Here is a 72089-nt window from a genome sequence, read left to right on the forward strand (position 1 = left end):
AAATGAAGGTTGGAGGATGGCCGAGCCCAATTGGCGAGTCACCGATCGGCCTAGAGATGACATTTTGTTCCAGTGTGCTGAGCCCTAAAGGGAAAGATCAAGCTGGCGATGAAATGGAGCAGTCGGCGTGTCGCCGAGTAGTTTCGCGAAGCTATACCATATCGCCCAACGACTCAAAGCGCGAAGAGGCTGAAGGCTAAAGCAAGAAGGCGATGAAATCCACCAAAAGGCGGATCGCCAAGTGTATCGGCGATCCCGACTAACTGCGCCGAGTGATCCGTTGCAACACAAATTTTCAAACACTATAAATACTTGTATAAATTCCTAGTATAACATCATATCACTATTATTATTAGAACATTTTACAGTTTTTGAGAGAGTATAAGTTTTAGAGTGTTTTGGAGACTTTGTTCTTGGACCTTGAAGATTCAAAGGGTTTCAACTCCAAGAAATTGGATGTGGGTCTCTAAGATTCTTCACTCTTGACATGTTTTAAGACATAATTCTTCATACCCAGTTGAAGGAAAGTGATATTAGTATTGATTTTTACCTCATTTACATGTCTAGCTAAAACCCCAATTCTTGGGGTGTGATTTTGTGAATATGGGTTATATTATCTATTGGGTCTTGCTTGTTAATGGTTTATTTGTTGTTCAGATGTGATTTTGTTTAGTAGTTGTGTATGAATATAATGGGATTGTAGTTTCAAATACGATTCATCTTAGTGTTTTTAGCTTGCTCGAGAGAGAGGTCGTAAAACTAAGACTACTAAATTGGTAGCCGGTGGTATTGGGTCGACATAGGTTCAGCTCGAGAGAGTGAACCCTAGTCCTTTTACCATACATTTAGCTCGAGAGAGTGAATGGGCTAAGATGGAGGTTGTGCTTAATGCGGCAGCTTGGTGTTCGAGAGAAACTGAGTTGATTTGGAGAGAGAATTTACCACCACTATAGTCTAGCCTAGTCACAATACTCAACAATTTACTATCAAAAACATGTACCCGTTAATTTAGTCTATCCCGTATTCCTTTCACATTCCAAGAATCCCGTTTCTCTATCTGATTTTCTTACATTTTTACTATTTTTCTTATTAGCATAATACAAACCCCCCTTTGATAATTGACGCTTGCATCACCCCTTAGATTTAGTATGTTTATATTCGATAATATCTATTGATATGACTAATTAGAACTAGATTTTATTTTTCCATTAATACTCAAAACCACTCCCTGTGGGAACGATCCTAACCCTTGGTTGGGTTATATCACTACACGCAATCGTATAGCACTTGAATCGAACTAGTGTCAGTTGATTACATCCTTATATCACTATACTTGAATCCACCCACGAGGGGGAACCACAACCAGTAGGTGGACCCACGCCTCATGGGTCATGGCCGTTGGTTGAGGACCCAGGAAACAAGTCCTAGAACCCGTACCACGGTTCACCAGCACGGGCTGTGGGTCCTCCCACGGTCCGTCAGTGGTGGGCATGGATCGGGCTTGGAAACTGCCTTTTGGCAGTTAGACTTAGGGGCATTTTGAGGTTTTCCTTTTTAATTAACTATTAAGTGGGGTCATTATGCACTAAAATAAACTAACCATATAAGTATTTTAGACATCTAAACTAACTCATCAAAATCATAATTTCTAAATCCTAAATCAAAACCAAACCCTCTCCAAATTATTCTTACTAGAACTCCGAGAAAGAGGAAGAAGAAAGGTGAAGCTAGGGTTGAAGGATCCATATTTTCTACTCAATTTCATGGGAATTCTTCACCAAGATGTGGTAGTTCTTTATGTATGGGTAGCCTACACCCATGGAGCCCCTTCAAAACCCCTAATATCAAAGTAAGAAATCTCAAAATCTAGGGTTTGACTTCAATCTCATAGATTCCTTTCAAATTCATTTTTAATGATTGAATTATGTTTTATTATGGATATATTGATGATTATAAATGATCTTATCTTGAATTCCCCATGAATCCATGAATTCCCCCATTTTTCCCAATTTGGATCTCAAAGTGTGGGTTTGATTGATGCAAGTAGAATATGATATAATTATGTATCTAGTAATTGAATTACTTGAATTATCTTATCATCCATGTCTAATGTATTAATTCTAGACGTGTTGATGGATTGTGATCTATGATCCTTGAAGGGCAAAGTATGAGAATTATGCATGATTATGAGAATTAGATATATGCTCTATGAACACTTTGAGAGTAAAGTGAATATGATTATGATCTAGTTGTTATGTTGATGTAAGTTATCCTTATGTACACACTTATGTATGAATATGATATGATGTAAAGGTTTATCACATGTAGTGATTCTAAGGTTGGAAGACTAGTCTCATCTATTGAATCTATGAGCCATAGTATGAGTTATGTTGGATTGAGTGTCAAGACATTCTTTCATAATTATGAACTTAAGTAAAGACTTAATATGAACTCAATGGGAATTATTGTTTAGCACTGAGTGGATATGAATATGAGATGGATGGTTTTACCATAGTTGAGTCTAGATTTCCAAAATGGGTTCCTTCTACCATAGTTGAGTCTGGGTTTCCAAAGTATGTATCTCATGATATGGAAACCTTCTACATTAGTTGAGTCTGGATTTCTAGAAGCAATCTCCTTATCCCATAAATTACGTGGCCACATAGGTCTTTAGCTAATGGATCCACCTACGCTAAGAATATGGTTCCACCTTAGGCAAGTAGGACAACCCCTTTTCGGTGTGGTGTAGACACCGGATTCCATGTTTAGCTCACATGGTTTATGTCGGTTATGTCTTGTTCCCAATATGATAAGAATATGAATTATGAACTATAGTTACGCAAGAAGCTTTACTTAGTATGCGTGGGATTATGGGATCTTACTCATGCATTGCAAAAGTATGCTTTGACGTTATTTATTGTATGTTTCCATTATGTTATGATGATCTATATGTTGAATATATTAATGGCTTATGCTTTTACACTAATCTTCATGATGATCCTTAAACTTGGTAAAGTGCATGGTTTTCAACTAACATGTCCCTTTTAGCATGTTTTCAAGGTTTTTATGCATGGCTATCATACTTAGTGCATTTTTGTACTAACCCATATTTTCCTATATTTTCCCAAAGTGTAGGGTCCAGTGTTTTAGGCGATCTTCCTTTGATTAAAGCATGGATTCAACTATTCTTCTTTCTTGTGGTGAGTCCTCATGGATCCAAGGAAGAGTGATATCTTATAGTTCCTTTCTTTTATTGTATTAGAATTTTGGATTTTGTCTTAAGGGATATGACCCTATTCTTCCGCTTTGCTTTTATTAAACTTCTTAAGACTTGAAATGCCTTTTTACTCTTATTATTCTAATGCTTTATGTTATGATATGCTAAGTGGCTTACATGGTGCCTTTAGGGGTATTATGTGCCTTGTTACGTCTAGGGGGTACCCTTGGGTCGTGACAAACATGGTAATCAAAGCACAAGGTTTAGAATAATTCTAGGATGAAGTCTCATAAGCCACGTCTAGTAGAGTCTTGTTCATGAGTATGAAGCACACCACATTTATGAATGATAGGCTATAAGATGTTTAGGAAACTACACTTTATTCATTACTCTTAAGTCGTGCCTTAGAGTTTAACTCTATAAAAGTCCCTCTCTTAGTCCTTCTCTTGTGTCTTCAGGATACAAATACACGAAGGGCTAACGCAAGAAGAATGGAGGGTGACAATGAATGAAAGAGCTCCTCCTCAAGGTAATAAAGCTCCTCAAGTTAACCAAGCTCCGGTTGATCCCGTGGTTTATAATGTGACCTATGCGGAGTTTAGGTCTACTATCCAAATGTTGGCTCAAGTCATGACGGCTCAAGCCAATAGATAAGTTGCAGCTCCATTCAATCCTAATATGAATTCCACAGCTTCTAGATTGAGGGATTTTGGAAGGATGAACCCTCCCATGTTTCTTGGTTCCAAAGTGGGAGAGGATCCTCAAGAATTTTTGGAAGAGGTTTATAAAATAATTGATGACATAGGGGTGACTTCGGTAGAAAAAGCGGAGTTGGCTGCTTACCAATTGAAGAGTGTGGCTCAAGTATGGTATACTCAATGGAAGAACAATAGGCCGGTAGGAGCGGGTCCAATAGAGTGGGAAGTGTTCAAATTGGCGTTCCTTGATAGGTTCTTTCCCGGAGAGTTGAGGGAATCTAAGGTGGAAAAATTTGTTAACCTTCGTCAATGAGGTATGAGTGTTCAAGAATATTCTCTAAAGTTTCTCAATTTTCCAAGTATGCTCCGGCTTTGGTGGAGGACTCAAGGGATATGATGAGTAGGTATTTGACGAGGGTGTCTAGATTGGTGAGAAAAGAATGTTGTTCATCAATGCTTCATCATAATATGGATATCCCATGTCTCATGGTGTATGCCTAACAAATGGAGGAAGAGAACCTCCAAGACAAGAATAGAGAGGTGAAAAGAGCTAGAACCAGTGATGGGAATTTCTCCAACTAAGGCTCCTCTAGTGCTCCAAGGGTCAACAAGGATAGGATGTCTAAACCTAACCCTCAAGGAAGCAATAATGGTGGTTCTTATGTTGCTAGGCCTAATTGTGCAAAGTGTGGTAGAAAACATGATGGCAAGTGCTTTGTTGGCTCGGATGATTGCTATGGTTGTGGGAAGAGTGGCCACAAGATGAGAGATTTTCCAATGTTCAAGGCTAAGGGGAGAGAAGCTAAGAAAGCTCCTCCAAGCGATTAAAACCCCAATACTCAAAAGCAAAACCGCTTTTGTGCTCTTCAATCCCGAGGTCACCAAGATAGCTTCTCGGATGTTCTGATCGGTATGTTAAAAGTATTTTCTATTGATGTATATGCCTTGTTAGATCCCGGTGCCACTTTGTCCTTTGTGACACCTTTTGTGGCCATGAAGTTTGAAATACTCCCCGAAGTATTAATAGAACCTTTTTTGGTTTCTACCTTGGTTGGTGACTAGGTAGTTGAAAAAAGAGTCTATAGAAGTTGTCCCATTTCCTTGTCCCATATAGTTACTTTGGTGGTTTGATAGAGTTGGACATGTTAGATTTTGACGTGATTTTGGGTATGGATTGGTTGCATGCATTTTATGCCTCCATGATTGTAGGACTAGGGTGGTTAAATTCTAATTTCCAAATGAACCTATTTTTGAATGGAAGGGGGGGAATTCTATCACTCGAGGTCAATTTGTTTCTTGCCTTAAAGATAGGAAAATGATCTCCAAAGGGTGTATTTACCATATTGTTAGAGTTGTGGATGTTGAGTCTGAAACCCCTTCTCTAGAGTCGGTTCCGGTAGTGTATGAGTTTCCAGAGGTATTCCCCGATGATTTTCTCGGTATTCCTCCCGAGCGGGAAATAGATTTTGGTATTGATATTTTATCGAATACACAATCTATCTCTATTCCTCCTTATAGAATGGCTCCAGCAGAGTTAAAAGAGAAACTAAAGGATTTTCTAGATAAGGGTTTTATTCGATCGAGTATCTCTCCATGGGTGCTCTGGTGTTATTTGTTAGAAATAAGGATAGGTCTCTTAGAATGTGCATCGATTATCGTCCATTGAACAAAGTGACCATCAAGAATAAATGCCCCATTCCGAGAATTGATGACTTATTTGATCAACTTCAAGGGGCTAGCTATTTTTTCCAAAATTGACCTTCATTCGGGATACCACCAGTTGAGGGTAAGAGGGGATGATATACCCTAGACAACTTTCCAAACTAGGTATGGGCATTAGAATTCCTTGTGATGTCATTTGGCCTAACTAATCCCCCGACGGCATTTATGGACCTAATGAATAGAGTGTTTAGGCAATACCTAGACATGTTTGTGATCATGTTTATCGATGATATTTTGATCTACTCAAGGACTGAAAAAGATCATATGGACCATTTGAGAATTGTGTTACAAGTTTTGGTTAAGGTCCGTAGCTTTCCTTGGTCATATTGTGTCAAGCAAGGGTATTGAGGTAGATCCTAAGAAGACGGATGCGGTTAAGAGTTGGCCTAGACCTCTAACTCCTTTCGACATTAGAATTTTTTGGGTTTGGCTAGTTACTATAGGAGGTTTGTTGAGGGGTTTTCATCCATTGCTTCTCCGTTAACGACTTTGACTCAAAAGAAGGCTAAGTTTGAGTGGTCGGAGGCTTGTGAGAAAATCTTCCAAGAGTTGAAAGATAGACTTACTTCTGCTCCGGTGTTGACCTTACCGGAGGGTATGGATGGTTTTGTTGTTTATTATGATGCCTCTAGAGTTAGGTTGGTATGTGTCCTCATACAAAATGGGAAAGTGATTGCATATGCTTCAAGGCAACTTAAAGTACATCATAAGAATTACCCGACCCATGATCTTGAATTAGCGGCGGTAGTATTTGCCTTGAAAATATGGAGACATTACATGTATAGGGTCCATGTTGATGTTTTCACCGATCACAAGAGTCGTCAATATGTGTTAAGTAAAAATAACTTGAATCTTCGACAAGGAAGGTGGTTAGAATTATTGAAGGACTAAGATATTAGTGTCCTTTACCACCCCGGCAAAGCTAATGTTGTAGCAGATGCATTTAGTAGATTGTCTAAGGGTAGTGTGACTCATGTAGAAGATGGAAAGAAAGAGTTGGTTCATGATGTGCATAGGTTGGCCTGACTAGGTGTTCAACTAGAAGATTCTGCCAAGGGTGGTGTCATGGTCCATAATGGTTCCGAGTCATCCTTTGTTATGGATATGAAGTCTAAACAAGGCCTTGATCCTTTATTAGTTGAGTTGAAAGAGTCGGTACTCAAAAAGTTCGTACATGCTTTCTCCTAAGGGGGATATGGGATGTTAAGGTACCAAGGTCGGTTATGTGTTCCGGATGTTGATGGTTTGAGGGAGAAAATTTTAGAAGAAGCTCATGGTTCTCGATATTCTATTCATCCGGAAGCCACCAAGATGTACCGTGACCTACGGGAAGTCTATTGGTGGAATGGTATGAAAAATGATATTGCGAGATTTGTAGCCAAATGTCCTAATTTTCAACAAGTTAAGGTTGAGAATCAAAGGCCGGGAAGCTTCTTACAATATATACCAATTCCCACTTGGAAGTGGGAGGAGGTGAATATGGATTTTATTATGGTTTGCCTCGTACCCGAAGGCAATATGATTCTATTTGGGTCATTATAGATACGATGACAAAATCAGCCCACTTTATTCCCATCAAGGTTTCTCATTCGGCGGAAGAGTATGCCAAGTTTTATATAAGAGAGTTAGTGAAGTTGCATGGGTCCCTTTATCTAATATTTTGGATCGGGGTACTCAATTTACTTCACACTTTTAAAAGTCATTCCAAAAAGGGCATGGTACTAAAGTGAAACTTAGTATCGCTTTCCACCCTCAAACGGATGGTCAAGCGGAACGCACCATTCAGACCTTAGAAGACATGTTGAGGGCATATGTTATAGATTTCAAAGGCAATTGGGATGACCACTTGCCATTGTAAGAGTTTTCCTACAATAATAGTTATCATTCTAGCATCAGTATGGCTCCCTTTGAAGCCTTGTATGGTTGGAGATGTACGTCTTCAGTTGGTTGGTTTGAGGTAGGTGAAATTGCTCTTATTGGTCCTAAATCGGTTTATGAAGCCATTGAGAAAGTTCGGCTCATTAGAGAGAGGCTGAGAATGGCTCAAAGTAGGAAAAAGTCTTATGCCGATATGAGAATAAGGGAATTATAATTTGAAGTTAATGATTGGGTCTATTTGAAAATATCAACCATAAAGGGTGTGTTGAGGTTTGGCAAGAAAGGGAAACTTAGTCCCCAGTATGTGGGTCCATATCAAATTTTGAAGCGTATTGGGAATGTTTCTTATGATTTGGATTTGCCAAATGAGTTGGCTTCAGGTCATCCGGTATTCCATGTTTCTATGCTTAATCAGTTTATTGGAGATCTATTATCCATTATTCCCCTAGAAGGGTTGAGAGTTGAATGAAAGCCTTTCGTATGAAGAGGTCCCGGTAGAGATTCTAGACCAACAAGTCAAGAGATTGAGAAACAAGGAAATAGCTTCCGTAAAGGTTTTTATAGAGGAATCATTTAGTTGAGGGTGCTACTTGGGAGGCCGAGACTGATATGAAGTCCCGATATCCTCATCTCTTCACTTCTATTCCTAATCAAGCTTGAGGTAAGTAGTTCCTCTTGAGTTTTAGTATTTTTGGGAGTCATGTGTATTATATGAGTTTTTCGATGATTTCCTTATGTTATGCATATTCCTTATGAAATTCATGTTTAGTGAGAAAATGAGTTTTCATGAATTATGTTCCTCATGTTGTTGTGCATTTAGTATGAATTGTCTATTTTGACTTCATGAGATGTGTTGATGAACATTCTTTAGTATGCTTTTGAGAGTAATTGCATATTGGCTCCATGATGTTGTGTTGAGCAATATTTAAGTTGGAGAAGGTAGTTCCTCCTATGAATATGAGAACTATTGAGTTTTATGCATATTGGGTTGTTAGATGTAGTTCATACCTCCTTGTATGTTTTGAAATGTAGTTGATGTTTCCTCCTTTGAATTGTGCAATATTTTGATGTTTCATGCATGATGGGCTGCTAGTCTTGAATCTTTAATTGTGCAAGGTGCCTAAATCGTCATTCGAGGAAGAATGTTCCCAATGGGGAGATAATGTAACATTCTGGAAAACTAGTAGACTAAACTAGAGCCTAATGTAAGGGTTAGAGTTGTAAATAACTCCCGGTACTCAATATACATGTTTTTAGGTTAATACGTCAAGGTAGAACCCCCTCCCTAAGGACCAACCATGGGTCCTTGAGGAGGACCCTTCAAAAGGTGAAAAAAGGTATTTGGGCAGTCCACCCACGAGGGGGAACCACGGCCAGTAGGTGGACCCACACCTTGTGGGTCATGGCCGTTCGTTGAGGTCCCAGGAAACAAGTCCTAGAACCCCTACCACGGTTCACCAGCACGGGCCATGGGTCCTCCCACGGTCCGTCAGTGGTGGGCGTTGATGGAGCCTGGAAACTGCCTTTTGGGAGTTAGACTTAAGGGCATTTTGTGGTTTTTCTTGATAATTAACTATTAAATGGTGTCGTTTTGCATTAAAATAAACTAACTATATAAATGTTTTAGACACCTAAACTAACTCATCAAAATCATAATTTCTAAATCCCCAAATCAAAACTAAACCCCCTCATAAATATTCACTCTAGAACTCAAAGGAAAAAGAATAAGAAAGGTGAAGCTAGGGTTGAAGGATACATCTTCTCTACTCAATTTCATGGGAATTCTTCACCAATGTATGGTAGCTCTTCATCCATGGGTAGCCTTCACCCATGGAGGCCCTTCAAAACCCCTAATTTCAAAGTAAGAAATCCCAAAATCTAGGGTTTGACTTCAATCTTATGGATTCCATTCAAATTCGTTTTTAATGATTGAATTATGTTTTATTATGGATATATTGATGATTTTATGTGGTTTTATCTTGAATTCTCCAAGAACCTATGAATTCCCCCATTTTTCCCAATTTGGATCTCAAAGTGTGGGTATTGATTGATGCAAGTAGAATATGATATGCACCTAGTAATTGAATTACTTGAATTATCTTATCATCCATGTCTAATGTAGTAATTATAGATGTGTTGATGGATTGTGATCTATGGTCCTTGAAGGGCAAAGTATGAGAATTATGCATGATTATGAGAATTAGATATATGCTTTATGAACACTTTGAGAGTAAAGTGAGTATGATTATGATCTAGTTGTTATGTTGATGGAAGTTATCCTTATGTACACACTTTTGTATGAATATGACATGATGTGAAAGGTTTGTCACATGTAGTGATTCTAAGGTTGGAAAACTAGTCTCACCTATTGAATCTATGAGCTATAGTATGAGTTATGTTGGATTAAGTGTCAAGACATTCTTCCATAATTATGAACTTGAGTCAAGATTTAATATGAACTCAATGGGAATTAATTCTTAGCACCGAGTGGATATGAATATGAGATGGAAGATTTTACCATAGTTGAGGCCGACTTTCCAAATGGGTTCCTTCTACCATAGTTGAGTCTGGGTTCCCAAAGTATGTATCTCATGCGATGAAAACTTTCTACCTTCGTTGAGTCCAGTTTTCTAGAAGCAATATCCTTATCCCATAAACTATGTGCCCACATAGGTCTTTAGCTAGTGGATCCACCTAAGCTAAGAGTATGGTTCTACCTTAGGCAAGTAGGACAACCCTTTTCATTGTGGGGTAGACACCAAATTCCACGTTTAGCTCACATGGTCTATTTCGTTTCAGACTTGTTCCCAATATGATAAGAATATGAATTATGAACTATAGTTACTCATGAAGGTTAACTTAGTATGGGTGCGATTATGGGATCTTATTCATGGATTGCAAAGTATGCTTTGAGGGTATTTATAGTATGTTTCCATTATGTTATGATGATCTATATGTTGAATATGCTTATGGCTTATGCTTTTGCACTAATATTCATGATGATCCTTAAACTTGGTAAAGTGCATGCTTTTCAACTAAAATATCCCTTTTAACATATTTTCAAGGTTTTCATGCATGTCTATCATACTTAGTGTATTTTTGTACTAATCCATATTTTCCTATATTTTTTCAAAGTGTAGGGTCCGGTGTTTGAGGTGATATTCCTTTTATTCAAGCTTAGATTCGACTATTCTCCTTGCTTGTGATGAGTCCTCATGGATCCGAAGACGAGTGATATCTTATAGTTACTTTATTTCATTGTATTAGACTTTCAGATTTTGTTGTAAGGGTTGTGACCCTATTTGATACTTCGATTGTAATAGATGGCTAATTGAGACAAGTCTAGTCTTCCGCTTTGCTTGTATGAAAACTTCTTAAGACTTGAAATGCCTTTTTACTCTTATTGCTCTAATGTTTATGTTATGATATGCCAAGTGGCTTACATGGTGCCTTTAGGGGTATTATGTGCCTTGTTACGTCTAGGGGGTACCCTTGGGTCGTGACAAAATCGAATATTGTTGATTACCCAACACAAAGGGTTAATCCCAACTTAGCACGACCTCACCAAAATTGATAGTGCATAGCTCTTGTGTTTATCAAAGAAGGTCGGTGAACTCTAGTAGAAAAGGCGATGCACCAAGTGAGAACGACGGTCCTGATGCACATCACCCAAAGCGACAGTATGCAAGACAAAGATTTAATGCTCGTGGTGAACCAAGGTGGTATTTGGCGATACACCAAACCTGAAAGGCTGACTCAATCGAGTACACCAACTTAGATTCAAACACCTGAAGCCTAGATCATCATAAGTCCAGCTGAAGAGAAAAGGGCGTGTCACCGATAAGGATTGGTGTGCCCGACTAACGTCACTGGTTCAGTTACAAAGTGGATTTTGCGCCGAATTTTGGGAAAGTACAAATATCCAAAGGGTATAATTTTTAGAGAGTTGAACAGTGTGAGAGAACATGAAGAAGAGTTCATAGTTATTAAGTTTTGAGTTGAGAGTACTTTACCTTTGAAATGACGTCAAAGATATAATAAAGCTATAAGGCTCATGAGTCTAAGACAACACTAGTATATCCTAGACTAAGGCTGAACATGCTTCAAAAAAAAAGGCTATTGCACAAGTAAATCACACAACATGCAATAATACATATCTAACCCCAACTAACATGGTACTACCCTCGAAACAACAACGATAAGCCTAAACATGGTTTCTAAAAAGAAAAGTACGAATAACTAGATACCCGCCCCCAATTTACAATAATCAACATGAATGTACATATTCACGCTCAATCTATTTAGAAAGAAAGTTGTAGCCTACCCGTAGGCCGATCATGCGAGTTCAAATCACAAGGCAAGAGTTTTTCCTTTCCAAACATCCATTGAATGTTGCCACACTACCAAGAATAGGATGACAATGTTAGTACGATTGTTTAGACACAAAAATCACATAAAACTGAAACAAGCCAATTTTAGAGTCAAATGGAAATTGTGGGAACACACCAAAATTTACGGAATGGACTCTATCAAGAGTACCTAAACTATGCCTCAAACTTGTGTTCCAAAATTGACAATATCCAAGGCCCGAAACAGTGGAAACAACAATCATGAAAAAATCAACAAGAAAATCAAGCCAAGGAAGCAACTAAAACACAAAAATTACCTCAAATGAAAGTTCCTCAACGCAACCCAATAACTCCACCACGTAGCCACACCCACAACGAACACACATGAGTTTGTATCACTGAAATCAGAGCTCAAATAAAGGAGAAATCACCAAAACAAATGGTCAATAGCCAATGAAAATGCGACTAAGTCTTAATTAAAATCCTATTTGATGATCGCTTAAGTGGACACTAATGTCGTTTAAATGACAAGCCTCAAAGAGGTGGGACTCACTTTTGCGAACTCCTGGCTGAAAAGTGAACCTTGCTTAGGTGAACCCAATCCATATAAGCGGACACAGGGTCGCTTTAGCGACAACCGGACATCAGACACCATAATATTTTAGCAACACCCCTTGGTCTCTACCCAGGGCTCGGGATTGGTTTTGAATCCCGTAGAAACTTTCTTTCTTAGTCGGCCTATGATGCCTACTGAGTACCTTTGTTTTGGTAATTATGATACACTTTATATCTTTTGATGATGTAGGTCCTAGTACTAGCCACCAACGGTGATCGTTCATGCCATCTTTTGCAGCTTGTAGATATCGGAGATGAGGGTGAGCAATTGACGTCCTCAATTAGCATGTCTTCTTATATATATGTTAGCTAGTCTTTTTCCTTTGAGACGACTTGTTGTGGTCCACTTTTGGGACTTGTATTTGTTCATATTAGATAGCTTTGTACTCGTGACTTTTAGGTTTTGGAAGGGTTTCAATTGTATATAGTTTTTGGTTTGCTTCCATTTTTGTCATTTCTTATTGTTAATGTTATTTTTTTCTATTTAGTTCTACCCTTTTACTCACTTCTTGTCATTTTAGGTATAGGTTGTTTAGTTCTAGTCTTTTACTCACTACTTGTCATTCTAGGTATGGGTTGACTTATCTACTAGTGGGTTTAGTAGGTGTCATCATGACTCACAAAGTCGGGTCGTGACAAAAATTTCATATCAATAAGGAATTATTGTGACCATCGTAATATGTTTGTGACAAATGATATTATCACATTTTCGCAAAATATCGTTATATAGCATTGTGGCAGCTTGAAACCACCGTATATCGTATAAAAAATCATGGCAATAACTCCTATTTTCTTGTAGTGACCCCCTAACATATTAGGTATTTTGAAAGCAACTATGGAAGTTCTGAATCATCTTTTGAGAAAACTAAACACTCGAGAGGTTAAATGTATCACTTACTTGAAATCAACAACCTTCTTAAACTTGACGCATAAGAAGCTCCACCAATACAATCTCATATTGTCCAATCTATGCATAATATCAATAAGCAACATTAACTATACTAGTTGGGGTAAATCCCAATATTTTAGGTCAATCGTAAGTTAAAGTGAATAAAAAGTTTTAGAAAATGTCTATTCCCATCAACCTAGTCAAATCTATAAAAAAATTAGAATTAGATTCTGTAAGTTCACAATTCTATTACTACAATCAAGGTTTTTGATTTGGATTGCTAGGTGAAATTCGCACGTTTCTATTTTTAGAATTTGGTCTGAAGTTTTCAATTATATACCATAACTTTTATGTTTAAATTTGATATCCTTGATGTTCATATTTATACCTAGATATGACCTTGATCATTATTGTGGCACCAAACGTTGTGATTGTGGAGGTCACCTTTGTTTGGACATAAAGATCATTATGACTCTACCATAATAAAACATATATGAGCAGAGGTCAACTCCTAACATACCTTTAAGAACACGATCCTTCTTCTGTAGTCATAGTGAGTAAATAATGGTTGAGTTTCACAAGCCAAAGACTGAGCCTGGGCACCCTTCACAAAGACCTAGACGAGTCGTGAAGGGCACCATGAGGCGTGGTGTGGATCGTGAAGGCTCACAGAGTTAGGCCAAAGAGGTCTCCCCTCCCACGAGCACCTAGACGACTTGTGGTGAAGACCACGATGCATAGTGATGCCCGTGAAGGGGGAGGTAGTAGCCACATTGAGGCTAACCCTCCACACGAGCCACTAGATGACTTCTAAGAGCCATGACGTCTTGTATAGTGGGTCGTGAGGTGCGTGGGGTTTTGGGGAGATTTTCCCAACCAGTGGTCTAAGGGCCATGATAACTTAGATGGCTCGTGGACCCTTAGACGACTCGTGGACCCTTAGACGGCTCATAGATACTGTCGTGTGGGGACTACGTCAATGGTAAGTTCAGGGTCTTTTGGGTCTTTTCCTGATTTCTTTAAAATATTTGTATGTCATTTTGCCTATGCCTAGGACCCCTGTATAAGTTATTTTAACCCTAAAACTTACCCATTCAAGTCATTCTCTTAAATTTACCAAAGAAAATCAAGTTCTTCCTCTTCAAAATATTTCTCTAGAAAACTTGAAGAAGAAGGGTTCAACCAAGAGTTTTAAGGAAAGTTTCCAATTCCACCATTTAAGGCAAGCTTTTGGCATTGAGGTATGATAGTTTTCATCCATGGACTCCTTCCATTCATGGAGTTCCCAATTCTCCTATTTTCAAAGTTAAAAATCCCTAATTGAGTTAGGGTTTTTCTTATATATTATGGGCTCTGTTGATTATTGATTTAATTGATGGAATTATGATCTCTTATGCATGAATTGATTAAATTCTATGATTTTATGATGATTCCCCATGAACCCATGTAATTCCCATATTTTCCAAATTATGATGATATGATGCGGGTTTTGGATTATGAATGAAGAGTTTATGAAATTAAGTATGTTGTTATGAAATTCATGTAAATGTTTTAAGGATACTTTGAGAGTGAATCATCAATGATAATGTTGTTGTTGTGTTGTTGAAAGGATTTTCTCATATACACATGAAAGTATGATTGTGTAAGGTTATCTCACATAGTAAGGGTTCTAAGGTTGAAAGGTCTTCTCACCTAAATAAATCAATGGAGTTATCCTAATGTAACCTAGCTTGGAATGATTATTGAATGATGCCACTCCATAGATGACTTGTGACTTATGACCTTACTTGGATTGGAAAGATGACGTGCTCTTCCATGGATAATGAGAAAAAGTAGGAAAATGACTATTCCATGGGATTTATGCTTATCACCGTGAGGATATTGAGATGAAATCTCTCCTGTGAGTAGAGGTTGGGTTTCTAGAATAAATATCCTTATCCCTTACCTATGTGCCCCCATAGGATGATTGTCTAGATATACATTAGGTAGTGGATCCACAATAGCTAGAAGTTCATGGTCCTTACCTTGGCAAGTAAGACAACCCATTTCGGTGTAGGAGACACCAGGGGATCATGCTATAGCTCACATGATCTCTATGTCGGTTAAGGCTACTTCCCACAATAATAATGAACTAAGGTTACTTCAAGAACTATCTCACATGTGTTCAAAAGTTTTAAAGATGTTAGCTTGCATTGAAAATGTTTTATGAATTATGTTTTCTAACCCTTTTTATATCATGTTTTAGCTTGGTCATTGCATGTCATGAAAATGTCTTATTTTAGCATGATTTAAATGTTTATATGCATGGCTATCATACTTGGTACATATTTTGAACTAATGCATAATCTTGCCTACATTTCCCCAAATGTAGGGTCCAACAGTCAGGGTTCTTAGTTTCCTAGCTAGAGGTTGATTTGAGAGATTCCAAGCTTTAGTGAGTACTCATGCTTCGAGGATGGATCTTCATTGTTTTCAGTTTTCTTTCATATTTTCAGTTTTGGACATGATGTATGGGCTAGGCCCAAATTTCATTCTTATGTATTAGATGGCTAATGAGAAAAGTGTTTAGACTTCCACTTTACTTTTATAAAACTTTTGGGACTTGAAATGTTTTTCTTTATCTCTTTGTTCTATTTCTTATGTTATGAGTGCTAAGTGGCTTGTACGGGGCCGCTCGGGGCCCTATACGCCATGTTACACATATGGGTACCTTGGGTCATGATAAACTTGGTAATCAGAGAACAAGGTTTAGAATGGTCCTAGGATGTCTCATAAGCCAAGTCGAGTAGAGACTTGTTCATTAGCATGAAGCGCACCACATTAATAAATAAGAGGCTACATGATGATTAGTAAACTCCACTTCTTCATTACTCTAAAGTCATGCGATATAATTTAACTATGAGGTCTCTCTCCTAATTCGTATATGATGATCTACATGATATGGCTAATCGAAGAGCTTATGCTAGATAGAATGTGAGGGAGAATACGGAACAAGAAGCTCCTCCTCAAGCTTCTCAAGTTCTGGTCGACCCTTTGGCCCAGCAAGTGACTAATGCAAAGTTTAGGGCTGCTTTTGAAGTGTTGTCTCAAGCCATGACAACCCAAGCCAATAGGGAGGTTGCGGTTCCCGTGATCCTAAATATCGGTACGACGACATCTAGAGTGAGGGACTTCACTAGAGTGAATCCTCCAGAGTTTTATGGTTCTAAGGTTAAGGAAGATCCTCAAGAGTTCATTGATGAGGTTCACAAGGTGTTGATGATTATGGGAGTGACACCAATGGAAAAGGCAGAGTTGGCCACCTATCAACTTAAAGGTGTTGCACAAATTTTCTTGAATCAATGGAAAGAAGGGAGACTGGAAGATGTGGGTCCTCTCGATTGGGAGAAGTTTAAGATTGTTTTCCTTGATAGGTTCTTTCCCCTTGAGATGAGGGATGCAAAGGTGCTTGAGTTCATCAACCTTAATCAAGGGAGTATGGGTGTGAAGGAATATTCTTTGAAGTTCACACAATTGTCTAAATATGCTCCTGCAATGGTTTCCGATCCTAGGGCAATGATGAGTAAGTTTGTTTCAGGTGTATCCAAAATAGTGGTTAAAGAATGTCGTAATGCCATGCTCATCAATGATATGGACATCTCTCGTCTCATGGTTCATGCCCAATAGATAGAAGAGGAGAAACTTATGGAAAATTCTAGGGAGACAAAAAGGGCTAAAATCGGTGATGGTAATTTCTCTCATGCAAGGTCCAATGGACATGGTCGTTCTAGATTTTGACAAAGGTTTTTCGGTCCAGGTTCCTCTAATGTTCCTTCTAAGTTAACCAAAGATAGGGTGTCTAACCCTAAGCCTCAAAGAGGAAATGATGGTAGATCTTTACTGCCTATGTCTACTTGTGCTAGGTGTGGAAAGGAGCATGAGGGTAAGTGCCTAGCCGGCACAGATGGTTGCTTCGGCTGTGGTAAAGGTGGTCATAAGATTAGGGATTTCCCAATGCTTATGACTAAAGAAAGAGAGGGCAAGCAAGCTCCTACAAGTGGTTCGGGTTCAAATGCTCCTAAGCAAAATAGATTCTATGGGCTTCAGACTCATGGTGAACAAGAGGGTTCTCCTGATATGGTTACTGGTATGTTGAAAGTCTTCCAACTTGATGTTTATGCTTCACTTGATCCTGGTGATACCCTGTTTTTTCTAATGCCACATGTGGCTATGAGGTTTGATGTTCTTCTGGATGTGTTGTTAGATCATTTTTCTGTCTCTACTCCTTTTGGTGATTCTATTGTGGCTAAGAGGGTCTATAGAAAGTGGCTCGTTTCCTTGTCCTATAGAGTTACTCTTGTTGACCTGGTAGAGCTCGATATGATAGATTTTGATGTTATCCTTGGTATGGATTGGGTGCACTCAAATTATCCTTTTATAGACTGTAGAACTCGTGTAGTCAAATTTCAGTTTCCAAATGAGCCTATCCTAGAGTGGAACGGGGCAAATTCTATGCCTAAGGGTCAGTTTGTCTCTTGTCTTAAATCTAGAAAGATGATTCCTAAGGGTTGCATATACCATCTAGTTAGTGCGAGGGATGTGGATTCTAAAACCCCTACTCTTGAGTCGATCCCCATTGTTAATGAGTTTCTAGAAGTGTTCCCTAATGACTTACTCGGTACTACTCCCAAGTAGGAAATAGACTTCGGTATTGACCTTCTCCCAGATATGCAACCTATCTCTATTCCTCCTTACTAAATGGCTCCGACAGAATTAAAGGTGTTAAAAGAGCAATTGAAAGATTTGTTGGATAAGGGTTCATCCGACCATGCATCTCTCTTGGGGTGCTCCAGTTTTGTATGTTAGACAGAAGGATGGTTCTCTCCGTATGTGTATAGTCTATCAATAGTTGAATAAAGTTACTGTTAAGAATAAGTATCCTCTCTGAAGGATAGATGATCTTTTTTACCAACTTCAAGAAGTGAGTTACTTCTCTAAGATTGACCCTCAATCGGGTTATCACCAATTGATGGTGAAGGAAGATGATGTTCCGAAAATGGCTTTTAGAACCCGCTATGGTTATTATGTGTTTTTGGTAATGTCATTTTATTTGACTAATGCTCTGGCGGTATTTATGGATTTGATGAATAAGGTGTTTAGACAATATCTTGACATGTTTATGATTGTGTTCATTGATGACATACTATTTATTCAAGAAGTGAGGATGATCACTTCAATCATCTGACGATTGTGTTGCAAATTCTCACGGACCAACAGCTCTTTGCAAAGTTTAGCAAATGTGAGTTTTGACTAAGGTCCATAGCTTTCCTTGGTCACATTGTTGCAAGTAAGGTTATTGAGGTAGATCCTAAGAAGACGGATGCGGTCAGATCACTTCAATCATCTGACGATTGTGTTGCAAATTCTCACGGACCAACAACTCTTTGCAAAGTTTAGCAAATATGAGTTTTGACTAAGGTCCATAGCTTTCCTTGGTCACATTGTTTCAAGTAACGTTATTGAGGTAGATTCTAAGAAGACAGATGCGGTCAAAAGTTGTCCTAGACCTCTATCCCCTTTAGATATTAGAAGCTTCTTGGGTTTAGCTAGCTACTCAGAAGGTTTGTTAAGGGGTTTTCTTCCATTGACAGCCTTGACTCAGAAAAAGGCTAAGTTCATATGGTCCGAAGCATGTGAGAAGAGTTTTCAGGAATTGAAGGATAGATAGACTTCAGTCCGGTGCTGACCTTATCGGAAGGGAATGCAGGTTTTGTTGTTTGATGCCACAAAAATTGGGTTAGGATGTGTACTTATGCAAAATGGGTAGGTTATTAAATATGCTTCAAGGCAACATAAGGTTCATGAAAAGAATTATCCTACCCATCATTTTAGTTTGTGATCGTGTTGTTTTATATCGTGATTTATTAGACATAAGTAAAAATATTCAATATTATTTTGGGTTCTAGGTTTGCAAAGACATCCTATGAGTCTCTCAAGTACCAAACCTTACACCAAAAAATTTAAGTATATCATAAAAATGAATAGAAATCATGTAGAATCCTTCCTAATTTTGTAGTCAAGAGATTTGTCTACTGCTTCTTGGCATTGACAGACATAATTTTGATCAAACCTTGTAACACTGATACGTCCAAACTTACAACTCAATTAAGAAGTATAAACTATCAAAGTCAATTATGGAACTCAACTGGAGTTGAGGTCGATCCCACAGGGAAATTACAACAATAATAAACTTACTAATGCTTGTATTCAAGATTAATTGAATTAGCAAGACTTGGATTGTGTTCCCCATGACCTTTTAATTTCGACTCAAATTCTATACAAATAATGATTTATTGCCAATATTATATTTTTATAGCAATTTAGGTACATCTAAATGCTTTTCAGCCTTATTAGATGACTTTCACTCTTCCTCTCTCGGTCTTAGAGTGTTTTTAATATTACCCTTCCATACTTGTTAAGAAGGTTATTTTCTCTCAAGCTCTAACCTTTAAAAGGAGTTAGTGGAATTTGATTCTAGATTTTACTAATCATGACTTTTCTCTTGAACAAATGATGAATATAGGCATGTTCTAATGCGTGCACTCATTAGAAGACAATCATTATGAAGGTAGAAACAACATATGCAGTTAACAATCAAAAGTTATTCACATTTGAATCTGTCATTATCATTTAGTCATGGTTTCCATAACTCTAGTTGTGATGTTTATCCACTCATATTTTCAATGAAACAAACTTTAACACCCCGACTTTTCAAAACGTCTAAAATTACTCGTATCTCCATGGAAAGACAAGGAGGATTGGTAATAAATTAAGAATGATGTGGTATGTCCTATTTTAAGTGTTCAAGTGTTGCATCTCAAGTTTTGAAGTTAGGTAAGTGACGAAATAAAAGTTGGCGGAAGTTATCGTAAGTTCCTTTTTAAAAATTTATCTGAAATTTGGGTCAAATGTCACAGAGGGTTTCTCCCAATCTATAAAGATTTATGGGCCCCACGACCTATCAAATCGAAGTTCTACGAGTCTAGTTTCCAACGGATCAAACTGTTTGTTCATACGACTTTATAATAGAGAGATATTTGCGTTTTTGTGGTACTGCGCAAGAAGGCACGTGAGGTGGGGCCCTAGGTCGGTGCAACAATACATATATCTTCTTCTTCGAACTTTTTCTTCATTTTTTAGCTAAGAACCAAAAAAATTAGAGAAACCCATTTCTAGGATCAACTAAAGTATAGATTTTCTTGACTTAAGTCCTTGATGAAAGTTGTTCTACGCGTTGGGCTCATCATCGTGGTATAATTTGTTTTATCGATTTCATAGCATATCACACTTTAGAGTTGGGACAAGAAAGGTTTGGATATATTTGAAGGTTTTGAGGCATATTATGAACGTAAGATCGAGGTAAGTCCCTTCTTTCATCGACTCTAGCTTTTATAAGCAACAAATAGCAATTTGCGCCGGAAATACATATCTTTTATCGTATTGTCATGGTATATTTTATTTTTGTGTGTTGATTATGGTCCTACCTAGTTGTAGTATCGAGGGAGTTATGAGTAAAAGTCGTTAGGCCACGTGAATTCAGCGAAAAAGGTATGTTAAGGCTATTCTCTTCTTACGACATGTTTCCTTAAAGCTTAGGAGCAATGTAATTGAGTTGTTATCGTTGTTATACTTGTAGCCATTATTGTTCATTGTTGGCTGCTCGAGTGGATATAATCCTCTCTTATCGGGATTCTTATTTAGTAGTAGCATTCCTATGTTGGACACGACTTAGAGGCTATTTGTATAGGTTGCTTATAACTAAATTGCTCGCTTTTAGGTGTTGGATTGTTATTGTTGCCCTTTGGGCTATTGTGGTTAGCTACAAGAATGTGATCTATGCCTAGAATGGATATGTTATGCCGACAGGGGTATACTGATGCCTAGAAGGGCTATGAGTTGCCTACAGGGCTATATTGACGCCCAGAAGGGCTATAAGTTGCCTACGGGGCCATGTCGTTGCCTAAGAGGTCTATGAGTTGCCTATATGCTATATTGATGCCTAAGAGAGCTATGTGCTACCTACGGGGATATACTATTACCTAAGAGGGCTATGTGACTTCCTACGGGACTAGGGGACTACCGATAGGGGTATATAGATTGATTGGCACCTTCTGGGCTTATGGGGGCCTAGGAAGGTAGTCTTGTGTGCTGTTTGTACCTGCCAAGCTTATGGGGGTTTGGTTAAGTTGTTGTTTTATTATTTTTGATAAGTTTAGATTTAGGAGCAGGTCAGTATGCTTATCTTATTCTTGATTTATTCACCGGATTAATCCAATATATTAGGATACTTGCTCATAGTTTATTGTCTTTCATACTCTGTACGATATTTTGTACTGACGCCCCATTGCCTGGGGGAGCTGCATGATGAGTCCACAAATTGGACTCATTTAGGGCTTTGTTTTAATGGAAATAGTGTCCTTGAATGCTTGTTTTACCTCAATACCTGATTAAAATGCTGAAGTTTCAGGTATTTGATGTTTTAGTGGAAGCATGGACACTTAGACGCAAAACGGAGCAAATAGGGCCGAAAAGAACAAATAATGGAATCCTGCGGATCACCGAGTTCAACTTGGCAAGTCGCCGAAATGGCATAAGCTGTCCTTCGTTCCAGTACGTGAAGCCTTGAAGGAAGTGGATCAAAAGGCGAGGAAAGGAGTAGTCTGTAAAACCCCGTATTCGAATCAGGCCAAAAATGCAGATTTTGAGAAGTTGCAGGTGCAACTTACGGTCACCATCCACGGACCGTAGGTCAGACCACAGCCCGTGCTGGTGGTCCGTGATTCACCACTGCAACCCCTCCCTAGCCAAGCTTAGAAAAATCGGCTAAGTCTCTACTCACGGATAGACCCACGGTCCGTAGATCAGACAACGGTATGTGGTCTATGTTCGTGGATCAGGACCTCCTTTACCCAGCCTCTGACACAAACTACGGTTGACCAACACGGACCGTCAATCGATCCACGGTCCGTAGGTCTTACCGTAGATGAGGGTCAACAACCAGTTAACTGAAAATTGTTGATGGGTAAACTTCAGATGGTCATAACTCTTAGCACAAAATGAATTATGTGTCCCATGACCTATGGTTAGATATATAATTGAATTATCTTTCCAACTCCACCGAGTTTGCTAAATTCTGATATCCGAGTAAATTTATGCTCATTTTAGTGAAGCCCTGTCGGGCAGACTCGACCTACGGATCCAATCGACGGACCGTCGATTGAATGACGGCCCGTCAATCCAGTCCGTCAGTCACTCCGACAGCAGTTAATTCAGGGGTCTTTTGGTCTTTTCCTATTTCGTTTAACCCCTTAGATACGTCGCTTAAACCCTAAATCATGAGGTTTTAGTCAGTTTAAGCGTAAAAACATAACTAGAACTTACCTTAGTCAAAATCATTAATCAAAACTTAGAAAATTAGAATCAAGATAAGAGAAAAAGGTCAAGAGCCCTAGTTCAAGAACGCAACAAGGTTCCATCATTTCCAGCCCCGAAATAGATAGATTTCTCCGTGGAATTCATCACCAGGTATGTGGGATTTCCCTAGTGGGTTCCTTTCGCCCATTAGGTCCCTAGAATTCAGTCAGATTCTTGATTCCATGATTATGAACAGATCTAGGGTTTCTAGAATTTCAACAGATCATCATGAATTAGTTATTTAAGTATTCCAAATCAGATTATCATGTTATTGCTCAGTTTATCGCATAAATTTTAGAACCCTAGCTATGTATTTCTTTAGTTCTTGAATTACACATACTAGGCCAGATACTTCAGTATTCAATTATACATGCCTCAGTTCATGAATGCATCATTATCACACTAATTGTTGCATTCTCAGTTTGCATGTTCAGTTTCGAGCTATCCAGTATTTACAGAAATTCTGTCATAACCAGTTAACCACTTAATTCATTGGGAGTAGAATAATACCGAGTTGGACTAGGGTTCAGCGTACCCATATAGTCCTAGAACTACGATCCACGTAGGTCTAAGTTCCCTCTGTGGGCAACATCAGTTTAGTGATCACGCCAGCATACCTCTATACTTCTGGCAGGGTATATCGGGTCCTCTCGATAGGGCGTATACATCGGACTCCACATTTAGCTCATGTGGTTTTATGTCGGTTATTAGTAGCTCCTACAGTTCAGTCAGATTCTATTGCATTGACCATTTATCAGTATATTCAGTATTCAGTCTAAGCATGTTATAAATTGGTCCTTGCATTCAGTATCTATATCATGTTCAGATTATTTCATTGCTTTATTATTTGTTCAGTTATATGTTATTTCAACTTTACTCTACCCTGCATGCTCAGTACCTTTCAAGTACTGACGCATACGTGCGCTACACCTTCTCATGATGTAGGTTCAGGTTCTCAGCATCTAGATCACGCTTAGATCGATTCCTGATCTTCAGTTCAGCAGCATCAGTGGAGAGTCCTCATTCTTCGAGGACTAGTGACATGTTTATCTTTATCGCTTTTAGTCTTTAGTTTCAGTTTTGCTAGACCTAGTTGGTGCATGTCCCAACATTTCTAGTCAGTTTAGAGGCTTATTTCAGACGTAGTTAGATTCAGCTTAGTATTGAGTTAATAACTTCTTTGTATTAAACTCATCAGATTTGATATATTTAGTTATAGTATATGGGTATTCCCCATCTTTTCAGATTTATTTATGAATTAACTTCTGCATCAGTTTATTATCTTTAGTATGCTCATGATCATGCCAGCAGGGTTAGCTTGGGATCACTTGTGGTCCTAGGTCCCGTGTCCGCGTCTCAGGGGTAGCTCGGGGCGTAACAAACTTGGTATCAGAGCATTAGGTTTAAGTGTCCTAGGATGTCTGAAAAGCCGCACTAGGTAGAGTCCTTTTCATGGGTGTGTAGTGCGCACCACATCTAATGAGAGGGAGCCTACAAAGTGTCTTAGGAAAAATCTTCATTTTCTTGTTACTCTTATCGTGCGTAAGGTATGATCTAATTCCATTCTATCTCGATGTTCTACGTTTCAGTGATCATGCCTACTCGTAGAGCTTATGCCAGGAGTGCAAACACAACTCCTCCATTTCCATATCAGGAAGTCTCAAATGCTGATGTCAGGAATGCCATTCAGATGTTGGCTCAGAGTGTCGCTAACCAGAAGAATCAACGGGTTCAAGCTCATGTGAATGCAAATGGTGGATCAACAGCACCAAGGGTCCGTGACTTTATTAGAATGAATCCGCTTGAGTTCTTAGGACCGCAGACTGGTGAAGAACCCCATAATTTCTTGGATGAGGTCAAGAATATCTTTGAGGTGATGCAGGTCACTGGGAATGATCGGGTTGAGTTGGCATCTTACCGGCTGAAAGATATGGCTCATATCTGGTACACTCAGTGGAAGGAGAACAGGGGTACATATGCTGCTGCTATTACTTGGGATTGTTTTAGCGAAACCTTTCTGGACAGGTTTTTCCCCATCGAGTTAAGAGAAGCAAGGGCCCAGGAATTTATGAACTTGAGGCAAGGTAACATGACTGTCCAAGAGTATGGGCTAAAGTTTAACCAACTCTCCAGGTATGCTCCTCACATGGTTGTTGATTCCAGGGCTCAGATGAATAAGTTTCTTTATGGAGTGTCAAACTTAGTGAAAACAGAGTGTAGGAATGCTATGTTGTTGGGAGACATGAACATCTCTAGGCTCATGACTCATGCTCAATAGGTTGAGGGTGATAAGCTTAGAGAACAGGCTAAAGAGACTAAGAAAGCAAGAACAGGTAACTATGAGTATTCCCAACAGAAATCGGGTGGTGGAAATTGCTCGCAATTTCAGCAGAAGTCTTCGACTCCAGCCCCTTCATCAGCTAGTGTTCCATACCCCAGGTTCCGTAATGATCAGAAGGGTAGGGTGTCAGGCTCTAAGTCTCAAGGTAGTGTTTCAGGCACCAAAACTTACCCAACTTGCCTGAAGTGTAGTAAGAACCATCCGGGTGAGTGCCTTGCAGGTAAGGAAGGATGTTTTGGGTGTGGTCAGTCTGGTCATAGATTGAAGGATTGTCCTTCTAGACAGGGTCAAGGAGGGAATAATGGTAGAGCTCAGTCTACAACTTCAGCAGCACCAGCAGGTCGCCCGACTCAGCAAGGTAACTCATCTGGTATAGGTGGCGGACAACGCCAAAACAAGCTCTATGCTCTTCAGGCTCGTCAAGATCAGAAAGATTCTCCTGATGTGGTCATTGGTACGTTACGAGTCTTTGATCTTGATGTTTATGAATTGTTAGATCCAGGGGCTACTTTGTTTTTGTAACTCCTTACATAGCAATCCAATTCAGTGTTAGCCCAGAAATTCTCTCAGAACCTTTCTCAGTCTCTACTCCAGTCGGTGACCCTGTTATAGCTAGATGGGTATACAGATTTTGCCCTGTCACAGTCTCTCAGAAAGTCACCTCAGCAGATCTTGTAGAGTTAGAAATGGTAGACTTCGATGTCATTCTAGGCATGGATTGGTTACATTCATGTTATGCCTTAGTTGATTGTAAAACTAGGATTGTTCGTTTTCAGTTTCCAGACGAACCAATCTTAGAATGGAAGGGTAGTAGCTTAGCTCCTATGGGTCGATTCATTTCTTACCTTAAGGCCAGAAAGATGATCTCTAAGGGTTATCTCTATCATCTAGTTCGGGTTAAGGATTCTAGTTCTGAATCCCCAACTCTTGAGTCAGTTCCTGTAGTCAATGAGTTTCCAGAAGTGTTTCCAGAAGATCTTCCCGGAGTTCCTCCCGAAAGGGAAATCAACTTTGGAATTGATCTCCTTCCAGATACCCAGCCTATCTCTATTCCTCCTTACGGAATGGCTCCAACTGAGCTTAAGGAACTGAAAGAGCAGTTGAAAGACCTTCTAGATAAGGGCTTCATCAGACCCAGTATTTCGCCATGGGGTGCACCAGTGTTGTTCGTGAAGAAGAAAGATGGTTCTCTCAGAATGTGTATTGAATATAGATAGTTGAACAAAGTCACAATCAAGAATAAGTACCCTATCCCCATGATTGATGACTTGTTTGACCAACTTCAGGGTGCTAGTCATTTCTCAAAGATAGACCTCAGATCAGGTTATCATCAGCTTAGAGTCAGAGATAGTGACATTCCGAAGACAGCCTTCAGAACTCGGTATGGTCATTATGAATTTGTAGTCATGTCATTTGGACTAACCAATGCTCCTGCAGCTTTCATGGATTTGATGAACAGAGTGTTCAAGCAGTACTTGGACTTGTTCGTCATCGTCTTTATTGATGACATTCTCATTTACTCTAGGAATGAGGAAGAACATGCGAGTCATTTGAGAGTTGTTCTGCAAACTCTCAAAGATTGCCAGTTATTTACAAAATTTGGTAAGTGCGAGTTTTGGTTACAATCAGTTGCTTTCCTTGGGCATATTGTGTCTAGTGAAGGAATTCAAGTAGATTCCCAGAAGATAAAAGCAGTGAAACAATGGCCCAGACCTACCTCTGCTACAGATATCAAAAGTTTCTTGGGTCTAGCGGGCTATTACAGACGGTTTGTGGAAGGATTTTCATCCATAGCCTCTCCATTGACTAAGTTAACTCAGAAAAAGGTTAAGTTCTAATGGTCAGATGATTATGAGAAAAGTTTTGCAGAACTGAAAACTAGGTTGACTACAGCTTCTGTCTTGACTCTACCAGAGGGTTCAGATAGTTATGTGATCTATTGTGATGCATCCAGGGTCGGCCTAGGTTGTGTGTTGATGCAGTGAGGTAAGGTTATAGCTTATTCTTCCGGACAACTTAAGGTTCATGAGAAGAATTATCCAACTCATGACCTCGAGCTTGCAGCAGTGGTGTTTGCACTCAAGATTTGGAGACACTACTTGTATGGTGTTCATGTAGATACGTTCACAAACCATAAGTTCCTTCAGTATGTATTCACCCAGAAAGAGTTGAATCTTCACCAAAGAAGGTGGCTTGAGTTCCTCAAAGATTATGATATGAACGTGCATTACCATCCGAGTAAGGCGAATGTAGTAGCAGATGCCCTTAGCAGACTATCTATGGGTAGTGTAGTACATGTTGAGCAAGAAAGAAAAGAGCTAGCAAAGGATGTTCACAAACTTGCTCGCCTAGGAGTTCGTCTTATGAGCATATCAAATGGTGGTGTAACGGTTCAAAATGGGGAAAAATCTTCTTTGGTAGTTGAGGTTAAGAAAAAGCAAGATAGTGATCTAATCTTGCTTGAACTTAAGGGTGAAGTACACAATCAGAGAGTGGAGGTTTTCTCCCAAGGGGGAGATGGTGTACTTCGCTATCAAGGTAGATTGTGTGTTCCTGATATGGGTGAGTTGAGACAACATATTCTTGTAGTGGCCCATAACTCCAGATATTCTATTCATCCAGGTGCCACTAAGATGTACCGCGATCTGCGTGAAGTCTATTGGTGGAATGGTATGAAAAGAGATATAGCAGATTTTGTGGCTAAGTGCCCCAATTACCAGCAAGTCAAGGTAGAACATCAGAAACCAGAAAGTATGACTCAAAAGATTGACATTCCTACTTGGAAGTGGGAAGTGATCAACATGGACTTCATCACAGGTTTACCTCGTACTCGTAGACAGCATGACTCCATTTGGGTGATTGTTGATAGGGTTACTAAGTCTTCTCGCTTTTTGGCGGTCAAGACTACAGATTCGGCGGAGGATTATGCCAAGCTTTACATTAATGAGATTGTGAGGTTGCATGGGGTTCCTTTGTCTATCATCTCAGATAGAGGTCCTCAGTTTACCTCTCATTTCTGGGAGTCATTTCAGAAGGGTCTTGGTACTCAGGTTAACCTTAGCACAACATTTCATCCACACACGGATGGTCAAATAGAGAGTACCATTCAGACCTGAGAGGACATGTTGAGAGCTTGTGTGATCGACTTCAAGGGTAGTTGGGATGATCACCTTCCTCTGATTGACTTCGCCTACAACAATAGTTACCATTCCAGCATTCAGATGGCCTCTTTTGAGGCATTGTGTGGGCGTAGATGTAGATCTCCAGTTGGTTGGTTTGAAGTAGGTGAAGCAGCCTTAATAGGACCAGGTTCGGTCCTTGATGCTATGAAAAAAGTGCAACTCATTAGAGAGAGACTTAAGACTGCTCAGAGTCGCCAGAAGTCTTATGCAGATGTGAAAAGAAGGGAACTAGAGTTCCAAGTTGATGATTGGGTTTTCCTGAAAGTGTCACCCATGAAGGGGGTGATGAGATTTTGCAAGAAAGGGAAGCTCAGTCCTAGATATGTAGGCCCTTACCGGATCTTGAAAAGGATTGGTAATGTGGTTTATGAGTTAGAGTTGCCAGTAGACTTAGCAGCAGTACATCCAGTCTTTCACATTTCTCTTTTGAAGAAGTGTGTGGGTGATCCAGCATTCATAGTACAATTAGAGAGTGTGGCCGTGAAGGATAGCCTTTCATATGAGGATGTACCAGTTGAGATTCTCGATCGTCAGGTTAGAAGGTTGAGAAACAAAGAAGTCGCTTCAGTCAAGGTTTTGTGGAGGAGTCAGTCCGTAGAGGGAGCTACTATGGAAGCGGAAGCAGCCATGAAGTCCAAGTATCCTCACCTATTTCCTTCCGATTCCATTCTATCTTGAGGTAATAGTTCCTCTTCAGTTTTTCAGTCATTCATGCGAAAATTCACTCTTAGAATCATGTTCCTTCAGTTTGTACTTGAATTTTCAACGTATTTGCATGTTCTTGGAACTCAGTTCATTTAGAAATTCAGTTCTCAGTGTTTAGTGGTAGGGATTGCAATCCTCTCCCTCTATTTCAGCTAGTTTAGTCTTCATTCGAGGACGAATGGTCCCAAGGGGGAGATAATGTAACACCCCGTATTCGAATCAGGCCAATAATGCAGATTTTGAAAAGTTGCAGGTGCAACTTACGGTCACCATCCACGGACCGTAGGTTAGACCACGGCCCATGCTAGTGGTCCGTGATTCACCACTGCAACCCCACCCCAGCCAAGCTCAGAAAAATTGTCTAAGTCTCGACTCACGGACAGACCCATGGTCCGTAGATCAGACAACGGTCCGTGGTCTATGTCCGTGGATCAAGACCTCTTTTACCCAGCCTCTGACACAAACTACGGCTGACCAGCATGGACCGTCAATCGATCCACGGTCCGTAGGTCTGACCGTAGATGAGGGTTAGCAACCAGTTAGCTGAAAATTGTTGATGGGTCAACTTCAGATGGTCATAACTCTTAGCAAAAAATGAATTATGTGTCCCATCACTTATGGTTAATAGATAATTTACTTATCTTTCCAACGCCACCGAGTTTGCTAAATTCCGACCTCCGAGTAAACAGTTATGCTCGTTTTAGTGAAGCCATGTCGGGGAGACTCGACTTACGGATCCAATCGACGGACCATCGATTGAATGACGGCCCGTCAATCCAGTCCGTCAGTCACTCCGACAACAATTAATTCAGGGGTCTTTTGGTCTTTTCCTATTTCGTTTAACCCCTTAGATACGTCGTTTAAACCCTAAATCATGAGGTTTTAGTCAGTTTAAGCCTAGAAACATAACTAGAACTTACCTTAGTCAAAATCATTAATCAAAACTTAAAAAATTAGAATCAAGATAGGAGAAAATGATCAAGAACCCTAGTTCAAGAACGCAGCAAGGTTCCATCAATTCCAGCCCCAAAATCGAAAGATTTCTCCGTGGAATTCGTCACCAGGTATGTAAGATTTCACTAGTGGGTTCCTTTCGCCCATTAGGTCCCTAGAATTCAGTCAGATTCTTGATTCCATGATTATTAACAGACCTAGGGTTTCTAGAATTTCAACAGATCATCATGAATTAGTTATTTAAGTATTCCAAATCAGATTATCATGTTATTGCTCAATTTATCGCATAAATTTCAGAACCCTAGCTATGTATTTCTTTAGTTCTTGAATTACACATGCTAGGCCAGATATTTTAGTATTCAGTTATACATGCCTCAGTTCATGAATGCATCATTAACAGATTAATTGTTGCATTCTCAGTTTGCATGTTCAGTTTCGAGCTATCCAGTATTTATAGAAATTCAGTCATAACTAGTTAACCACTTAATTCATTGGGAGTAGCATAATTCTGAGTTGGACTAGGGTTCAGCGTACCCATATAGTCCTAGAACTACGGGCCACGTAGGTGTAAGTCCCCTCTGTGGGCAACATCAGTTTAGTGATCACGCCAGCATGCCTGTATACCTCTGGCAGGGTATATTGGGTCCTCTCGATGGGGCGTATACATCAGACTCCACATTTAGCTCATGTGGTTTTATGTCGGTTATTAGTACCTCCCACAGTTCAGTCAGATTCTATTTCATTGACCATTTATCAGTATATTCAGTATTCAGTCTCAGCATGTTATAAATTGGTCATTGCATTCAGTTAGCTCGGCATTCAGTATCTATATCATGTTCAGATTATTTCATTACTTTATTGCTTGTTCAGTTATATGTTATTTCAGCTTTACTCTACCCTGCATGCTCAGTACCTTTCAAGTACTGACACATACGTGCACTACATCTTCTCGTGATATAGGTTCAAGTTCTCAACATCCAGATCACACTTAGATCGGTTCCCGATCTTCAGTCAGCAGCATCAGTGGTGAGTCCTCATTCTTTGAGGACTAGTGACATGTTTAATATTTATCACTCTTAGTCTTTAGTTTCAGTTTTGCTAGAACTAGTTGGGGCATGTTCCAACATTTCTAGTAAGTTTAGAGGCTTATTTCAGACGTAGTTTGATTCAGCTTAGTATTGAGTTAATAACTTCTTTGTATTAAACTCATCAGATTTGATATATTTAGTTATAGTATATGGGTATTCCCCATATTTTCAGATTTATTTATGAATTATCTTTTGTATCAGTTTATTATCTTTAGTATGCTCATGATCATGCCAGCAGGGTTAGCTTGGGATCACTTGTCGTCCTAGGTCCCGTGTCCGCGTCTCGGGGGTAGCTCGGGGCATGACACAGTCCGCGGGTCTCTGATCAGTTTCGTGAAGCAGTGCTGTACCACCCAATGATCCAGAATGCAAGGATGCTAAAGGCAAGACTCTGAAGGCGATGAGCTGACCAAAGGGCGGATTGCCGAGTTCATCAGCGATCTCGACTAATGTCGCCAAACAATCCTCCGTAGCACAATCTGTGAATACTATAAATACTATTTAGAGTTGCAGTCTTAAGGGAGATTGGAGTGTGGAACATTTATTATTATTATTTTCACTTTAGAACATATTCTAAAAAATAATTTCTCTCAAGTTTGGAGAGGGTTTTGTGGAGACTTGAAGAAAGGAGTTCTTCTTCCCCAAGTTGGAAGTGGGTCTTCTCTATTCACTTCCCTTTGCTTAATTCAAGGTTTAATTTCTTATACCCAGTTGATTTCTTTATCATGTTAGGCATAATTTCTTATTTCTTGATGTGTGGCTAAAAACCCCCATTCTTGGAGTGTGATTTAGCAAATATGGGTTGATATTCTTGTTGGGTCTTTCTTACTAATAGGTTAGATGTATGTTAATGGTGATTCCACCTAGTGGTTGTGGCTTAATCTAAAGGGTTTGTAGTTGCAAATACAAAGTCACCCATGTGTTTTTTGCTTGCTCGAGAGGGAGGTCGCGAAACCAAAACCACTAGACTGATGGCCTAAGGAGTGGGTCGTCATGAGGTTCAGCCCAAGAGGGTGAGCCCTAGTCACATATCCTAACACTCAACTCGAGAGAGTGAGTGAGGTATGGCGTACGCTGGTCTTCATGTGGCAAATGGGTGTTCGAGAGGAACATATTTGAAACTGGGTAAGTTGCCCGAGAGGGAACTTATTTCTATTTAAAGCTTAGCCTAATCACTACTGTCTTGCAAAATTCCTATCGAAAGCATGTACCCAACAATTTATCTCAACTTATATTGCAGTCACATCCCAAGAACCTTTCCCCATACTTGATTTTCTTGTTTATTTTGCCGTTTTATTACTTGTTACAAAACCCCATTTGATATTTAACACTTTCGTGTCACCCCCTTTAATTTACTATGTCTTTTATCGCAAATGTCTTTAACTACGACTAAGTTGAATGAAATTCTAATTGGTTATTAATTTTGAAAAACCGCTCCCTTGGGACACGACCCCTACCTTTAGTTAGGTTACTATACTATCGATGATCGCAGACACTCATACTGTAGGTTAGTGTCGTTGGTCATGATAAGCATCAAAATGGCGCTGCTGTCGGGGAGTGGTGTTATTTGAGAATTTTTAGTTCACTAGAATTTTCGTCTTATTAATCGTAGATTATTAACTTTACTCTTAGTTTTGTTTTTCTTTGAGTTTTTGATTTTATACAGGCACCTTGAGAACAGCCGAAAGAAGGGGTACCAAGTTATTTGAGGCGAATCAAGAAGTCGAGGGTGACTTCATGTTAACTACGCTTGTAACTCAGCTGAACATCTTGCCCACCAAGATCTTAGAGGTGGAAAACCAGTGCACAAGTCTTGGGAGGTACATGCCCCTTCATGAGCGAAGGGAGTCTAGAAATAATGAACACAACCGTGTTGAGGATATACTGCAAATCATTCTCCTAAAGGTCACTGAACAGGACCGAGTGATAAATGAGATAAAGGAGAATGTTGAAGTGTTGAACCAAATGGTTGGTTCTCACTCTAGATCGATCCAGCTGATCAGGTCGCTCTTGAGTTATGCAGTGCCTCCCCTCCACTCAAATGAACTATTGGGGTTGCCTGGGAACGTTGGGGTCAACCCCAAAAAGGGAGATTGAGTAAGAACTTGCGTCGTGCCACGACGTAAAATAAGGCTCTTCTTGGAAGGCAACCCAAGGTTTTACTGCGTTTTAATTAATTATTCTGTTCGAATAAGGGTGTGCTGATTTTTTATGGTAAAATGCGAAAGGTGTTGAGTAGTACAGGATGGCGAGCCAAGGACCCAGTGGGCGAGTCACCGAATCTATTCGCGATTTTGACTTAATCCGCCGTTGGGACCCCAAAATAAGGGATGTCCTGTAAAACTCAACAAGGTAAGTAGTCTTTCGGCGTATCACCGATGTTATCGGCGACATGACTAACGTCGCCGAAAGACTTGGAACTGGATGGTTAATATATTGCCAAAGACTTCAAAACTTTCAAACTATTCACTTTCCCTCGCTTTTATGCTTCACAAATTCACCCTATATTAGTATTTCAAAATTAGTGTCTTCAATTAGTATTATATTTGTCAATTGGTGGTCGGAACTAGGATTTCTTTGCTGCCTAGCATTAGAAAAAGCTATTTGATCGGCATACAAGCTTAGTCTATAAAACCCCGATTTTATTTTTGAAAATTTTGCACTCATTTGCAGTTATAGTATTAGGATAACGTGTGTTGGGCCTCTCTGATAGAAATAGGTTGCTATGATGTTGTTTTCAATTCGTAAACTTCGCCTAAAATGCTTAAATGATTGAATGCCTTAGTGTTTGAACTTTGAATTAGTTGATATCGATAGGGGTGTTGCATGTTAGTTGTTAGGATGATTGGGGGAAGTCTGAGTATCTCGAGAGTGATGGGTAGTGCGGGTCTTATTTGAATTTCATGAGTGCATGCTTTGATTTGATTTTCTGGGATTGGGGGATTGGCGAGTTAAATTGAGCTCGCTGAATGTCTCGGCGGTTCGTCTAATGTCCCCACCCTGCCGATGATTTGGCGCCTCGATTGGAGTTTGGTTTTGTAACTTTTGGCGAGAAGTCTGAGGGCGCCAAAAATGCTCGGGGACTCGCCGAAGATATTATAATCGCCCTTTATCTGCATCCCTGGAACCCTATTGCACTATCACTTTTACATATCCTACTCGCCGAAAGTAGTCTGTGATTCACCGAATGATCCTACCTATTGCTGTTTTCACCTCATTGTTAAGCAAATTCCTTCTGCAAGCTCGTTTTGGCTCGCCAAAGAGATTCGGCGACTCGTCGATCAGATCAATGAGTTTATCTGCAATAACTTTTATGTACTTGCATTTGAGTTTCTTCTTGATCTTTTGCAGAAATGGTACGCACAAACCTAAACGACCCCCCTCAGAAAACAACAAAGGGCATTACAATAAATGAAGGAGGATCACACCCTTCACAGAAAAGAAAGCAAGATCTCCCACCGGGAGATAAAGGAAAAAGGAAAAACAATATGGCAAAGAAAGGAATAGTTGTGGAGCCAGATTTTGTTGAACCAGAGGATGAACTGCCTCTGATTGACTGAAGGAGAGCGCTCCGTGCCAGGTCTCAATCCACAACCACCAGTACCCCATCAGCTACCACTATGCCTACTACTGCACCAGTGCCAACCCCAACACCACCTCCAGTGGCTCCTGCACTTCCCGTAGTTCCACTTCCACCGAGATTGCTGAACAGATTGAAATGAGATGGTTTACGCACCATTATCGAAGAAAAATTGCTAACCGTGGAAAGCCTGGAAGGTAAGCATGCTGAGGTGCTTGAAACGCTTAGTTATCACGAGTTTGAGCAATTAACGAGGCCACGGGGTACTTACATATAAGGGTGTGCATCGGTCGAATCGGTTCAGTTTTATGTATTATCGGTTTTCGGTTTTAAAATATGCTAACCCAATAACAAACCAATAAGAAATTTTTTATCGGTTTTTGATCGTTATCGATTCGGTTTTCGGTTAACCCAATAAGAAAATGTCCATAAAATAATATATAATAGTACGTAGGCTATAATTACATGTTACCGCCAAAACATAATACGAAACTTCGGATGTTAATCAAATTACTAACATTCACAAACTTGCAAAAGCTATCGCCTACAATTACGAACTAAAACTAATACTAAAATAAAATAGTTGAACGAGACAATCTTGAACAGTTGCTTGATCCACCATATAATCAGCAAAATTCTCACCAAGTTCCTAACCAAGACAATCTCAAAGCCTTAAAAAGAAAAAGACAACCACCAATTTAATAGACTATTACAGTAGCATTTTTACATTTAATGACAAAATGCTTTTGAAATCTACATTGAACTCACTTTAATAATGAACATATTTAATGAAATAGGCTCCACAAATGCATATCATCCACCCTCAAATTAACATGGTAAGACGCAGACTATCAGGCACAATCACTAAATTAACAATTCCATTTTTATTAGCAACTAATCCATTTATAGTATCATCATGTCCCTTAATTGACTCCAAACACTTCTAATTAGTAAATATGTATAAGTGTTGAGCAAGTTAAGCTTAATAATATGCAATATTTGGCCTCATATCCTAATTTATTTTCTTGACAGAAGGCTTATACATTGAAAACCAAGTAAATACATGACTTATAGCACCTTGTAGCTAGAATGGCTTACCAAATGTCCAAATCCAAGTGCAAAAAAGGAAGAGTTTCAACTCCACATTAATCATCCAAAATGCTAGTATTAGCCAAATCTATAGAAAATTTATGTTAATCAACCAAAACAATGTTAATGACTATTTACAATAACAATTAAAACTATTATAATTAAAATATATGTACCTTGTTCGAGCTGTTCAAGGACATCTATATCTTCCTCAACACTTATAGGTCGTGATACACTTCTAATCCAATCTTGAAGGCACACTAGAGTTTGCACCAATTTAGGAGTTAATGAACTCCATAATGAATCCAAGATACGTCCACCAGTACTAAACGAACACTCAGATGCCACACTTGAAATAGGAATACCTAACACATCCCGACCCATCTCAGCAAAAACAGGAAATCTAGGTGAGTTTATTTTCCACCAAGACAAGATGTTGAAGTTCTTGCTTTCAACTTCATTTTCTTCAGCAAGATATATTTGCAATTCTGTTTTGACAGTTGTTGTATTTTCAGCTTTATGTTTCATTAGATCACCCATGAATGTCCCTAAAGATTCTATCGATTGGACACTACTACCTGAACTTGAAAGTAGTGAACTAGAATTTTAAAATGAAGAACTAGATAAAGATGAAGAGTGTTGACTACCTTTATCTTTAGAAAGGGACTTTACATATTCACCAAACAGCAAATCCATGTAGTCTCTAACTCCCTCCTCTAAAATTGGACCTTCTTTCCCAAATATCATTTGAAGTGCAAAGCTAACTGAAACAAACTTGTGACGAGGATCCAAAACACAAGAAATAAAAATCATCTTGTTCATCCTCTTTGGAGTAGCCCAATACTTATCAAATTTTTCTCTCATATTCAAAGAAATTTTACCCAAAAGATCATCATTATCATCTTCACTCGATATCAATTATTTCAAATAACAAGAAACCTGACAAATTTTAAGAAAATTTGAGTTTGTTGTGCCATAGTGTGATCCAGATACTTCTCTGGTAAGATCATAAAAAATTTGAAGAAAATTAGCAATTTTTCTTACATTGTCCGAGTCATCACTCAAAAGGGCACCAACAACGCTTTCATCTTCATCCTTTCCATCTTGATCCTCAACAAACTGAAGGTAATGTAACAAGCCAAAATCACGAGCAGCATAACTGAAAAACACATTTTCAAACTCAATAGCCCTATTTAACATCAAGTATGTGGAGTTCCATCTCGTAGAAACATCCAAACATAAAGATTTTTTACTATTAATATCAACATCTTCACAACATTCTTGGAACCTTTTACACCTTGCAGGAGACAACCTTATGTATTTAACTGCTTTTCTAACCCGTTCAATAGACACATCAGACACCTTCAAACCATCTTGAACAACAAGATTTAGAATATGCGCCATACACCTCACATGAAGGTGTTCTCCATTCATGAAATTGATCCCCCGTTTAGTGAATATCTTAGACAACTCTTTCACAGTCACGTCATTCGAACTAGCATTATCGACTGTGATGTAAATGTTTTATCTAAGCCCCAATCACGCAAACACTTAATAATCTCATTAGCCATATCTTCACCTTTATGGCTGGAAATTGGACAGAAGTTGATTATCCTCTTATGCATAATCCATTCATTATTGATCCAATGTGCAGTGATAAACATATAATTAATCCGTTGCAAAGAGGTCCAAGTATCAGTTGTCAGACATACTCTTTGTCGTGCTTCTCCGAAAAATCTCTTCAACTTTTGCTTCTCTTCATCTAAAAGGTTAAAACAATCACGTGTCACAGTGGTACGAGAAGCAATCTTAAAATGAGGTTGCGCTACTTTCATAAAGTTTCTAGAACCTTCCTTCTCGACAAACTTGAAAGGTAGTTCATCCACAATTACCATGCGGCATAAAGCTCTCCTACATTGTTCTTGCTCAAATTTCCAGGAAACAACAGCCACATCACTCGTATTCCCTCCCTGAACAGATTGAAAGCCTATTTGAGTTTGACTTTTATCAACGCTTTTAGGCATCTTTGTACATGTTAACATATGAGTAAGCATTGCCTTTGTCTCATTTTTAACTGAATCAACAAAATAATCTTGACCGCAATGCTTACACTTTGATTTCTTATTTCCTTCTTCATCAACAAATGATCCAAAATGATTCCATGCTCGAGACCTTTTTTTTCTTTCTTTTGTAACCTTTGGCTGAACAGATTGTGTTTGACGCATATCACCCAGGACCACCACCTCATCAGTTGAAATATTTTCAGCCATATCTATGTCTCTGTAAAATATGATTTAGACAATAATCACTAATCAGGCAGCAATAATGAAATAATTTCATGGTAAACTAAAGAGATATCTTAAAGGAGGTCTTCAACATTACTCAAAAGGAAAAAGAATTCTTAAGAAAAATAATCAAATGCTTACCAAATGTAACCTAAATTAGGGTGTTTCATTCTAGTCGGGTACATTATTTAAGAGCGAGATCATTTTTTTGAGGAATTGAGTATGGAGAAATAAGAAAAGCATAGATTACAGAAGAAGAAAATTATACAAGGATAGATATTAGAGAAGAAGAGAAATTCGAAAAGGGTAGAAAATCCTCACTGTCGCCTAGTTCTTACTATCATCGTTGTTGCGAACCCTCCTTGGAAACTTGTTGGTGTTGCTGCCGCCGTTGGCTCGTTCCTAACCCTAAATTTACTCTCTAGGTTTAGAGTAAAAACTAAAAAGTAAAGACTAAGCGCCAAGCAGTAAGTACTAACTACTAAGTAGGATACTGCAAATCTAATATAGAATCTACTTATGTATTAAATTATTTATATTTAATATTTAGGAAGGGTAACGTAGTAAATAACTATCATTTTATTAGGTTATCGGTTTATCCAATAACCCATTAGGAAAAACTGAAACCGAACCAATATCCCAATAATTTTTTTTATAAACGCATTAAAAACCTAATATCCCAATAACCCAATAACATTTTATCAGTTTGGTTTATTGGTCGGTTCGGTTTTTGCACACCCCTACCTACATACCTACCTGGGTTCGGGAATTCTACTTAGCTTATGGGGAGTTGGTCCCGAAAAGCAGAAAGAAGGCCACTGATTTCCGACCAGTGAAATCGGTTATGGTTAGAGGCAAGGAAGTAGAGTGTCACAACGAACACATAAATGATGTATTGGGACGACCGCTACACTCGGTACTTCCCTACTATGGTTTGCCTATTGCCCCGTCGCTCGATGATTTGAATGGTTGGTTAGATCTGATGATCTCTGATACCACCCCGAAGTTGATAGATGCAGGAGTTCCCATTGAGAAGAGGGATATGAACACCGCCTCTCGGTATTGGTTTGGGTTCATCAGCAGCACTATCATGTCGTCCTAGAAATAGTCCATTCTACGTCATCCGAATGCGGCTTGCCTTGGTTATATCATGTCCATGAGGCAGATCGACCTGGGATTGTTGGTTTCATAGGAGATAGCTATGAGGGCCAAATAGACACAGCCGTCTCTGCCATTTCCTGTACTGATCACTGATCTATGCCAGCGAGCTGGAGTACCACGTGACATTACGAGGGATGTTGAGGTTACCCCATCTTCCTCCACCTACATCCGGCGTATAGAAGCCGAGTTCTCACAAGAGGAGATTGATAGGAGGAGGTTACCCCCAACAGATACATCTCCAGAGGTCGATGTTGATGCATTACCAGCAGACACACCTTCGCATACTCCGGCATCTGAGCAATCAGGTATAGGGTTTTGTGGAGACTTGAAGAAAGGAGTTCTTCTTCCCCAAGTTGGAAATGGGTCTTCTCTATTCACTTCCCTTTGCTTAATTAAAGGTTTAATTTCTTATACCCAGTTGATTTCTTTATCATGTTAGGTATAATTTCTTATTTCTTGATGTGTGGCTAAAAACCCCCATTCTTGGGGTCTGATTTAGCAAATATGGGTTGATATTCTTGTTGGGTCTTGCTTGCTGATAGGTTAGATGTATGTTAATGGTGATTTCACCTAGTGGTTGTGGTTTAATCTAAAGTGTTTGTAGTTGCAAATACAAAGCCACCCATGTGTTTTCAGCTTGCCCGAGAGGGAGGTCGCGAAACCAAAACCACTAGACTGATGGCCTAAGGAGTGGGTCGACATAAGGTTCAGCCCGAGAGGGTGAGCCGTAGTCCCATATCCTAACACTCAGCTCGAGAGAGTGAGTGGGGTAAGGCGTAGGCTGGTCTTCATGCGGCAAATGGGTGTCCGACAGGAATGCATTTCTAACGGGGTAAAATGCCTGAGAGGGAACTTATTTCCATTTAAAGCTTAGCCTAGTCACTATTGTCTTGCAAATTTCCTATCGAAAGCATGTACCCAACATTTTATCTCAACTTATTTTGCGGTCACATCCTAAGAACCTTTCCCCATACTTGATTTTCTTGTTTATTTTGCTGTTTTATTACTTGTTACAAAACCCCATTTGATATTTGACACTTTAGTGTCACCCCCTTTAATTTACTATGTCTTTTATCGCAAAAGTCTTTAACGACGACTAACATGAATGAAATTCTAATTGGTTATTAATTCTCAAAAACCGCTCCCTTGAGACACGACCCCAACCTTTAGTTGGGTTACTATACTATCGATGATCATAGACACTCATACCGTAGGTTAGTATCGTTGGTCACGATAAGCATCACTGCATTCATGTATGCAGGTCCTGACAGACGACCCAGTAGACCTCCTCAGTAGTAGGATTGACTTCTATCCTGTTGGCTAGCCCTTTTCCTCCGGAGCTGCCAGAGTTGGGAGGTTTGCTATCTTTTGTTGTATATATTTTCATGGGTAGGCTAGGGCCCTGTCCTGCCGATATTCACTACTCTTAGAGGCTTGCAGAGTAGTTTGTGGGGTTTATAGCTACGTTATGGCCATGCTGGTCTAGTTTGTTGGTTTGCTGAAGCTTGTTAGTTGTGTGATGCATTGTCTTGATATACCTGCTTTCAGTTTTGGTATAGAGATCATGGTGGCCTCGATAGCCAAATCAGGACTTCTGTGCTAGTTGGCTATTTCTTTATATGAACTCTTGCGAGTAGCCTTTTTTTATGGATCTGTTTATAGGGGCCTTGTCGACCGATGGCTTAATTTTAAGCCGAGATATACTTGTTTATTTTCTTGATTGCGTGTGGCTGCCATGCGCTAGTAGCAAATGGTTCAGCAGGGTCGGTTCAAGCATGAGTTTTGGCATTAGGAGCCAGTTGTGCCCCTTAAATATGGGGGTGACACAAACAGTGGAGATTATTGAAAGCATAAAAAATAGCCTAAAAATAATAGTAAAACCAAAAGTGTCTTGATTATCAACAATAAATTAAGATTACAAAATTTGATCACCAAATGTTCAACCAAAAAATGTGTTCAAAAAGAAATCTATCGTTTCTCCCCACTTAAGATATCTCAGAGTTTCAATAATCATTCAAAATTAAACCCTGAGGAATTAAAATACTCTTAGAAAAGAGTCTTACATGATGTAGGAGAAATACTGACGACACTCTTCACGAGCAAGTTAACGGTCCGTGAGGAAGTACACAGCCTGTTAACCCCTTTGTAAGCCATCACTTAGAAAAAAAGTTGTCTATCTTCACTGCACGAGCCACTGTGCAGCTTGTATAGTGTACCAGGATCCATCTGGGGCCTCGTTTAGTAACACTTCACTTTTCTTTCTTTTAGATCACTTCCACGAGCATCTTCATTGCTCGTGCAATACTTCACGGCTCGTATAGCCACTAGTGTAGTCTCTTTCACTTGCCACGTTACTTTTACTCATTTCCTTCCTTCAATTCATTCCAAGTGTTTTTAACTACACATTAGCAAAATAAACATCATAGCCACATAAACAAGCTCGACTTCTTTCACTAATCCTTTGTTTTGGGCGTCAAATGTGTTATGAGTTCACGACACATCAACACCCTCAACTTAGAATTATTTCTTGTCCTCAAGTGATGAAAAAGAACAACATTTGATGCTCAAATACGTAGGAACAACATCACAGATATGCATCAACTATTTCCACAACACTTCAATCCAAAATTATCTACTTAGCATGCAAGGATTAATGGACGATATCCCATTATACACAACCAATCATGCTTATACTAGTACCAACTATTAACTAACATAACAAACTAGAAAAAGTAAACATAGAGCCCTCACACTAAAGAAGTCCCTCACACATGATATTTGGGACTAACAAGTACTATGACTCTCCAAAAGAACTTCTAACACTGCAAGTATACATACCATAGGATTGCCCTTGTTTTCTATACTTCAACTATCAAACAATCGGAATAGGATCAATATATGACTTTTATTGGCTTGTAGTGTTGTCTCAAGTTAGGGAGTGGAACATTTTGGTCTATGAGTGACTAGATTACCCTAGTTCCCCAAAGTTCTTATTAGAACACATCTCTTATTTGAGTGGTTCCAACCTCTTTTTCTTTAGCACATCCCAGTACCCATATAATATATTATTTTATTTTATTTTTATCATTTTTCTTCTTATTGTAACTACCATTTACTTGAACCATCCATAACATACGATTTGGTTTCGTGCCTTCGGAATAAAAAAGTATATGATACTGCTAAACTACTTCTTTTTCATTTAGGTCATGACCACCCTCAACTTAGGGTTTTGGCCTGAGTTGTGGCATCGTGCCTTCGGAGAACCAAGGATACAATATCAAAAAGGTGACAACAAAATAAGCCTCAAGGCTAAATAAGGTTCAAGGGTTAATGATTTCATTTGGTAGTTATTTTTTGCTAAAGTGGACTAAAACAAAATAATGGCCTATGATCATTTCCTATCCAATTAATTAACAATCTTAGCAAGACTACTTGGGAAAGTTCTAGCTTACACCTATAGAGTTAGACTTCCTTCCAAAATTACACTCACATGGCACATGCCTACACTTTTAGTACAACCAATTTATGTCCCAGTTAGCAATGGTCAACACGCAAGTATTGAGTGATGTACCATGAGTTTATGGTATTTTTAATGCATTATATTTGAAGTTAACATGCGTATGAGGAAAATTTGTTAATAGATGTGATAGTATTTTGGTCTAATCTTACAGGAAATAGGTTTTGAGCAGTTAGAGTTTAACGTAGCTTAACCATCAAGATTTTGGCAACAGACGAGCTCACCCATGAGCCATCATTCACTTGACGCTCCATAGGTGTAGCCATAGGTGGTGTGATTAAGGAAATTAGACCAAGTGTGGAACCACGAAGGCTAATAATGCCTCGTATGCTGAGTGGCAGGTCGTGGATTGATGGTCGTCGCTTGATTCAGAGAAGATGAGTTACAGTACTTGAACAATTAAAGGATAAGACGGACCGTGCATAGACCTATGAGCAGAAGATGATGACCATCATTTGAAGACCATATGATTTCGATCAACTGCAAAACCACGGAGAATATCACATATTGTTGATCCAGTCATGGACCGTAGGAAGCCTGCCATTGATCGAAACTACCCAAACCAGAGTTTCCTTAACTTCATTGTCCTATAAATACTACTTGTATATTTCATTTTTGGGGTGTTAAACCTTTTGTGATACTTTATTTTGTCTTTGATAATTATTTTGCAAACACTCTTCGCATTTAATTCTTAAATTTGGTATATGCAATTTGCTTTTAATTTTAAATTCAAGATTTTGGATTTTATATATTCTTATTGTAAGTTCATGATTTCTATTTCAAATCCTAATATTGATTGTGATAACTCAAGCATGAATAGCTAAATCAACAACTAGGATTGTGGAAACCATCTGTAATTAACAAAGTAAAACCATAATTAAGTAATTCTTGAATAATGTTTATGCATGTATTGTTAATCATTTCGTTTTGAATTACTTTTTAATGGTGGCCAACGTTAGAACTCACCTCATTCCTACTTGCCGGGCCAAGGAAGTAATGAATGAAAAAGGGATTAAACAACGAAGACTTAGACGTGATAATCCGCTATCTAATAGCCTAACCCACTTACTGTTAAGGCTAATTTGGGGTTAAGGGTAATGGTTAGTAAAGCATACACCCATAGATGGATCAAGTTGTGTGGTGAAATTCCCTATTTGGAGGGTCAATCACTTAGGAGATACATAACTTACCAACCTTGCATGTTAACATTAGGATAAATTTACTATCGTTGGAATTATTGCGTTAAGAACTTGTAGGGAACACATGTACCCTAGTTTTCATCTCATATTGATATTTCAAACTGTGAATTGTGATTTTTTGTTACTTGTTACTAAAAATCAATTTACTGTTACTTTATATACAAATCCCTTTTTTTGTGGAAGTAATTTGACTAAAAGTAGATAATCGTAAATTAGCCTAAGTCTAGACCATATACCTCGTGGGATTGACCCTAACCTAAAAGTTAGTTTGTTTATTTGACAACGACCGCTTATACCTATTTAGAGGTATAATTTGGGCATATCAAATTGTCGCATCGCTGCAGAGGAATACAACTTTTACATTAGACTAATTTTGTTATTGAACTTTAAGTCAAGTATTTCCTTATTTTATGTTTTGTTTTGTTTTTTTTCTACAAGTCTTATCTCTAGTGTATGCCAAGTACATAGAGTCAAGGCAATCTCATGACTCCTTACGATTCTGAATTAACAAGAACTTTGAGAAGAATGGTTGGAAGAGGCTTAACTCTCAAGGTACAGAATGATCCAATCAGAGTGGGTTAAGGGGGTGGAGCTAGTTTCCAACCTCTGGGAGTCTTGAACGTGCTTGGGCATATTCAGGGTAATCCACAAGTTGAAAAATGGAAGGAGGGCAAAATCAGCCGGCACTAAATATATGAGATAGCTACAGGGTTGATCATAATGTTATGGGGTCGACTAGTGCTATAGTTATCCCTCCACTACCTCCCGAACATACTTTCGTGGTGACCACTATTTTGATGCAGATGTTTACATTTAGAGAGTTATTTGCTAGGTTACCTTCAGAGGATCCATATGCTCACATGATTAAAGTGAAGAGTGTTTGCTTGAGTATTGTAGGGCGACCAGATTTAGACATCGATGTGATCGACTTAAAGGCATTTCCACTTTTGTTCGCAGGTGATGCTATAATATGGTTTTCAGAATTGCCTTATAACTCAATCACCACTTGAGATGGGCTATACAAGAAATTCATGAAAAAGTATTTTCCGATGTCCAAGAAGTTGAATCTCAAGGAGAAACTCAATAGCTTTGTGGCATTGCATGGGGAGTTAATGAGTAGCTATTGGGATAGATTCACTGGGTTTATGAGGAGTGTGCCCAACCACCGCATAGATGACGAGTCACTAAAAGAGTAAATTTACAGAAGGTCAGATGATAATGGAAAGTTGTGCTAAATACTATTTCGGAGGATCTTATGCAGCATGCCCATTTCAATAGATTGCTGAAAACTTGAAAAGATCCCTAAGAATAAGAAGGCATGGAGCACTAGAAATTCAAATACTAGAAGCAACATGTTTTCTATACAAATCGCACTAATTCAGCCCAATGAAGATATTTGTGAAGAAATGGCCCAATTGAGAACAAAAACTGGCTTGGTATTGAAAAATATGAGTGGCACCATTGAGAAAGTGAATATGGTGAATTATCAACCTAGAGAACCACTTGTTGATGAGTATGTATGAAGATGATGCAAATCTTGTGAATGATCAGTCATGGGGCTTCCAAACTAACACCCAATGACCCAAGTTGGATAATTGGTGACAAGGTTAAGGAAACCAAGGTCGGAACTACTTGTACTTTTATCGTGAAGGAAACTATGTCCATAATGGGAATTACAATTGTGAAAACAATTATAACCAGAAAGGGTATGGTAACAGGAATGATAAGAATGGACCCTATATTCCACTTAGGAACACAGATGCTGGATCGAGTATAAATAACATTAAAGATATGATGCACAAGATGATGAAAAAATTTAATTCGACTGATGATAATGTGAAGGAGATGTGTAATGATTTATCTGGCATTGGTGAAAGAGTTGAGTCCTATGCAGTATCAATTAAGCAGATTGAGCAGCAGTTGAGCCAGTTTTTGACAAGTGTAAATCCTTCAGCCAGGAACACTTCCTAGCAATACTATCCAGAATCTAAAGAATGATGGTCATTGCATGACAGTCACTACTAGAGAAAGAAAGTACACTATAGACCCTATTGTGCTGACTGGAGTGGAAAGTGTAGAAAAGCATGTAAAGGAAGAAGTTTAGGTAGTTGAGAAGCCGAAAGATCATAATGAGAAGGAGGCGGAGGTTACACAAAAGATCATCCCTATGCCAAGACCTCCACCTCCCTTCCCACAAAGGTTGGTAAAGAAAATTAAAGAAGGAAAATACTACAAGTTTATAGCTATGTGGAAGCAGTTGTCCATAAATGTTCCTTTGGTTGAGGCACTTGAGCAAAATTTGGGATATGCTAAGTTAATGAGGGATATCATGACTAGGAAGAGGGCTGTAAATTTTGAAGATGATGACAAGTTGCAACATTGTAGTGCCATTGTTACGAGATCATTAGTGCAAAGAAACAGGATCCTTGAGCATTTACTACTCCTTGTACGATTGGTATGTTGCATTTTGCCAAAGCTCAATGTGAATTGGTTGCTAGCATTAATCCAATGCCACTGTCTATATACAAAAAGCTGGGCTTGGGAGCCCCCAAACCAACTGAAATGTGGCTACTCATGGCTGACCAAACTGTTAAGAGACCGATTGGGGTACTTCAAGATGTCCTTGTGAAATTTGAGTCATTCATATTTCTGCCGGACTTTGTTATACTAGATTGTGAAGTGGATTTTGAGGTCCCCATCATCTTAGGGATACCATTTCTAGCTACCGTGCATACTTTGGTTGATATGGAAAAAGAGCAGATGAAGTTTTGTTTGAACAATGAAGAAGTCATTTTTAATTTGCAGATCTATGATGCATGCTAGTGATCTTAAGGCGGTGTCCATAGTGAATCATGTTGTTGAGGAAGTCCCAGAGGTTTCTATTTAGGAGAGACTTGGTGTTGAGGTGTTAGTTGTTGTGCTCAAGAATTTTGATGGAGATGGTAATGATGAATATGATGAGCTAGTAGTTGCACTTGTTGGGGTAAAGTTATCTCATTGTCAACCAAACAAGTTGGATCTTGATTTAAAGAATCGAGACACTCCTCTTGCGAGACCATCTGTTGAGGAGCCTCCGAAGTTGGAGCTTAAAGCTTTTCCATCTCACTTGCAGTATGTGTTTTTGGGCCAAAATAGTATTTTACCTATTATTATTGCTTCTAACTTCAATGAAAGGTAAGTAGAGGCATTGATATCAGTCTTGAAATGATTAAAAAGGGCTATTAGATAGACTATTGCTGATATTATTGGTATCCCACCGGTATCTATTCTCACATAATTCAACTTATGCCGGATTGCATGCCAAGTATTGAGCACCAACAAAGATTAAATCCACTGATGCAAGAGATTGTGAAGAAATATATCATTAAGTGGTTGGATACTGGAGTCGTATATCTTATTGATGATAGTAGTTGGGTGTATCCAGTGTAATATGTTCCAAAGAAGGGAGGAATCATTGTGGTTCCTACTGCAAAGAATGAGCTCGTTACTATGAGGCCGGTGACTGGTTGGACAGTTTGTATGGACTATCGGAAGTTGAATGCGTGGACTGAAAAAGATCACTTCCTAATGTCATTCATGGATCAAATGCTACATTGTCTTACTGGAAAGGGTTGGTATTGTTTTCTAGATGGGTATTCGGGCTACAATCAGATCTATAGCTCCAGAAAATCAAAAGAAGGCCATCTTCACTTGTCCTTATGAGACGTTTGCTTTCAAGAGGATGTCATTCGAGTTGTGTAATGTGCTGACGACTTTTCAGCGTTGCATGATGTCAATATTTTCTAATATGGTGGAGGACACAATTGAGGTATTTATGGGTGATTTCTCTGTAGTTGGTGATTCGTTTGATGATTGTGTAGTTCATTTAGGTGAAGTGCTGGAACGGTGTGAAGAGTGCAATCTTGTGCTCAATTGGGAGAAATGTCATTTTATGGTGAAATAAGGTATAGTTCTGGGCCATCGAATTTCGCAGAAAGGAATTGAAGTTGATAGAGAAAAAGTTGAAGTAATAGAAAAACTACCACCACCCATATCTGTGAAAGGTGTTAGAAGTTTTTTGGGGCATGCAGGTTTCTATAAGAGGTTCATAAAGGATGTCTCAAAAATTTCTCAACCATTGTGCAAATTACTCAAAAGGAGTCTAAGTTTGAGTTTGATGATGCTTGTCTGAGAGCATTCGAGGGGCTGAAAGAGAAGTTGACTTCTGCACCAATCAATATTTCACCAGATTGGGGACAACCGTTTGAAGTGATGTATGATGTGAGTGGGCTGGCACTTTGTCTAGTATTGGGGCAAAGGCGAGGGAAGATTCTTCATTTCATATACTATGCGAGCAAAGATTTGAATGTTGTTCAAAATAACTATAATGTTACTGAACAATAATTGCTTGCTATAATCTTCGCGTTTGAGAAGTTTAGATACTATTTGCTTGTCACAAAAGTTATTGTGAATATTGATCATTTGGCATTGAGGTATCGTATGGCAAAGAAGGATGCCAAACCAAGACTGATTAGATGGGTATTATTGTTGCAAGAATTTGACTTTGAAGTGAAAGATAGAAAGGGAACATATATCCAAGTCGTTAATCACTTGTCCAGATTAGAAGAAGAGGCAATGATCAAGTTAGGAGATGGATTTGAGATAAATGATGCATTCCCCAATGAACAGGTGTTGACTGCTTCTTTTGACCTTATTCTTTGGTTCACATATTTTGCAAATTATTTGGCGAGTGATTTGGTGCCTTCAGATTTGTCATTTCACTAAAGAAGAAAATTCATTTCTGATATGAAGAAATATCTTTTGGAAGAACCTTACTTGTTTCGTATTTGTGCTGATGGGATTATTCGTTGTTGTGTGCTTGAGGTTGAAATGATAAGTATATTAGAGGCGTGTCATTTATCTCCTGTTGGTGGGCACCATAGTGGTAGCCAGAGTGCTCATATAATCTTGCAGTGTGGGTATTACCGGCTTGCTATCCACCAAGATGCTCATGACTTTGCCAAGGCTTGTGATTGTTGTCAAAGAGAAGGAGGAATTTCAAGAAAGCAAGAACTCCCAATTAATCTGATACTAGTGATTGAGTTGTTTGATGTTTGGGGTCTAGACTTTATGAGTCGATTTGTGATCTCAAATGAGATGAAGTATATTCTTGCAGCGGTTGACTATGTGTTTAAATGGGTGGAAGTTGTTGCACTTTCAAACAATGAAGGAAAGAGTGACACCGCATTTCTGAAAAACAATATTTTCTCCAGATTTGGTACACTCAAAGGGGCAATTATTAGCGATGGAGGTTCTCACTTCTATAATAAGTTATTCAAGGTGTTGCTTGAGAAGTATGGTGTTCGTCACAGTGTAGCAACCCCTTATCATCCGTAGTCTATTCGGGAAGTTGAAGTGTTGAATAAAGAGATTAAGAAAATCCTTTCAAAGACTGTGAATGCAAATAGAACTAATTGGTCAAGAAGGCTTGATGATGCTTTATGGGCCTATCGCACTGCATTCAAGACTCCCATAGGTATGTCCCCCTACCAACTTGTATACGGGAATTCTTGCCATTTGCCGGTAGAATTAGAGCACAATGTGATATGGGCACTCAAGAAGCTGAATTTGGATTGGGATGCCACATCAAGTTGAAGATTGAATGCGATAAATAAGCTCAATGAGTTTCGCCTAAAAGCATATGAAAGTTCAGCCTTGTAAAAGGACAAAATAAAGAGGTATCATGATCAAAAAATTGATAAACGTGAAACCACAGTTGCAACTAGTACTGGTCGATGCCAATGACCTACGGGCCGTGGGGAAACCTACAGACCGTAGATTTGGGACAGTTGATCCAGTGCACACCTCAGTAGCCTAAGTTGTGAGCCACGGTTTGGCTTACGGTCCGTCGTTTAATCGATGGACCATTCTGGTGAACCGTCATTCCAACTACTGGGACCTAAAAGTTGGCTTCCTAACCTACAGTGGGTATCGACGATTTCTCGTTCAGTCGAAGGCTTGGTTGTACCTACCCTAGGTCCTAAAAATAGCTACTGCCTAGAAACTTTTTTTAGTTCCGAAATTTGTTTTAATCTTTTTTATTGGTTTGTTTTAGATACTTTAGTTACCAATAAGTTTCTTATAGGTGAAATGGCTCCCAAGAAGATAAACACTTACCAGAGACAAGTAAAGTAAAATTTTGTGGCTCCTTCACGCCGATTGATAGAGCATTCCAGTGGGTCAGAGTATGAACCTGAGCATACTAGAGGCTCCCCCATTGCACCTTTGACAACAAGGAACCGGTTTAGGCAGGTTGTGGTATTGGATGAGGAGAACTCACAGAGTCATGAGATTGACCTACAGTCTGAAGAGGTGGTTCAACCTTCACATATAGAGAACAGAGAGTCACAGTCTAGCTCTAATTTTTTCTTCAGCTCTGATTCGGTTGTCGCCTCAGCTTCAAATGCTACTAGTTCTAGCGAGGCCTATGACCCTCTCGATTTGATATATGAGTTGATAGACTTGTCTACTGAGCCGAATAGATGGACTATCAAAGGGATGTTCCATATTTGCATAGATTGTCTATAAGTGAATGAGTAGCAGAGGTTAGCCCAGACCATTACTGATGAGCGTCAGGTACTTATGGAGAGCCTCTACACCATGCCTGATATTCATGAGCTTTTCAAGAAGCACAGATGCGAGTGGATGGCGGAGAGTCCGGGCAAGTATAGGGAGGAGATAGTCAAGGAGTTCTATGATTCCTATGCAGCCACAATGCAGAATGCTATGCCACGATGAGCCAAGCCTTTGTCTCAACCTCCGTTGCTGACTACTATTGTGAGAGGTGTACATGTTGACATCTCAGAGACCACCATCTGCCATTTTATTTACGTCCCAATGCATGCTCAGACGATTAATAAAGTTGAGTACGACTATAGGATATGGATAGTACAAGGCATATCTTTTAGAGACTTGGAATAGAGGGAGCAATTATTACGCTGGATGGCTCGCCATATTCCTGATGATGGAGAGAGCATCAAGTAGGCGAATGATATGAAACAGCCAATTAGAAAGGCCACCTTGAGCTTTGCGGCAAAGTTTTGGTGGTCCATCATACGCCACATACTTTTCTCCATAGATGAAGATAATATTTTCACTTGGGACCATATGGTGATGCGTGCAACATTAATGGAAGAGCTAGAGATCAAATTCTCCAAGATCATTATTGTAAAGATTCATGAGAGGGCCTTCTAGAGGACCACTTTTATGCCCTTCACGTGTTTAATCTTCCATGTCTGTGTGGAGGCGACAATACCTCTATGGCATTGTGATAGACTAGTTGAGGCAGACAAGACTGTTGATGTGGGTTTGATTAAAGATGATGCGAACCCAGCGGCTTCGAGAAAAAGTATGTAGATTGACTTGCCACACTTGGGTGATGATATGGCTATTGATATTGAATAGGTTGGGGTTGAGCGGTCATTCGATGACTATATTCTAACCACTGTGATGGGGCCAATATACAGGCCACACTTTCCACTTTTTCTGGTCATGATGCGAGCACACCCCATGCTACTACCCCTTCTGGGTTTGCTTTGCTTCCACTTGCTCGAGTCCAGAAGTTAGAGACTCAGATGGCCACTCTTCTTTAACATATGTCGCCTTGGATTAAGAAGTTTGTTGAGGAGTCGAAACTGAGGATGAAGGTTGGAGTGGATGCGAAAATTCAAGCGGTGCATCAGATGATCGATGCCTTTGAGCTTAGGCTGATAGAGCGGCCTCAGCCTATAGTTGATTTGAGTACTTTCCAAATGGATTTAGCCAGACTCTAAGCTGATGTTAATGCTCTTGTTGCTCCAGAGGAGGTTTCCCTAGAACCTAAACCCGATGTAGATACTGATGATAGTGGTGCTTACTCCCTTATTTGGAGATGATGCACCTTCCCTTGACCCCCTCGTGCGGCTGGAATGCACACCCGTACTTCTAGACCCACTATTGATACGAAGAAGGAAAAAAGGCCGAGGGAGAGGAACCTATTTGAGGTGGCCCAGCGGTAGTCTATATGTGATGAGGAGTTGAGGTAGCGGAGAGTGAGAGAGTTGGATGTGGGTGCATCTGGATCGAGGAGCACTATTGATGGTGTTCCCACTACCATTGAAGGCATTACTGATGGCGTCACTCTTGTTGATCCAGTGGTTTCTGAGAAACCAGACCCACCCGTCTCTTGAATTGGCTTTGGTGCTTATGCGCCACAAATATGTCTCACTCGATGTATTACATTTTATTTTTGTGCATTGAGGACACTGCACTATATTTTATGTGAGGATGGGGTGAATTGCATTGTGAATATTAGGTTGAAGTCTGAGTAATCCAATTCGCAATCCTTCCTTGGGGTTTTCTTGCCTGTTTTGTTTTTCCCCGAGGAACTATCTTAATTTTTGTTGAACCGGTATGTTTAGGATAGTATGAATATAGAAGTAGCTAAAAATGAAAGCATGATGGAATAAGAACATGAAAATGATAGGGGTGAATTGGATTGCAAGTATTAGGTTGAAGTCTGAGTAACCCACATCGCAATCCTTCCTTAGGGTTTTCTTGCAAGGAACTATTTTAATTTTGTTGAACCGGAATGTTTAGGATAGTATAAATGTAGAAGTAGCTAAAAATGAAAGCATGACAGCATAAGAACATGATTATGATATGCCTCCAAATTTTGATTATGTGCTATATCTATGAGCTTGATAAAGTTGACTGTGTTGGATCTTGATATGACATGATAGGAACCGATTTGACAACATGACTTAAGCTATGACTTGAACCTGATGCATTAATGATTTGATAGTGAAACTGTGCCATGAGAGTGTGACATTGTTTGTATATTCATATAGTGCGTGTAAATCTAGAACTTGCCCCGTTAGTCTTCATTAGATGATTTAGACTGGAAATTAGGAAATGATCATAGGTCGTTGTGATAATGAGTCTAGTTAAGCCTAAACGCAACAAACCAAAAGAAATAAATGCTCCCTTTGATCCAAATATTTGTCCATAATGAATACTTTTTCTTTCAATATACCCAACTCACCTTCACCTATAAATTTGTATTTGCCCTGGTCCCTCCTTAGACATTATGCACCTCTACTCAGGCTAAAAGCCTAAGTTGAGGGTGGCTGCTTCAGAAGTTTCCTTAATATGGCCCGGTCCTCCCAAGGACATCGTGCCTTTCAACTTATGCAAAATACATAAGTTGAGGGTAGTTGTTTCAAAGGAAAACAACGAAAAGGGGCATGAAAAGAGTCGTGTGTAGAAAAATAAAAAGTGAAAAAAATGTGCAAAGAGTGTGTGACTAAACAAAAAGAAACAAAGAGTGAAAATACTTGAATAAAAAGATGAAATAAGCAAGAATGTCAAGTGAAATGTAAGTAGAACAGTAGAAAACAAGACGATATCAGCGTTGGTTATAAAAGAGGTAAAATAGCCAATGTAATGTCAAGGAAGGGAAAAAAGTTAATTAATGTCCAAATGTACCACACCAGACTCTGAGCCTATGTTACAAGCTAAGAAAGTCCTATAGTGCTCATAAGTAACCAACTTGGAAAGTCAAAGCGGAGAAAATAAGGGCAAGTCTATGGTATTGAGCACTAACTATATCTGAATTCACTTCTGAGTGTGAGTATATACTGATTCCCTAGCTAAACCATCAAATTTTGTGTGAAAAAAGGATTTCTTTGTGGTAAGGGCACAAGTTACATTGTTGAAGAATTGCTATCTTGGTGATTGTTGTTTGTGTATGTGATGATGTATGTTGGTATGTCTATGTCATGTTTCGATCCACATGAGTTAGCTTGTTGAGTTTAAATGAAAAGATTTGCATTGTGTTGAAAAAGATTTAAGAAGGGTAATTGTTAGAAAATGCCAAGTGATTGATTGAGTTTCTGTGTTGCTTCTGCATAAGTGTCGTTTAGAGTTTGTTGTGTCACTTGAGGACAAGCAATGATTTTAAGTTGAGGGTGTTGATGTACCGTGTGTTTACAGTGTTATTGATGCATTATACTTGAAGTTTGCATGCGTCTGAGGCAATTGTTTTATTAGATGTGATGGTATTTTGGTCCAATCTTGTAGGAAATAGGTTTGGAGCAGTTAGAGTTCGACATAGCTGAACCAACATGATTTTGGCAACAGACGAGCTCACCCACAAGTCATCATTCACTTGATGCACCATAGATGAAGTTGTAGGTGGAGTGTTCAAGGAATCTGACCAGGTGTGGAACCACAGAGGCAAATGACTCCCCATATGTTGAGTGACGGACTATGGACTGATGGTCATCGTTTAATTCACAGAATATGAGTTTTAGTACTTGAACAACGAAGGGACAAGAAGGACCATCCATAGACCTACGAGCCATAAGAGATGACCATCGTTTGAAGACCACAAGATTTTTGCCAACTGCTGAACCACAGAGAAGACCACGGACCGTTGATCTAGTCATGGACCGTAGGTGGCCTTCCGTTGATCGAAATTGCCCAAACCGGATTTTCCAAAACTTCCTTTTCCTACTTGGTGTAGGATTTAGTTTCTATAAATACTACTTGTTGATTTCGTTTTACGGGTGTTAGATCTTTTGTGATACTTTAATTTGGGTTGGAGAATTATTTTGTAAACACTCTTGGCATTTAATTCTTAAAGTTGGTTTATGCAATTTAATTTTGATTTTCAATTCAAGATTTCAGATTTCATCTATTCTAATTGTAAGTTCATGATTTCTATTTCGAACCCTAATATGAATTCTGATAACTCAAGCATGAATAACTAAATCCACAACTAGGGTTGTGGGTACCATGAATAATTAACAAAGTGAAACCAATAAATAAGTAATTCTTGAATAGTGTTTATGCATGTATTGTTAATTCTTTCATTCTGAATGCTTTTTAATGGTGGCCAATGTTAGAACTCGCCTCATTCCTACTTGTCAGAACAAAGAAGGAATGAATAAGGATTAGTAAAGCATACACCCGTAGATGAACCAAGTTGCATGGTGAAATTCCCTATTTGGAGGATCAATCACTTCGGAGATACATAACTTACTAATCTTGCATGTTAACACTAGGATAGAGTTACTATTATTGGAATTACTGCATTAAGAACTTGTGGGGAACACATATATCCTAGTTTTCATCTCATATTGATATTTCAAACTTGAATTCTGGTTACTTGTTACTACAAATCAATCAACTATTACTTTATTTACAAATCACACTATATTTACGGAAGTAATTTGACTAAAAGTGGATAACCATAAATTAGCCTAAGTGTAGACCATATTCCTCGTGCGATCGACCCTAACCTAAAAATTAGGTTCTTTATTGGACAACGATCACTTATACTTCTTTAGGGCGGTGTAATTTGGGCGTATCAATGAGATATCGTACAAAGAGCCTAATAGTCAATTTTTAGATAAAGGATGATTTTCTCATAACTTCACACAAAACACAAAACTTAAGCTACTGGTATCAAATTTTCAATCCCAACAAACTACCAACTTTTTAACACATACAAAAATAAACTTAACTTTTTCAACATACATAAAATGCCCGACACAAGAGCCAACCTCCATGCACTCATAACTATCATGGAAGGTTGCTCAACTACCCTCTCCCCAATAAAATAAACTTTGCCCTAAAAGTACAAAATACAAGGTCTGTGAGGAGGGGTCATACTTGCGAGGCTCTAGGCATCGGTAGTCAGAGTGATGTTGGCACCCTCATCAATAGGTGCTCTCTCTGGTGCAAGGACTATATCAGGTTGGCTACCATCTACTAGGGCAGGAGGCCCACTAGTTGAGGCTTCATACCTCATTGAATCATGTTGTTCCTCTTCTCAAGCCTTCTTCAATTGTCGATGCTCTTCCCTAGAAGTTTCATCAGGGAGTTCACTTGTAGGGTTTTTATCCTTCCCCTTGACCTTTTCTATCTCAGGCCTATCAAGGTCACCCCAAATATCTGTGACTCTCTGAGTGACCGGAGGCATGCTGAACAGATTCATTAGTGAATCTGGTGCAATTGTGGGAGGCAGAGCAACCGGCTTGTCCTCCAGTTTGCAATATCAACTTTCATTTCACCCATCTATGCTTACAAAGAAACAGTATCTACAGATCTAAAGCATTTATCTGGTTATTGAGGTAAGACTCTAAGCCATCCATTTGATTCTTCTACACAGAAAAATCCCGTTTGGAGTTCATTTTGCAAACACTGCTCCACATTATGTACCTGACTCTGGACCACCAGTGGAGTTTTTTCAACTACCTCATCTAGTATGACCTGGTCTACCTTTGTCTGCCACAAGTCTCTAAAAAATGGTAGGCAAAGTGACAAATGTACCTGTAGCAGAAGAAAATGGTGCTGGTGGGGGATGCACTCCCGAAGGTGTCTGGGCTGTCCCTTGTGTCTACTCACTGACTCCCTCAATTTGTGTAGACTCTACAGCTACATGTGGCAACACCACCAATGGTGGTGCACATCCTGCCCTTGAGCCATACAGTGGGTTGGCAACATCTTTAATTTTAGCTACCACAGTGACCTTGGTGGCCTCAACGTATTTTTCCACTAACTTGTTGGGTGGTATATGGGCATAGGTATACAAACTCCTGGTCATGCAAGGAAATGACAGACTTGCTCTATCATTCAGGGAACGATCTCTCATTTCTATAGCAATATGTTGGCATAACCATCTATAATGCAAGCTATTGAGGAAGCCTGCGATGGTGATAAGGTGTTGTCATTCCTTGTTGGCCGCAACTGTGCATGGACCACTACCCACCAGAATTTCGATGGAAATGTCTAAGATCCCTTGGTGATGTGCACATGTGGGTTGGTGTCAAGACCCGAACCTACACTCCAGAAGTGACACGGCGTACCAAACTCCAAAAAGTCTCATATAAGACTCATAGCATTGATGAACATAAGATCATAGGAAAATAGTGCGGAATTTAAAGCTTTTCTTTACAATCAAAGTAATTTTTTTGATAAAAGAAAGTGGAAGTCTTTTTCTATACTTTGTCTCAAACAATCTAAAAACATAAGACTTAACACATTGGAACACAGCCCATACAAAAGCTCTAAACATGAAGTAAAAGACATAAAGGGAAATAATGGGTTCATCCTCGAAACTATGAGGACTCACCAAATCTTCATCTCCTTGCACCATAGAAACCTATCTTCCAAGAATAGAACATCAAGTCCAAACCCTACACTTTGTAGAAAAATTGAAGAAATATGGGTTTGCACGTTAGATGTACTAAGTATGATAGCCATGCAAAAATCATACTTTAAAACGGACATTTGGTTTGAAAACCATGCATTATGCCAATTTGAGAAAATTTCATGAACTTTTTCATAAAAGGCATAAAATACAAGCATAATCAACTTACAAGTCATTTCATCACATTAGAAAATAATCAACATATAAGCCATTTCATCACTTTAAAACAATCACCTTAAGTAACCCCAAGACATACTTTGTACAATGTATGAATGGCGTCCTATACCACCATCCACATTAAGGCCACTAAAAGTGAACTTACCATTCTTCCTTTTCATCTTTAGACCATACTCATCCATAAGGAACATAAACATTTCATAAGTCATGACAAGGAAGTAACTCATAATACATCAAAGTATAGCATGCATCATTATATTTAAGCATATAAGTCAACATTCTTCAATAGCTTCATGTAGATCACATTCATTCATTAGTCATGAAGACATTAGAGAGCTTAATATGACCCTCTCAAAGCCTACTCGTGCAATGCATGGATGGCATCCCATACTACCACCCTCACTTCATATAATTTCTCAAGAAACCATAGAGCACATCTCACATGATGGGAGTAAGCATTTAACCGACATAGGCCATGTGAGCTTAACATGGAATCTGATGTATTATCCCACATCGTATGGGTTGGTCTACTTGCCTAAGGTAGAACCGGTAACATTTTAGCTTAAGTGGATCCACTAGCTAATATACTATGTGGGCACATAGTTATGGAATAGGAAGATGTTCATTGGAACCCGGCCTAACATGGGGAGAGTTTTTATCTTACCATATACACTAGGTGCTTAGCATCCATTCCCGTAGAGTAGTTCATTCACATTAACATTATTGTACTTGAGAGGGACACCAACATTAGGTATACCGACCCAAAGTACATTACACATGAAAGGGCCACCACCATTAGGTCTACCAATTCAAGGGACATTACATGGGTAGCTCATTGAATCCTTAAGAAGGGCCACCAACATTAGATCTACCGATACAAGGTTCATCATTTCACACATGAAAGGGCCACCAATATTGGGTCTACCGATTCAAGGTTTATCATCACATTAGTTTCTAGACTAACCAGGAAGGGCTACCAACACTAGGTCTACCGGTTCAAGACATAACCTAGAATACTTTATCATTCATTTATGGAAGGGCTACCAACATTAGGTCTACCGAATCAAGGTTCATCATTACATTCATTCATAGATTCTTCATGAAAGGGCTACCAACATTAGGTCTACCGATTCAAGACAAAGCCTTACAATAATTCATTACTTATTTATGAAAGGAATGTTACCTACCAATTCAAGATGCATCAATCCACATTACTTTCATTTATAAAAGAAAAGGATGCTTAAGCCTACCATTTCAAGATATAACATTACATTATAGAAACCCTTCACATTCTATCATCATCATTCATGAGCATTAATTGAGAATATGCTTTCAATCATAACACAATTACATTCTAAACATGATCATAGTTCTTTCATTGAGATCACACACATATACTTCACATCATAATCATACATAGATTTTTCATGAAATTTCCTTCCAAGGCTATACATCAATCACAACCCAAACATCTAAGATACTACAATAGATAAGGGAATTAACATGATTCAATAACTAACTCAATATAAACATAAACAATTCAACATACTTTCATGATCAATTAATTCCCAATTACAAATCATAACTTAGGATTTTGGGGGAAAACATGGGTTCCTAGAACAAATTGACCATAATTCATCAATAATTCAACAATCCATTAATAATTCATCATATAAAACCTTTTGAAAATGATTTGGAATTGAACCCATGCATAGATTGAAAACTAGTGTTTTGGGGGGATTTTGGAGACTTGAAATCATTTTTGAATTTGGCTCCTTGAAAGAAACTAAGTCAAGGATGAAGACTACCATACCTTTAGGGAAGAATTTCACATGAAATTGAAGAACAAATCTGCTCCTTGACCCCCTAGACTTGACCTTGAACTTGCTCTTCAATGGAGTTTCTAGAGAGAACTTTTGGAGAAGTGGGTTTCTAATTCGTGATTTGAAAGAATGAATTGGAAAAGGTGTTTTAATACTTTTGAAACCCTTAAAATACTTTAATTAACCAATAATAACCGTCCCCCAACTTAAAATACCTTAAAATGAATTTACCAAAGTGACCCTCCTCTTGGCCGAAACTTGACAATTTTGGAGAGGTGACCTATGAACCCCTACCCACGGACCGTGGGTGGGTCCTCGAGCCGTACTGGCTGTCTGTGGTTTGGTTCTGTGGGTTGCATTTTGGGACCTTGACCCACGGAGGCCATCCACAGGGCGTGGATGGACCTACAGGGAGTAGGTCCCATCTGTGAGTCACAAAAACTTTGACAGCTTTTTGGTTTTCTTGGGGTCTTGGGGTTAGGCTTTAGGGTCCTCCTCAAAGACCCGTTGGGTGGTCCTTGGGGAGTCGTACCTTGACGTTTAACCCGTAAACCCCTTAAACTAATCTTGGGAAGATAGTCTATCACATAAAACTCCATTACAAACTCAAACACACAATCGTTAGGCTCTAGTTTCACTTACTAGTTTTCCGGGTCGTTACATTATCTCCCCCTTAGGAACATTCATCGTCGAATGACACTTTAAAAACTTTAAGGGATAACGACTCAAGACTAGCAGCCCATCATGCATGCAACATTATAAAAAATGCACAAAACTTAGGAGAAAACATCAACTCCTTCTCCAACTTACTCAATGCAACACAAGAAAGTAGGAACTACATCTACAAACTCATTATGCATCATAACTTCAACATTTCTCATTTCATTGGAGGAATTACCTTCTCCAACTCAAATTATTCTCATCATAACATCATTAGCCACATTATGCAATTTCTCTTAAAAGCACATTTAGGCATGTTCAACAATCAACCTCATGAAGAATATAGGCAACTCTACTAAATGCATATCAACATGAGGAACATGATTCATAAAAACTCATTTTCTCATTTAAACATAAACTCATCAAGAACATGCATAACATAAGGAGACCATGGAAACACATAATCACACATGACTCCAAAACATGAAACAAGTTACAAGGAACTCTTGGTCTCAAGCTTGAATAAGAATAGAAGGAAAGAGATAAGGATATTGGAACTCTCAACAACCTTACTATTCAACATACCATCTCCTCCTTAGGAGTAAACCTCATACTAAGGTTAACATGAAAACAACATAGGAATCCTCAATACAGCATTCATAACTATAAGGAACTTATCAATATTCTCATGGAAGGAACTTCTTTACCCCTTCTATTTCTGAACTTGCCGGTCTAAAATCCCAACCGTTACTTCTAAACTAGGAAGGTCCTCATTGAGCAACTCTTGCTCACAAACAACCCTACCAACACTACTCAAGGTCAAAATTCAATTCAACCTAAATCATTAACATCAAGAACACTCCTCGACCTTGCTATCTAAGCACATTTATCTCCCCCCCTTGGGAGCAAGCCTATACAAAATCTTCTAAACATCATTTCTTTCAACATACCTTAAAACTCATCAAGACTAAGTCGGGTTCTAACATCAACTAAACATAACTATAAGCAACCCATTCACACTAAAGACAACATCACAATCTATAACCTCAAATCTAACAAATCACATAACCATAATTGGCATCACAACCAACCTTTTTTCTCCCTATATCCTTGTAACATGAGTCCTTCAAGTGGTCATATTCTAAAGACCATCAGATAAGTAAAAAGAGAGAGACCTTATACAGTTAAACTCTATGGTACGACTTGAAGAATGAGAAGTGAGAATTTTCTAACATCAAATAGCCTCCGATTCATAAATGTGGCGCTCTTCACACTATGAACAAAACTCTACTAGATGCGGTTTGAGACATCCTAAACCATCCCAAAACCTTGTACTATAATACCATGTTTGTCACGACCCGAGCCTACACCCCGGAAGTGACATGGCGTACAAGACTCCGAAAAGTCTAATACAAGCCTCATAGCATTCATGAACATAAGAGCATAGGAAAATAATGCAGAATTTAAAACTTTTCTTTACAATCGAAGTCATTTTTTTCATAAAAGCAAGCGGAAGTCGTTTTCTAAACTGTCTCAAACCACCTAAATCATAAGACTTAAAAAATTGGGACACAACCCATACAAAAGCTCTAAACATGAAGTAGAACACATAAAGGGAAATAATAAGTTCATCCTCGAAACTATGAGGACTCACAAAATCTTCATCTCCTTGCACCATAGAAACCTATCTTCCAAGAATAAAACATCACCTCCAAACCCTACACTTTGTAGAAAAATGGAAGAAATATGGGTTAGCACATTAGGTGTACTAAGTATGATAGACATGCAAAAATCATGCTAAAATAGACATTTGGTTTGAAAACCATGCATTATGCCAATTTGAGAAAACTTCATGAACTTTAGCATAAAAGGTATAAGAAACAAGCATAATCAACTTAAAGACATTTCATCACATTAGAACATAATCAACATATAAGTCATTTCATCACTTTAAAACCTTCATCTTAAGTAACCCCAGCTATACTTTGTGCAATGTATGAATAGAGTCCCATATAACCATCCACACTAAGGACCACATTAAGGCCACCAAAAGTGAACTTACCATTCTTCCTTTTCATCTTTAGACCTTACTCATACATAAGGAACATATAAATTTCATAAGTCATGACAAGGAAGTAACTCATAATACATCCAAGTATAGCATGCATCATTATATTTAAGCATATAAGTCAACATTCTTCAATAGCTTCATTTAGAGAACTCTCATTCATTAGTCATGAAGACATTAGAGAACTCACTATGACCCTCTCAAAGCCTACTCGTGCAATGCATGGATGACATCCCATACTACCACCCACACTTCATAGAAATTCTCAAGAAACCATAGAGCACATCTCACATGCTGAGAATAAGCATTTAACCGACATAGACCATGTCAGCTTAACATGGAATCCGATGTACAATCCTACATCGTAAGGGTTGGTCTACTTGCCTAAGGTAGAACCGGTAACATTTTAACTTAAGTGGATCGACTAGCTAATATCCTATGTGGGTACATAGTTATGGGATAGGAAGATGCTCATTGGAACCCGACCTAACATGGGGAGACTTTCCATCTTACCATATCCACTAGGTTCTTAGCCTCCATTCCCATAGAGTAGTTTATTCACATTAACATTATTGTACTTGAGAGGGCCACCAACATTAGGTCTACCGACCCAAAGTACATTACCCATGAAAGGGCCACCACCATTAGGTATGCCGATTCAAGGTACATTTCATGGATAGCTCATTGAATCTCCAAGAAGGGCCACCAACATTGTGTCAACCGATTCAAGGTTTATCATCACATTAGTTTCTAGACTCATCATGAAGGGCTACCAACACTAGGTCTATTGGTTCAAGAAATAGCCTAGAATACTTCATCATTCATTTATGAAAGGGCTACCAACATTAGGTCTACCGATGCAAGACAAGGCCTTACAATACTTCATTAGTCATTTATGAAAGGAATACCATTGGCATGTCGATTTATATTCATCAAGTCAATACATATTCATTTTACAAGAAGAGGATGCCTATGTCTACCAATTCAAGATATGATATTACATTCAAGGTCACATTTATCAATACAAGAAAAGGAAGCCTTAAGCCTACCAATTCAAGATGCATCAATCCACATTACTTTTATTGATACAAGAAAAGGATGCATAAGCCTACCAATTCAAGATGCATCAATCCACATTACTTTCATTTATACAAGAAAAGGATGCATAAGCCTACCAATTCAAGATATAACATTACATTATAGAAACCCTTAACATTCTATCATCATCATTCATGAGTGTTAATTTAGAATATGCTTTCAATCATAACACAATTACATTCTAAACATCATCATAGTTATTTCATTGAAATCACACACATATACTTCACATCATAATCATACATAGATCCTTCATGAAATTGCCTTCCAAGGATATACATCAATCACAACCGAAACATCTAAGATACTACAATAGATAAGGGAATTAACATGATTCAATAACTAATTTAATATAAACATAGACAATTCAACATACTTTCATGATCAATTAATTCCTAATCACAAATCATAACTTAGGATTTTGGGGGGAAACATGGGTTCATAGAAAAAATTGACCATAATTCATCAATAATGCAACAATCCATTCAAAATTCATCATAAAAAAACCTTTTGAAAGCGATTCGGAATTGATCCCATGCAAAGATTGAAAACTATGGTTTTGGGGGGATTTTGGAGACTTGAAATCATCTTTGAATTTGGCTCCTTGAAAGAAACTAAGTCAAGGATAAATACTACCAGACATTTATGGAATAATTCCACACGAAATTGAAGAAGAAATCTGCTCCTTGACCCCTAGACTTGACCTTGAACTTGCTCCTCAATGGAGTTTCTAGAGAGAACTTTTGGAGAGGTGGGTTTCTAATTTGTGATTTGAAAGAATAAATTCGCAAAGGTGTTTTAATACTTTTAAAACCCTTAAAATACTTTAATTAACCAATAATAACCGTCCCCCAACTTAAAAGACCTTAAAATGAATTTACCAAAGTGACCCTCCACTTGGCCGAAACTTGACAGTTTTGCAGAGGTGACCTACGAACCCCTACCCACATACCATGGGTGGGTCCATGAGCCGTACTGGCTGGCCGTGGTTTTTTCTTTGGGTTGCCTTTTGGGACCTTGACCCACAGAGGCCATCTACGGGGCGCGGATAGACCTACGGGGAGTAGGTCCCATCCGTGAGTCACGAAAACTTTGATAGCTTTTTGGTTTTCTTGGGGTCTTTAGGGTTAGGCTTTAGGGTCCTCCTCAAGGATCCCTTGGGAGGTCCTTGGGGAATTTTACCTTGACGTTTAACCCCTAAACCCCTCAACCTAAGCTCGGGAAGACATTTTATCATATGAAACCCCATTTAAAATTCAAACACACAATCGTTATGCTCTAGTTTCACTTACTAGTTTTCCGCGTCGTTACAGTTGGCTACCCATGACGCTACCTCACTGTCAGTCGCAATAAGCCTAGCAATCAATCTCATGATGCTCTCTCGAGAAACTAGATCATCTATCTCAACTTCACTAGTCACCGAAAGGTGGCGACCTTCATATAAACCTACAGCAGTATGTGCAGTGTATTAAGGACCATGTAGAAACCTATTGCTTATGGTCTATGAAATATCAACTTTCTAGCCCCGAATAACCACGTCCTCTAGTGGGCCTAAATTCAATGTTGCTGCTTTCTTTCCCCTTTTGGATGTTTTTGTGGTCTCCAAATTCATTAGTGTGGCAACATATGAGGAGTAAAATTCTTTGGTCAAGTGTCACCAAAACTATCCTGGCTTTTTAGTCCTCCACTCAAACTGATGTTGTTTGAACAAGGAGTGAATTTCTAGAAAACCCTGAAAGTCAACTTGTACAACTTTTCTTTCTTGGATAACGGGCTCCTGCCAATGCCAATAGACTGGGATACTATTCCTTTGTCAAATAACTCCCTTAAACCAGAATTGCCCAAGTATTTCGGATGACATTAATGAGTAGTTATTGCCCTACTGGGTTATCTTCCCTCTCTCTAACAAACTGCACCACCGAATCATCGATGTCATTCATATCGCTATCTTCTTGACTATCCTGATCTTTTTCTTCAATTTCAACTGCATGTGGGTCATTAGTAGACGCTTGGGAGGTACCATCAGACCCCTGCTCACTCTCAGAACTACCTTATTCCTCTTCAAACTAGGAAGGAGTGTTGTCATGCTGGTCTACTGCCCTGGCTGTCAGAGATCTAGTTTGTCAAGGAGTGTGTTGCTCAATTTCAGTGTTGACCGGTCCTTTGGCGCTTGGAAGCCTTTTATCTTCAAAAAATAGGGTTTGGGTCGAGTTGGGGTGGGTCAGGTTCATTTGGACCGACCTAACCTAGACAAGCCATGAAGTGGCTCATGAAGAGCATCGCGGCCCATGTGGTCCTACGGTTGGACAAGTGAACTTACCTCCATGTTCACAGGAGGTTAAATAGTCTGTCTAATGTCAAATGGGCCATAAAACCTTTCGTGAACATTTTCCCTTTTTTTCTGTGAGTCCACGACATTCTTGCCATCATTTTCATGGATCGTATAGTCTTTCATGGCCCATCTAGTGGCTCGTGATGGCCACTTCTTTCCTTAATTCATTCCTGCACACAGTGACCCTATAAAAATAACAAAATGTATGAAGTTTAAACTACTTATTACAATTACATCTTGGGTTGCCTCCCAAGTAGTGCACAATTCAACGTCACGACGCAGGATACTTGATTACTCAGACTTCATCAATTTTGTATTCCTCAACTATCTCACTTCTTTGACGACCCCATATATGCCTTGACTCGCATTCCATTTTCCTTGAACTTTTCACCTTTTTCATTTTCAAGTTCAATGGCTCCTGACTGAAACACCTGGATCACTTTGAATGGTCCTGACCATTTGGATCTCAGCTTTCCCGGAAATAGACGTAGCCTTGAGTTAAACAACATCACCAAGTCTCCAGGACTAAAAGTTCTTTTCTCAGTATTTTTGTCGTGATACAACTTCATCCTCTCCTTGTACAATGCAAATCTCTCATAAGGCCTCAAGAAAAACTAATCCATTTCATTTCGCTGCTCTAGTTGCATATTTTCTACCTCACTCCAACTCAATTTTAGCTTTTTCACCGCCCACAATGCTTTCTGTTCTAACTCCACAAGAAAATGACATGCCTTTCCAAACACTAACTAGTATAGAGACATACAAATGGGTGTTTTGAAAGTTGTCTGGTATGCCCATAATACATCATCCAATTTCCATGCCCAGTCAATTCTATTGGCATTTATTGCCTTTGCAAATACAACTTTAATTCCCAATTAGAGACTTCCACATGTCCATTTGTTTGTGGATGATATGGCATTACCACTTTATGTTGTTTCACCCCATATTTAGCCAGGAGAGTGCTAAACACTTTATTGCAGAAACGTGAGCCTCTGTCACTAGTAATCACTCTACGTGTGCCAAACTTAGAGAAAATATTCTTCTTTGAGAATCCTGCAACACTCTTGCCATCGTTCTCTGCCAAAGCCAGAACTACTACCCCCATGAACTCAATGCCCCATACATCAAATAATTCAACCTCTAAGATAGGGGTCATAGGTAACTCATGACGATGGGAAATAACTCCTTGCATTTGAATTATGTCACAACCTTTAACCATATGAAATGTGTTTTGATGAATTGTAACCCAGTAATAACCACTTTGGAACACCTTGTGTGCAGTGCGATTTCCCACATGGTGTCCACCAACTGGAGATGAGTGACAAGCTTCTAGAATGCTTAGCATTTCAGCTTCAGGCACACACCAACTAATTATATTATCCGCACAAGCCCTGTATAAGTAAGGCTCATCCCAAAAGTACTTGCTCACATCATGTAAGAACTTTTTCCTTTGTTGAAAGGTCAAGTCCTCGGGCATCAATTCACTTACAAGATAGTTGGGAAAGTTAGCAAACCAAGGAATAAGATCAAGAGTAGCGGCTAATACCTGCTTATTCAAAAATGAGTCATCAATGTCAATTCAACTTCCCCTTTCTTCTTTGCTTCCAGTATGGATAAGTGACTGCTACTTGATTTTCACAACCTCTTCTCCCTATGACCTGAAAGTCAAATTCTTGTAACAACATCAGCCATCTTATCAAATCTCGGCTTAGCATATTTTTTGCCATCAGATATTACAATGCTGCATGGAAGTGTGAACTATCACTTTTGTTCCTAGCAGATATGCTCTAAATCTTTCAAAGCCATACACAACTGCAAGCAATTCTCACTCAGTGACAATGTAGTTCTATTGAGCTCCATTCAATGCCTTGCTTTCATAGTATTTCGGCTGAAAGATCTTGTTGTGCTTCTTCCCTACCACAACTCCTAAATCAACACCACTTGCGTCACACAATACTTCAAATGGTTCCGACCAATCTGAAGCAATCACTACTAAAAAAACAGTGTTTAGCGACGGATAAATCCGTCGCAAATAAACATATATCCATCGCTAAACTATATTTGCGATGGATTAGCGATGAAATGTTGACCGTTATAATTTTGCTCGTAGCTAACCCCTTTGTGATGGCAAAATTGATTCTGTAGCAAGATTAGCGACGATCTAGCGACATATGATATCCGTAGTAAAATGGTAGCGACGGAAAGTTTTGTCGCTAGATTTATATATTTCGTTGCAAATTACATAAATGAATTCGTCGTCCTATAATTTTACAACGTAAATAATTTATCGCTAATCCGTCGCAAACTTTTGGCAACCAATTATTATTTGTCGCAATCCGTCACCAATTTTAATTCTTTAACTATTCCCAAAATTCGTCGCAATATTCCATCGTTAAATTTGTCGTAGGTATAATTCTTTCTATTCATTTTATTTATTTATTTATAATATATAGAAAATGTAAATTATTAAACATCCTAATAATAACAAATATTCATATAACATAAATGTTACTTCATATATAACCCGTGCACCAAAACATATATTCATCTAATATTAAGTCCAAAACATCTACACCAAGTATCAAACATCTAGCAATTACTAATGTTTAGAACTCGTAATTGTTACTGCATAATTTTTTTTCCTTTAACAAAAATCAGATAAGAAAAACTAATGCTAGGAAGAAGAAATATGGTCATCATCTGAAACAACCTTATTAGGCACCATAGGTGTTGCTGATGATGTGTTACCAATAGGAGTATCAGCTGATTGATGTGATAGTAAAGAAGTTACACCTTGTATGCACTCAAGTAATATAGGAATCATGTGATCAGTCAATGTAGGAATCAATTTCTTCACGAACTTATCCATATTTTCCATCGGTGCAGATTGAGAAACAGATGGTGGTATTGATGATGAAGCATCAGATTGAGAAGAGATACAAAGATTTGGTCCATAGTAACTTTTTGCTGGAGTTCCAAGACCATATATTCTTCTCTTCTTTTCTCCACCTGCATCTTGATAATATGTGTCACATTGATCAATATCAGATTCAAACTCAATTTTCTCACGTAATATTTCTTCATATCTTTCCTGCAATAAGTAGAGACATTAAAATTATAATAAAGAATACTAACTATAAGTTTCTCCAAATAAAAAGAATATGAATGTCAAAAGTCGATAATTTTATAAATTCTACTTACATGAACAATTCGTGCTCGCTCATCAACAAAAGATTTTCCATCGTGATCATGTGTGTGGATGTGCAAATGGAGCTCACTTGGTGTTGGGTCTCGACCCTTTTGAATAGCCTACCCAAGAAAAATATATTGCCCCAGTTATGTTATGAACAATATGATATAATTAGGTAAAGTATTTCAATAAACACAAAAAGTCTATTTAATTTCAGTGAGGAACCCACAATTGAGGTCGCCCCTATGGCGGAAATAATGCTAACAATTCAAATTGTGCCTCTAAAGATGAAGGAACCAACATTTGTAAGAATTGAGATATCTTTCATAACTTTCTTATGCAAGTTTCAGATTCAAAAATCGACGACAACGAGCCAAAAACTGTCCAGAATAGTACTTGGTGACAAAGAAAAAGATTCAGATTCAGATTCAAAAATCAAGTTCTATAATAAGAAGTTATTCATATTCAATCTATTGCATGCAATGTCACAAAACAATCTAAAATATTAAGCTCCCTTCTTCTATAAGCAAGACCCATTAAGGCTCTTACAATAAAAAATAGATTCTAAGGCAACTAACTATTATAAGCTTGTAGAGGTAGTACTGGTGAAAATTTTTGGAACAATTAATATGTGCCTATACTCATGTGTTGGATATTTTTATTTAAGTCGAGAATTTATCGGAAATAATCTCTTATCTCACAAAGGTATAAATAAAGTCTATGTACATCCTACTCTCTCTTAATTTTACTATATTACGTGCTAGCGCTAGCCAAATATCCAGGCAGAATATATCTCCATTTTCTTATGCCATCTTGGTAGAGTTCACATCTTTGTACACATTCAGGCAAAGCTTTTACATGTAAAGTTCAAATCTATACATTTTTCCCTGTAACTTTATATTTTCTCTAACCAACTATTATAATGTAGGACTTTCATTTTTATGTTTTTCCAGCCAACATACAGTTCTAGCTAAAGACATCCATCACCCTATACAACAGGCAAAAGTATATGTCAATTTATCTATTTGATTTTGTTCGCCTTATGTCCAAATTTACTATCAGAAAGAGTACAATTAAGAGTTTAAAATCGAAAGTGTCATCAACAACAATTGTATGTTGCACCAAAACAGATGCACTGCAACAACAATCCCAAAACATAATTGAACAAAAAAAAAAGGCACTTCTACTATTTGTGTACTATAGACTTTTAGTAATGACTAGAAGATAAGGAAAATGTATTTTGTCGAAGAATATATATTGCGTGAAATATATACTTACAAGTTTCTTACGATGCTCCCCAATAGAGATAGATCCACCTGTATGAGTTCCGACAGCAGCTTCTCTTCCTCCACGACGATTTTTTTTATTTGTTTCTGACTTTGCAACATTCTCAGGAGCTTGCCAAAGCCTCATCCAATTTTCCCACACAATATCAGTTACATATCCGGGATTAGTTCCGTTCTTTTTTATTCTGGAAATAAAATCGCTATATCGTAGTGATGCCTTAATCTCCCATTGTCTTTTCACTGCATTTTCATTAGTTGAAGAGGAGTTTCATTGAAGTGTTTCCAAGCATCAGAGTCTGATGGATGACGCATTACCCCTTCGTCCTGTGTATGCTCATGACGCCATCTCATATCAGCAGTTGTAGCATGAGATGCATATAATCTTTTTAATCTAGGAATCAAAGGAAAATAATACATTTTCTTATAAGGGACCAATTTCCGCTTACGAGAGCCTACACGACGTTTATACCTCTGATTGCCACAAAATTTACAAGATGTAAGGTTCTCATCATCGCCCCAATATAACATACATCCTGATTCACAACAATCAATCTTCTCAACTGGCAAACCTAAGCTACGCACCAATTTCTTTGTTTGATAATAGTTATCAAGCACTATGTTATCTTCAGGTAAAGAATCTTTCAACAATGGCATCATTTGGTTGTAACCTCTCTGTGACATGTTGTTCTCAATTTTAATGTTTAACATCCTAGAGACAACTTCAAGTTGAGAGACGGAGGAACCGGGATACAATTTTGCATCAGCAGCATGTAGTAAATCATAAAATCTTTGAGACCCAGGATTAGGCTCCTCCTCCATTGGAAGATCAGACGCCTCCTCTATTGAAGGATTGATCTCCTCCTCCATTGAAGTTTCATAAGTATGAGATGACTCATGTTCAATATTGCTTTGAAATTGTCGACTCAAACCTTGATCAAAGTTTGGACCAGCTACATCCAAAACCATTTGTCGGTACGAATTATCATATCCCAATTCAGGTTGAGTTACACCATGCAAATCATTAACATAATACATCTCATCAATAACATCTTCTTCTCCTTGATATTTCCAAACAAAATAGTTCTCAACAAATCCGTATTGAAAAAGGTGATATTTAACCATTTCAACATCCATGTATTTAAGGTTATGACATTTTTTACAAGGACATTTAATGTTGTCACCACTCATACGATTTTTTTGTGAACATGCATATTGAATAAAGTTATTCACACCGGTTATAAAACTGGAGAGTATACCCCCTCGTCCATCCAACCTCTCATACATCCAACCACACTTCAAATTACTCATGTTCCTATAAATTTTAGAATAATCAAGACAATCAGAAATTTCTCTTTTATAAGTTATACAATCTGGATGTCCTCCAAAGAAAAGATCAAATTAAAATACCTTTATGAAAAAGAGTATATCTTTGCACTTTTTAAATCATTCGCCGCCTTTTCTATTAAAAGAAGTGTTCTTGATCACTGTCCAGTTATCTTAAAATATATTATTCTATTAATCTTCAGTTACAAAAAGTGCAATAACAAGAAAATGATAAGTTGCAGGAAGTGCAATGTCAAGGAAAGGTTCATACTGAAATACCTTTATTAGTGCTCCTTTATGTTTTTTTATCACTGTCCAGTTAGTTTAGTATTATTTGACCCAACTATAATGTTATTTTAAAATAGTGTACTCTCTTAAATCCCTACACATAAATGATATGATGATTTGTTCTACTACTAATTCTAGTTTAGGCTAATTAAATGTCAAGTCATTTGATAATTATAAGCCTAAAGTTAGATCATAAAATAAGTACTACACCTGTTGTATTGTACTCTAATTATTGTAAAGTTACAAAAAGTGTGATGCCAAAAAGATAAATACAAATATTACTGCAAACAATCAAGAAAGTGGTTTGAATTTCATTTCTCTTGCTAGTAACTAATTTCTAGTGTTACGATTGTAAATATAATGGAGTACCAAATAAAAATCATACCGAAGAGCTGAAAAGTTGAGAAAAGGTGGACGAAAAGAGAAGGATGCAGGGCGAGTGAAATTAGCGGAACAAGACGAGATTTGAGAACCTTGAAAGATTGCAACGTCAACAAAATCTGTGTATAACATTTTGAAATATTAACCACCATAGCATAATTATCCCATGTCTGCTCACAATCAATACCCTTCTGAAAGTTTCATCAAACATAAAGATGGACAACCCAAAATATTAAACAAACTAAGAGAGATAAGTAGAACTTACGTAAACTTGATATAGTTGTTCTTAGGATAAATAAGCAGCAAC

General features: G+C 38.6%; 1 protein-coding gene across 1 annotated transcript; it reads right to left on the reverse strand.

The window, feature by feature from the left end:
- Positions 1–37241: 37241 nt before the first annotated feature.
- On the reverse strand, positions 37242–38030 carry LOC125837572 (zinc finger BED domain-containing protein DAYSLEEPER-like). Its single transcript, XM_049516666.1, has one exon. The coding sequence runs from the start codon at positions 38028–38030 to the stop codon at positions 37242–37244; it is 789 nt and encodes a 262-aa protein (XP_049372623.1).
- Between the last annotated feature and the right edge of the window lie 34059 nt (positions 38031–72089).

The sequence above is a fragment of the Solanum verrucosum genome, unplaced genomic scaffold (assembly GCF_900185275.1).
Source record: "Solanum verrucosum unplaced genomic scaffold, falcon-dt-bn FXZP01000131.1, whole genome shotgun sequence".
NCBI classification, from domain to species: Eukaryota; Viridiplantae; Streptophyta; class Magnoliopsida; order Solanales; family Solanaceae; genus Solanum; species Solanum verrucosum.

What these genes read in the sequence shown, in the direction of transcription:
- LOC125837572 (XM_049516666.1), bottom strand. Translation starts at nt 38,030, where the DNA reads ATGGCTGAAAATATTTCAACTGATGAGGTGGTGGTCCTGGGTGATATG.